The sequence below is a fragment of the Eleutherodactylus coqui genome, chromosome 6 (genome assembly GCF_035609145.1).
Source record: "Eleutherodactylus coqui strain aEleCoq1 chromosome 6, aEleCoq1.hap1, whole genome shotgun sequence".
In the NCBI taxonomy this organism is placed as follows: Eukaryota; Metazoa; Chordata; class Amphibia; order Anura; family Eleutherodactylidae; genus Eleutherodactylus; species Eleutherodactylus coqui.
Window position 1 is genome coordinate 204,190,696 of NC_089842.1, and position 72,089 is coordinate 204,262,784.

At 43.7% G+C, this 72,089-nt stretch overlaps 1 protein-coding gene across 1 annotated transcript; it reads right to left on the bottom strand.

The window, feature by feature from the left end:
* Positions 1 to 6,695: 6,695 nt before the first annotated feature.
* On the bottom strand, positions 6,696 to 28,375 carry DLL4 (delta like canonical Notch ligand 4). The gene is made up of 11 exons (XM_066608641.1): positions 28,114 to 28,375; positions 27,772 to 28,020; positions 27,141 to 27,183; positions 26,044 to 26,310; positions 16,923 to 16,983; positions 15,213 to 15,343; positions 14,865 to 15,034; positions 13,848 to 14,067; positions 11,768 to 12,479; positions 9,748 to 9,856; positions 6,696 to 9,052 (listed from the first exon to the last, which is right to left on the bottom strand). Exons 1-11 carry the CDS (start codon positions 28,165 to 28,167, stop codon positions 9,047 to 9,049), a joined length of 2,022 nt encoding a protein of 673 aa, XP_066464738.1. The 5' UTR covers positions 28,168 to 28,375; the 3' UTR covers positions 6,696 to 9,046.
* Between the last annotated feature and the right edge of the window lie 43,714 nt (positions 28,376 to 72,089).

The following is a 72,089-nucleotide window of genomic DNA, read 5'->3' on the forward strand; positions in this document are numbered from 1 at the left end:
TCCGTACTACGAGTTTTGTCTACACCTAAATTGCAACCTTACAAATTACAAATGCTGCAACACCTGAAAGAATCCCCCAGACCTTCAGATGGCATTTAGCAAAAGCTAATAAAGTCTTGGGGTGCATTAAAAGAGGTATAGGGGTGAAGGATGAGAACATTATCCTCCCACTATATAAGGCACTTGTCAGGCCTCACATGGAATACTGTGTACAGTTCTGGTCACCGATGCTCAGGAAAGATGTTACAGTGCTGGAGGGCGTTCAAAGACGGGCAACTAAACTAATACATGGAATGAAGGGACTGGAATACCCAGAGAGGCTATCCAAATTGGGATTATTCACCCTGGAAAAAAGACGGCTATGGGGCGATCAAATAACTATGTGTAAATACATGAGGGGACAATACAAGGATCTCTCTCATGATCTGTTTATACCCAGGACTACGAGGGTAACAAGAGGGCATCCGCTACATCTAGAAGAAAGCAGGTTTTATCACCAACACAGAAAAGGGTTCTTTACTGTAAGAGCACTGAGACTGTGGAACTCTCTGCCTGAGGATGTGGTGATGGCAAAATCCATAGAGGAGTTTAAAAGGGGACTTGATGTCTTTCTAGAGGGGAAGGATATTGCAGGATATAAATTTTAGGTTAATTGTTAATCCGGGTATACAGGCAGGTAGGAACTATTAGAGGTTGATCCAGGGATTAGTCTGATTGCCATTAGGGAGTCGGGAAGGAATTTCCCCCCAAAAGGGCTAATTGGCTCCTGCTTCTTGGGGTTTTTTGCCTTCCTCTGGATCAACATGGGAGGATTAATAGGCTGGACTAGATGGACATTGTCTTCATTCGGCCTTACATACTATGTTACAAAATAGATAGCATAGCAACTTGCAATAAATTCTTGTTCTTCCAATTAAAGGCTGTTCAAGAATGAAGCAAATTTGTTTAAGAATGGTGAAGTTAAACAGAATCACAAATACTGGTCAGACATCTCTCTGATGATCTTGCATGGTGGATAAGTATCTGCCTATATTTCTCAGCATTGAGGACACAATTTAATCCTGACCAAATACCCAATTGCATTCACTAAGATACAGACCCAAATTTGCAAGGAACCTCCATGATACTTCACTCTTGCCTGCAGACACTCATACCACTTTCCAGCCCTTTGGTGAACAAACTTCCTTCTGTTACAGCCAAATATTTCAAATTTTGACTCAGTCCAGAGCAGCTGATGCCATTTCTCTGAATTCCAGTTCTTATATTTTATACTTAGCCGAGTTCCTTGGTCTTGTTTCTACATTAAGAGGTATGTTTTTTTGCCACAAAGACCACTTCTAGCTAGACTTCTCCAACTAGTTGATGCGTGTACCTGGGTCCAACTGGTTTCTGTCAGTTCTAAGCTGATAGACATGTTCCAATTTCAAAGGAAAGTAAGCATGTGTCTAAGCTGCAGAACTAAACGTTTCTTGACCGACAACCACGTCTGTTGTCCTCAACATTGCCCGGTTCTTTGGTCTTCTTCTAAAGAGCTTGAACATCTTATCTTGAAACCTGTCTGCTTTAAAATCTTTGCCTGGGAAAGACCTTTCTGATACAGTAAAACTACCTTGTATCTTTTTGCTGTGCTCAGTCTTGCCATGAAACTGTCTTCCACAACCTCACCTTTGTAGCAGAGTTTGGATGTTATCCAGATCAGTTTGACTGTTTCAACTTACAAGTAAAAGTGATTAACTATTTACATCAAACAGGTGCTAATCATACATCTGACTATAATTCTACAAAATCCCTGACTCTGTAAGTGCACCTAGAAGAACTGATGCTGTTTTGAAAGAAAAAGGTGGTCACACCAAATTGATTGTGTTTCCCTTTTGTTCACACTTTATTTTTGTTAATTAACAAAATGCAAACTATTAATACTTCTATTCTTTAAAGAATTTTCAATTTGCAGCACTTTTACACACCCGCCTAAAACCTCATGCACAGTACTACGGTATATACCACAGAGCTAAAAAAAAATTAAGGGAACACTTGTGACTTGGGGTTAAGCTGTAAGGCCTCAATCAGACGTGCGTTTTTATGTGTGCATGTTACTTGCCTTTTTGATCCGCATCTATATAGAACCAATGCTTTTCAATGGCAGTGATCACATGTCTGATTTTTACATGCACATAAAATTCGCACCTACAAAAGATAGCATATATGGGTGGCAGTGGACATGGTCATATGGTTTTTTATGCATGCAGTGAGATTTATTTTTTCAACGCGCGAATAAACGCAACTAAAAAACACCCATCTGAGCCCCAATACACAACTTTTTCACTGTCAGCACAATTTTCATACCTTTGACAAGCACAAAGGCTGCACCAGCAGTTGCAAAGTTACCAGCAAGTACAACCATGGGAGGCTTCCTGCAATTTTACAAGAAATCATAGCATTTTACAAAAAAAAAAAAAAAGAATGGTTGTAGCCAAACTGAGCCAAGCAGAGCCTGGAGACCTTTAAAATGCACAAATGAAATATGTCTGTCTGCATATTAAAAATCAGAACATAGTCCACTGATTGTCATTTTCCAGTGATTACAGGTAAGATCTAGGCTCCAGGACACAAAATAAAAAGCTAGCTCTGATATTTTAGCCGAAGCATTTAAAGTCATGACAAAATTACATAAATCATTGCGAGTAAAAGAGCTCTCTCATCAATTTCAACGGTTTTGGTGCAAATGAATGCAGTAACAGGAATACTGGAGAGGCAACAGCAAAATTAGTAAAAAGGGAATAGTTTTGCAGGTTGTGAACACAATTACTCTTTCTATATCCTTCTCTAGTGTTGCTGGTAGCATAAAGTGGTACCTGCTGCCCAATCTGGTTGCACAGATGGTCCTGCTTCTCCAGAATGGTACATCCATATATGCTATTGAAAGAAGATTTGCTGTGTCTCTCAGTACAGTCTCAAGACCATGGAGGAGATACCAGGACATGGGCCATAGAAGGGCATCAACCTAGCATCATGACTAGTATCTGCTTCTTTGTGTCAGAAGGAACAGGAGAACCACTGCCCGAGCCCTACAAAGTGACGGTACTTGACGCCACCGGAAGCTAGGGGTTTGACAGCCCTTAGAAGAACGCCCATAGCCCATAACTCTCGATTGGCTGCAAGATACTTCAGCCGGGGAAAATACTTGCAGCTGCCAGCACACTGGAGGGCGACCGGGCTCTGTGACCCAGCACAGCTCAAAGGGCAATAGGGACCCTGACGAGGAATAGCAACAGCAAAGTAGGCCTAGCAGCTCCGTTGCCGTTTCACATACAGTGGCGGCGCCCTCCCAACAGGAGCGCAGGGATAGTGGCGCTGACACTAACTGGGATGTCCCCCTTCCCCGCCTGTGACGCTGTAATTGTGTCATGCCGCTGCTCACTTACCCTCCCGGCTCCTGTCAGTCTTCCTGGCCCTCTCACATGTGTAATTGGCAAGTGCCGCGCTGTAATTCTGTAAGCTCCTGGCCTGCAATCGCCGCTGCTGTCACGTTCCCTCCAGCGGCTGTTCGGCTCACAGTGCTTTCCCCCTGGTGTCACTCTCCGCTGTACAGAGGTCGACAGGACAGCGCTGTCCTGTGTCGATTCGGGTCAGTCACCGCTGTCAGTCTCCCCGCTACTTGGGCTGCGGTGCAGCTGAACAGGAGCTGAAAGACCGACAGGACAGTGCTAGCAGTAGGGGGCCATAACGTGGGTGCACCAAGAAGTGGAGTCTCAAGAGCCTAGCAGCCCATCGCTCATCGGCTACACTCACAGCCTCCAGCAGCCAATCACCAGGTGTGGACGTTACCAGGTTGTCAAACTGCCTACACCTACTCTCCAGCCATACTTCTGGTGGCGACAAGATGCAACAGTACCCAAAATGAAGACATGCAGGCTACTGGTCTGCATGTTTTGACCAAACTAAGAAACAGGCTCTATGCAAGTTGCATGAAAGCCCAACATCCTTTGTGGGACTGGTGCTCATGTGAAAAGGAGTACAGCTCTATACATATTACAAGCCAATATAAGGGTTGTGCTTTGAGTGAAACACTGTATAATAAAAATGGTATAAATACATAGATAACCCTACCTGTCCTACACAGATTTGGATATTAAAATAATGGTTCTAAAAAAAAAAATAAAAAATAAAAACAATGTTCACTTTGGCAGTAGCAATAGGTCTAGACTTCATGTCCAACAGTGTTCTTGAAGTCTCAATCAGAAGATTGCAAAACATCATACAGGATGCAAATCCATTTGTAGCAAGTGGATACACCATTCTTTCCTGTAAACTTCTACAGAAGAATTAGTGGGAAAGCATTTTTACTTCCTATTTGCTTTTTTTGACAAAGCCACAGGAAAAGCAACAGGAAACCAAAGACTGTTATTCATCTCCCCCCACCCCCCCTCAACATATCCCACCTCGCACCACAACCCCAAACATGCTAATTTTACCAAGTGCATAAGCAACAAGTGTATATTTAGGCTTGAATTTTAGCCGCATTTTAGAGCTACTTTGAATAAGTTAATAACACATTGGACAAGAGTAAAAGGTTATCTTCCATAAAATTATACATATATTTACACACATTTTATATATTTCTACACAAAAAAACTGAAGCAGAATTCACCCGGCATTAGGTTGCTCCCCCACTGATAAAAGCCTATTCCTTAAGTCCCTTTTACACAGAACAGTCGACTAAATAACCGCACGAGTGCTGAAGTTACCGTTAGAGGTTGCTTGCATTCGTGTAAAGCATTCAGTGTGGCAGAAATCAACGCTAGATTGCGGGCTTCTTGCTCAGCACTTCACATTATCAGCGAAAAGGCCAGTGATAGTGATTTTTATGATGTCTGAAACTCAGCACTAACAAAAAGTGAATAGTTAACGATTTTTTTAGCATTTACGCAGGACAATTATCGCTCATTTTCGTTTGTTTGAATTTTGAGTGATAGTGTTGTGTAAATGGCTCTTTAGACCGCATTGATGTTTGTCCTATCTACACATAACTAAATGCAGATAACTTTACAGTATAACTTTGTGTGACCATCTTTTCCATTCTGCACTTTTTTCCAGCCTCCAAGTGACAGGACCATCATTCTGACAGTCTGTCCTGCAGTTCACAGCTGTCAAATCTGCCTCATTAAGAAACTGTCTTAATGCACATAGCAACCAATCACTGAGCAGCTTTCATTTTTGAGCGCGGAATACAAAAAAATGGAAGCTCCTCTGATTGGCTGCTATGGGCAAGACAGTTTTTCTTTGACATTTGTCATAAATTTTCGGTACACAGTGTTGTCAGAGTGCTGGTCATGTGATCTGCAAGCTGGAAGAAGAGTGAATACTACACAAAACTGGATTCTTCACAGCGGAGGTCACAGATATGGTGAGGATTTCTCACAGTACTTCTTTAAGTGTAGGATACCCATCCAACATGGGTCAATATTTGTGTCTGCACTAAAGTGGTTTTATTTCTCCCCATGTGGTAGGATAAGCAAGTTATGACATGTCCTCCCTGCATTTTCATGTACACAGTACTTAAATCGCTATTAGACCACTAATTTGCATACAGGTTAAAGGGGTTGTACCACAATTACAAGTTATCCCCTATCCACAGGACAGGGGATGACTTGCTGATCTGTGGGGGTCCTGCGTCCCCATCCTCCTCACTGAAGGGTTACTGCATCCCCTTCAGTGAAGGAGATTTAATGGAGTGCTGATCACACAATTGTACTAGCACTCCATTCACTTTCAATGGGAATGCAGAGATAGCTGGAGATTTTAGTTAGCCCCACTTAAAATGAATTGGGAACTAGCATACTTGTGGAACTACCTTCCATTTAGTTGCAGAGGATGCAGTAACCCTGCGGTGACAGGCATAGAACATTGGGAGTCCCATTCTTGAGATCAGCAGGGATCTCAGTGGTCAGACCCCCACTGATCAGCGAGTTATCTACTGTCCTGTGGATAGGGAATAACTTGTAATAGTGGTATAACCCCTTTAGGCCTCATGTCCACAGGGAAAAGAAGAATTGAAATCTGCAGCGGATTTTAACTCTTCTCCCGCACGCGGATCCACACCCCATAGGGATGCATTGACCACCTGCGGGTAGATAAATACCTGCAGATAGTCAATAAAAGTGAATAAAAAAAAATATGGAGCATGAAAAAAATGGACATGCTCCATTTAGGTGCGGGTCTCCCGAGAGACCTAAAAGAATAAACTTACTCGCAGCGGACCGTGCAGATCTTCTCTTCTTCCTGGCCAGATCTTCTTTCTTCGGCCCGGCGGATGTGCCCGGCGCATGCGCGCGGCACGCTGCCGGCGTGCCGAGCACATCCGTCGGCCGAAGAAAGAAGATCCGGCCGCAAAGAAGAGAAGATCTGCCTAGTCCGCTGTGGGTAAGTTAATTCTTATTTTCAGCCCTCATGTCCGCGGGGCAGGAGGGACACACTACGGATTCTCCATGGAGAATCCGTAGCGGGCCTGATTTTCCCCATGGACATGAGGCCTTAGTCTAACTTTCATAAATTATCTCCCTCAACTACCTTGTAATGCTCAAAACTACAAAAAAGGGATTTATAGTTCATGAATAGCATGTCTAAAGTAATTTTGCTTAAGAAAAATGAAACATTAAAAATTAAATAAACTTAAAGACAAGAAACAGTAGTTGGAAGATATTTTTTCATTTGTTTAAAAAAAATAAAAATAAAACTCAAACTTTGTTGGTATCATGTTAAAACAAAACAGTACATATTTACATGTGTTTGGATTATAAATATACATTATCTACAAAACAAAGATACAAAAAGTTCAGTGCTTTTGATTCAATGTTAAATTATTGAAATAGATTTCAAAAGATAACGACAACAACAACGCCAGACATTTGCCCTTGGGCGTCTGTAATTTTAAGTCTCATTAAAAAGACCAAAAAAAAGAAAAGATATGGGCAACATTTTCTTAAAACAAGACTTTTGTACAGAACATCAAAACGCAAATGCCAGTCTCTTGTCTTAAGCACTCTTGAAGGCCAGATTATAGTATTCAGGTACAGAGGAAAGGGGACATTTCATGGTCACAGTTCAGTAGTTTTCAAAATTTGTGGTTCACAATTAACCAACACTAATTAAAGGGCCACTCCGGTGATTTGTTTCTTCATTCATTAGGTATGTAGTCTCTCGGTATATACAAATCAGAGTCCTTCTTCTCAGGTGGGTCATGTGATCTCATTCTGACCACTTGAGATTTATGCCTTCCACACACGGGCGGAATTCCGCAGAATTTCCACCCATGCCCGCTGCCATAGGATTGCAGACGGCACATAGCAGAGCGGGGAGACGCCGGAGCAGGTGAGCCACACTGGTCACTGCAGGGGGCATGGCTTGCATCCCGCTGTGAGAATTCGCACAGCGGAATCCGACCCAACCATATGCGGGAGGCCTTACTTGGCTTTATGTTATTTTTCAGTCAGCATAATTGTTATGTAATATTATGTATACTACCATATGCAATCTTTATAAAGGGACAAACTATCAGTTACAGATGATTAGAGGTTCTTATGACATTTATAATGGAGATCAAAGCTCATCCTCCTGATTGTATATTTTTGTTTGGTCTGTACTTTACTAAGGTGAACAGAGAATACAAAAAATGGTAGTGTCTTCCCAGCAGGCAGAGATGGTAAGGACTTTAGCTGGTCATGTGTGGCTGTGCTGATGGATTAGCAAAACAGAGAAGAAATCTCAGCATCAAGATGTTACCTAATAATTACCAGACAGGAGGCTGTATTGCGTGGAAAGTGACTGCAATATACATAAATGTCCAGAGTGTAGAAAAATGTATTTTCATCAGAGTGGCCTTTTAACGATATACCTGACAAGTGCCAATTTATAGGTACTGACAATATTAATGAAAATTCTGTGTACGTAATACATATATACACACACATACAAATCTCTAATGCGCTCATAGGCAATAATTTAAGAAAACCCTCTAGTCCCCTTAACTCTGAAAACAGTCAAGAAATATATATTTATATGAACTAAAAATAAAAACACCTTTGTATTCAGAGCAGCCACTGACCTTGTAATTAAGTTTTGAGTGTCCCATCTTGCCAACAATACACAATATATAGATTTAAAAGAATGCACTTAAATGGAATAACCTTACATTTACAGATGTCAATATTGACATTTGATGTCTTTTATATAAATTACTAAGGCTGTGTGTGTTCTGTTACGGAAAAATAAAATGTTCTATCTCACAATTCTCAGTAGTGCAAAATGAATTATTAAAAAATGGCCAGCTGTCTTAACGTGTCATGCAATGTAAGGCTTCGACTAGTTGCTGGTTGAAGTACAGATTCCTAGTGCTGGTTTCTAGTACAGATTTTAAGACGGATGTATAAAAGGATTGGTAGCAAAGCCCACATTCATTTCAGCACGTCTGCCCCAAAACCTCTATTGCATGACGTGCAATGTGAAGTGATAAAAACAAACCATAGCTTAATACTGTTCAGGTATTACATAGAAAAGCAGTGATAAGCCAACACAAAATCCATTGGGACACTTTTAGGCACTTCTAAACAAAGTTGGACCTTTCATTCTGCATAGCAAACAAATCTCATCCACTTTCTTGGAATGTGTATTCTAAGGCATGAATTGAAGAGAACCATTGCTTTCAGCAATCCCACATTTGCAACGTTACAAAGACAGAATGTGAGGCTTCAAAAGGACACTTTAAGAAACTACCTTGTAATGATAAAGTCTAACATTTTCCTTTGTTTCTTCCAGTTTTGTTACATTCAGTCGACCAAATGCCTAAACAGAGCTAGTGATCGAAGTCTATTGCATCTCTAGCCAAGTCTCTCTTCAGCTCAGATTATTTCATTGTCCAAAAGCAGCAAGTTCTATCTTTGTGCTCAAAAATCACCTCCAGTCATGTATTGTAAACATATGTTCATGGCATGCCTTCTGTTTGTGGTGCTTCAGAGAACCTCAAAGTTATACTTCTGGATGTTGGACTCTGTTACACCTGTGGGAGAGAAAATGAATATATGGTGAGCAAAATATGGCAAATGAGAAAAACATAAGGGGGTTCTTTACTGTAAGAGCAGTGCGACTATGGAACTCTGCCTGATGACGTGATGATTGTGAACTCACTAAAAGTTCAAGGGCGGCCTGGACGTCTTTCTTTACCAACAATATTACATGTTATAGTCCCTAATAACTTCAGAAGGGTCGGTGATCCTGGGATTATTCTGATTACCAGATTGGAGTTAGGCTACCACAAGTTTCTACCCAATTAGTTTTTTGCCTTCTGGGGGTAATAGGCTGAACTGGATGGACATGTCTCTTCTGCCTTACAAATACTATGTTACAATTGAAACATACAATACAGGGTTAGACATTCTAGATATTGTTACAGACATTACAAACCCTACTTGCACAGGAAGTTTTCCTAATTACCCACGCTTAAGACAGAAGTTAATTGCTAAGGGAAATTCAGTGCAACAAAATCTCATCATTGATATATCTTTTAAAGAATAGTAAAAGGTGTATGATTAATATTAAATATATATTTGATTTAGTTATGAGCAGTGGGTAAAACATATGATCCTCAGAGAGGCAATGTGTTACAATCCAAAAGCATCATTTGGGTCATTACTAAATGCATTATTGGCCTCCTGAAATTCCGTTTTGCATGCACTTTGACAGGCATGTTCTTACCTCTGTAGCTATCACACATTCATTCTGTTCTTCTCCTATTACATAAAATGACTGGTACATTGAATCTCTTGGGGAACATATAGTGGATATTCTACACTCTGGCTTTTCACTGCATAAAAAAAAATAACATAAGTACAGAGGAAAGTCAAGTTTGCAATATTTCTACAATACAAATTCTGGTCCAAGTCACGTGTGTCATTTGTTTCAGAAACTTCTGCAACTGTCCCATGCATATGAATGGGACTTTCAGAAATCCATATACTTGCTGCCAAAGCAATCTAGTTCAGACGTACGGAACTTTGGAACCCAGCATGTGTCACAAATTTCTGCAACAATTCTGCTGCTTGAAAAAGTTACCCAAACAATATTGTAGCTGCACAAAATATTCTTTAACCAATAAAACCTAAAAAGATTTACTTCTCATTGACTGCAAAGTACAGTATGGTTATCTTACTCCTGCAAAGTGCAGGTGGCAAAAGTGCTGGGTGGAATCAACATGTGCCAAAGTCTTCCTCTGCAATATGACATTGGTTATTCTTCAAGGGAAGCTAAAAAGTTACTTGTTCAGAAACCACGAAGCCTGATCGCTTCTTAAGTGACTCTGGCTTTCATTTACCATTAAAGTACAAGCAATGTTACACTGCCTTATGAAGCAGATCAGATAGTGGCATACAACTATACTTTTTTCCCTTGCAAAGTGTAAGCTGAAATTATTCATTAGGCAGTCTAAATGACTCACTCAAATGAGTACAATAGAAACATAATCCAAGCAGTCTCCAAACCAGAACATATTAATGACCAATACCAGACACACCTTGTCTATAAGACCATAAACCACCTGCTCAACATTAAAGTGTCACTGTGGATGGAAAACTACAGGACTATGGGTAGGTTCACATGGATTTGATGCAGCATCTGTGCCCCATTTTAATGGGAATCTGTACCGTAGTTTAAACGTAGTGACCGCTCACTGATGAGCATTCTGCAATGGGAAATCTGCATGTAGATCTGCTCCTTGCAAAATACTAAATCCACATGTAGATTTACAGCCATAACTGTCGTTTTTGAGGTGGAGTCTGCAAATAAAATCAGGTGCAGTTTCCGCTCGTGAAAGGGTGCTCTAAGGGTTTTCTTACAAGTCTTGATCAGAGCTGTATAGCAGGTGCTGATCAACAAAATAAACGACAAATGTCTGTCTTTCACACAGGCCAATTTGAAATGAGGGGCAAATTCTTGTTCATCTCCTATACTGATGTATGGTTAGTAGAGATGAGCGAACCTACTCGGCCACGCCCCTTTTTCTCCCAAGCGCCGTGATTTTCGAGTACTTCCGTACTCGGGTGAAAAGATTCGGGGGCGCCGTGGGTGAGTGGGGAGTTGCAGCGGGGAGTGGGGGGGGGGGGAGAGGGAGAGAGAGAGGGCTCCCCCCTGTTCCCCGCTGCTACCCCCCACTCCGCCACACCGCCCCCCGCCCCCCGAATCTTTTCACCCGAGTATGGAAGTACTCAATAATCGCGGTGCTCGATCGAGTAATTACTCGAAACGAGTATATTCGCTCATCTCTAATGGTTAGCAGTGCATCTTCCATTTATATTAGGAAATGGGCTGTTGACCATTTTTTTTTGTGATTCATTAAAGATGTGATCACCCAATGAATGAAGGTTTATTAGGTGATCAGCAGCACTTTCACACAGCCTGCTGATCAGGCAAACAAACATTCTTGCTTGATCATTGGGTAGTATAAAAGGCCTTTCGGTATCAGTTTCAAACAGGCTATTCAATTTTTCTAATCCCGATTTATATTCACTTGCCAATGGATTAGAACTGGGTGAAAGAATACATTAAACTAAATGGATGCAATTCTTTCATATATCTGGACCTACAGCAATGTCATCATTGTACCTGAGAAACGGACAACTGGTAACTTTATAAAAGCACAGTAACAACTAGCTTGACACATAGTAACGTACTCTACAGCAGTGCAGGAGCATGCAACTGAATGAATTACAATCTGCCTTACCTGTGTAGACGAAGAGGAAATTTCTCTTCTTCTAAGCATTTTTCACTATTGTGGAACTTGTCTCCTTTTCCAATACCATTCATGACACCAATAAGTCCATTAGCAATATTGCAGTCTAATGGGTGGTTTTTTAGCTTGTAATTTGATTTCTCTAGCTCACAGTTCACCTCCAAGTCGTTCTTTTTGTTTATATTTTTAAGTTGTGAAGCTGGTATTAAGTTGTCTTTCTGGAAATCAGATAGATTATTCATAGTCTTCGTGTCCTGCATGGGCTTCTGACGAAAATGCCTTACGATAATGAAGATCATGCATAATAAACACAGCAGTCCAACCATGCCAGCACCCATGAAGACAGCAACCCAAGGAAAGTTCCAGTCTTTATGGTCTACCAAAAACTCACACTGGCTTCCCATGAAACCAAAAGGACAAATACAAATGCTTTTTCCATTGGGCACAGAATGGCATGATCCTCCATTCATGCATTGACTGACAGCACATTCATCCTTGACATCTTTGTCCATTTTATCACATGTCTTCCCAGTAAAACCTTCAGCACACATACATCCATAATCGCCAGAGGTGTCATAGCAGGTCCCTCCATTGGAGCATGGGTTCTTTGCACATATGTTTTTATTTATTGCACAAGTTGGGCCTGTATATCCAGCATGACAGCGGCACAACTGTTTGTACGCCAAGATATAGCACAGACCTCCTGTATGGAAAAAGACAACATAAATTCACTTTTCTTCTCGGGAGTTGGGGGGGATGAAAAAAATACAAACAAATTCCGCCATTTTTCACAGGACGATGCCCACCACTCGGGGGAGCAAGCATGCCTGGCTGGTTTATGGAGCAGCCAGCAAAGGGGCGGGGCAGTGCTCATCGTGCAGCTTAGACAGCGGCCGTTTAGTAGCGAACGGCCACTGTGTTATCTCAATGGAGAGGTGGGGTGCGAGAGGAGACACATCTCCTGCACTGCCCCACCACCCTGCAGGCCGCTCCGTGAACCAACCAGCTCTGCTAGCTCCCGTGCAGGAGCATGGGAGCGAGGAAACACAAGGACGAGTGTTGGTCATCATTTGCCTGACATTCGTCCCTGTGTAAATGGGCCTTTAGTCCATTTTTTTATGTCAATATTAGACCTGGCCTTTAGTAGATGCTAATAGGCTGAGTTACATGGCAGACAGAGGCCTTTGTCAGGCCAGTGGATGCCATGTGAACCCATTCATACCATGTGATTGAAATGCAGGGTGCCAATGGGTTACAGGAGGATCCTCCATCCTCTGTTATCTGCTTACATACTGCATTTTCTATTGTGTCACGTAAGGGGTTAAGCTGCCAGAATCTGAGGTTTCCCTGTTCCTGGTAGTTAGAGCAGGAGCCTGGCTGTAAGTAGTCAGCTAAGCCACCGCCTTAAAAACATGCATGTACAGGTTTAAAATCCATTAATGACATCAGTAAAAAGGTTCTATTGCAGTCACTAAAGGGTGTAAATAAAATCAACCTAATGCATAAAAACAAAAAGCAAAAGTGTGTCGGTATTGCCTATCGCAATTAAATCCCATTTTTCGAGTTATGAAATAATTTGGATTGGGCAATACGGACATTTGTCTGCAATATTATGTCCAATGTTTTACCGTGATCTTACCCTCATAATAAACTTTATTACAGCAGGTGAGGGAAGTTGGGGAATAACGAGAATTAGGCTGGTTTAACATCTGCATCGGAATCTCCGGTTGATGGCTCAGTCACAGCTGGCCAGCTTCTGGACAGAAGAAAAAAGGCGCTACATGCAGCTTTTTTTCTTCTGTCCAAAACCTAGGCAGCTGAGCGAAAACCAAACTGACCCCATTGTAGTAAATGGGATCCGTTCAGTGCTGTTCTGCTCCCTCCTGAGACGGAACCATTCGGCCACAGGGATTCCCCTTTCCTACACCCCGAACACAGATGTGATACCACCCTAACAAAACTAATGCAACAACTTGTTCTATAGCGCCACATGGACCAATCAGGTGAATATCACACTGGTGCATAGTCAAATCAGAGAATATATAGTTTCAATTAGTTACTAAATACATACCATTAAGACAGGGATTGCTGATACATTGGTTGACCTTCTTTTCACAGTTGGAACCCGTATACCCCAGTGGGCACTGACATGAATAGCTGGCACCCATCTCTCGTTCTCTACATGTCCCGCCATTAAAGCATGGAGAATCGGCACAATTTAATACACTGTGTTCACAGTGGGTTCCATAATATCCTTGAGGACATGCACAGACATATCCACTTTCTCCATCCTAGGAACACATAGAAGGATAAGGATTTTATTTGTAAATATGTGAAACCAGCTGGCAGTTATCAAGACTTTAAAGACATCTGTATAGAGCAAGTTTTGCTATGAATCATAGTATAGAAAAGTGAGGCAATAGTTCAGTGTGTATAAACAGAGAAGCTATTCCAAACAAGATTTACCCATACATTACACATGCAAGATGTTGATAGTGCAAACAGAAGCAAAAGAGTTTCTAGTTTAAACAAGCTGACAATATAGCACCAAACAAACAGGCAAGGGAGAGTGCAAGAACAATAAACGTCTATTCTGAAAGCTAGTATGTTTACATACAGCATGACCTGATAATATATATGTAGGTAAGAGAACAGAATTGGTTCCTAGCCACATGTGCGCTGTGTAATATGTCACATATGTACCAGTTCATAGAAAGCGCTATAAATTGTGTCCTCTTGTAAAAGATATGATTGACATTGAATTGTACTTTGTCTTAAATGTCAAGTGTATTGTTTTAATAAAATACAATTTGTAGAACATTTTCTTAGCAGTGCAGTGATCATTGGTTCTGTAGCGTGCAATTCTAGGCAGATAACTGAAAATTCCCTGACTGTCAGATCTCCTTTCAGCCAAGAGGGTCTAGAAGAGAATCAGACTGACCACCTTAGACCTTGTCGCTACTGATTTTCTACACCTAATCCCAAATCTTATATAGCATGGTGATGGAACAGTTGTTTTAGATGGCATTTGTAATTCATTTGATAATCATACATTTAGGAACTCAAATGTAGAGGTTTTCGTTCTTACCGTGCAGCTACCACCATTTCGACAAGGATTGCTGTCGCATTCGTTGATTTTCTCATCACAATTCACTCCAGTATACCCAGGTCTACAAGAACATGTGTAACTACCCTGACCAGTGTTCATACAAGTGGCTCCATTTTTGCAGGGTTTATGATGAGTGCAATAGTTTAAATCTGTAAGTAATGTAATGATTGTTAGTAACCATTAATTATCTTTATTCTCAGTATATTAAATTATATATACACAATCTTAGCAGAAAAAAAAATTCACCTGATAACCCAGTACAAACATCACCAATTAAGTCTATGATGCCGATTTATGAGAAAAATACAAACAATTAATCAAACTCACCTAGATCACAGAAGAGGCCTCCCCACCCTTCATTGCAGATACACTGCCATTGAAGTTGGCATGTTCCATGTCGACATCCATTATGGGTAATACACTCATTGCAGTAACGGCCTTGCCAACCAGGACGGCAACTGAAATGTTAATTTTGGACATTATAATCAAACCATAACCCAGTAAAATAGTTCAAAATAAAAGTTAAAGGGGGTTATCCAGCCTTTAAAAGTTGATGGCCTGTCCTCAGAGGCCAGTAATATCTGATTGTTGGTGATACGCTGGTTAGGACCCCTGCCAATCATGTGACTGAAGAGGCCATTGAACTAGTGTGAGCTCTGTAGCCTCTTCAATGCTTACGTTTGAGCAGGATCATGTTTGTCTTCAGAATATCGTATTTATAGTGGCTATGAGTACCATAGGCCTCTTCAATGGGACAAGCCTGTATTACTCAGAATGGCCAATATGGCGTTTTGAGTACCGACAGAATCATGCTTGTATTTAAACGTTGAAGATGCTGCAGTTTGCATTAGTGCCGCAGCACCTTCAATCAGGTGATAATGGGTAGTCCCATGTAGTGGATGCCCACAATCAGATATTGACAGTCTATCCTGAGGATACGCCATCAATATTTAAAGGCTGTATATTTTCTATTTAAGTTACTACATAGTGTGAAGAAGCAAACAGTCAAAGTGCCAAAGTGAAGTTTCAGTGCAGAGCTCCTGCAGAATTAATGTAAATTAATGCTATAACACTACTATTACTTGAGTTAGTAACTAAGGATGAGCAAGTATACTCGCTAAGGCACTACTCGTCCGAGTAATGTGCCTTAGCCGAGTATCTCCCTGCTCATCCATAAAGATTCGGGGACCGCCGCGACTGACAGGTGAGTCGCGGCGGGGAGCAGGGGAGAGCGGACGGGAGAGAGGGAGAGAGAGATCTTACCTCCGTTCCTCCCCACTCTCCCCTGCAGCTCCCCGCCCCGCAGCGGCACGCGAATCTTTAGGGACGAGCGGGGAGATACTTGACTAAGGCACATTACTCGAGCGAGTAGTGCCTTAGCGAGTATACTCGCTCATCCCTATTAGTAACCTAGATTTACAACTTCAGCTTGGCATTTAGGTAAACTATTGCTGAAAAAATCACACAAAAGTTTGCTCCAATTGGTGCAGGTTTTCTGCTGCAGAAAACTTGCAAAGAATCCACAGTGTATGAACATATTCTTAGGCTGGAATGCCACACTATGGTAGCAGCATGTAAACAAAACCCTGCCCATCTATGGTGGTCAATACGCAGAGGGTTTTGCTGGTAAGAGCGCTATGGATAGCAGTTAAAGATTTCAGCTAGAATAGACTTAACTTCCTTGACCCTCCTCCTTTACCAAGTATCTGCTCTGCATATCTTGTAGATAACCTGGTTTGGATATACACTACATTGGTGGTCCCTAAAACAGTGGCTTGTGACCCCCCTGCTGTGTGGCTTACCATAGGAATCCTGGGTTTTGACCATGTATAATGGCAATTGACAATATTACAGGACTTATCCTACCCACACCTTAGCAGGTTAGTTTTTCTCCTCCATTTCTGAGCTAAATGTGACACTTGACCATCACTCAAAGTTGAATGTGGCTCACAAGGTACAAAACGTTGAGGACCTCTATAATTCGAGATAGCTGTATAATAGAAAAAAGATAGAAATAAGTATACAATATATACTCACGAGCATTCCCCTGGGCTGTTGCAGACACCATTTTGCTCACTGCACCCATCAAGACATATTGCTGTGGAAACATTGGCCATAGTTAAACTTTGTTGTAAGCACATAACATGCAGTTCATACATTCTAGGAAGGGATATAATAAAAAGAACCATAATTGTAAATATAAAAAACAAACACCAAATTCTGTGCTTGAAATCTTACCACACTCAGATCAGATTTTAAAGGAGTTATCCAAATTAGATATTTAGCTAAACAGGCTGCCCATGTGGAAAAAAAACAGCACTCAGCCAATCACAGGCAGCGCTCAGCCAATGAGACCAGCGTTTTCTGGGGGCTGGGATTTTTCAATCCCTGGCCTCCAGAAGAATACTGCCATGCCGGAGAGAAGAGGGAATATATATATATTATATATATATTTTTAAAAAAAAGCTAGGGCTGATTTTCAGGGTAGGGCTTACCGTATATACTCTAGTATAAGCAGAGTTTTTCAGCACTTTTTTTATGCTGGAAAAGCCCCCCCTCAGCTTATACTAGAGTAAGGTAAAAACAAAAAAAAATAAAAAAACTCAATACTCACCTCCCAGACGGCGTCTGTCCCCGGCGCGATGTCACCCCGAGCAGTGCGGCAAACTGCTTGAGACTTCTCCCCGCTGTCATATCCCTGCTCGGGTTTGAATTCCCCCACAGTCAGTGCTGTGTAAGAAAGCGCTGTGATTGGATCGAGTGGCAGGCAATCACAGTTGGTGCTCGATCATTCACAGCCATTCAGTGAATGACATCACTGGACGGAGAGGATTGGTTTATCGAGCACCGACTGATTGGCTGGCACTCGATCCAAACAGCGCTTACGGAGGGGGAATTGATAGCCAAGCAGGGAGATGACAGCGGGGAGAAGTCTCAAGCAGCTTACCGCACCGCCGGGGACACAGATGCCAGCTGGGAAGAAAGTACTGCTTCTTTTTTTAACCTAGTATATACTTGCGTATAGCAATAAGTCAAAAAACTGTTAAAACTTATTGACTCGGCTTATACTCGGGTCGGTTAATACTTGAAATTATTGCTGCGGGGGTTGCCTGCAGCCCACTGCTTTCAATGGGGCCACAGCAGTGCCGATAGCATCAAGGACTTCTGCCATACCTGTGACAGCGGTGGCAGAGGACTCCTCCTTCATCCCCACAGGGATGAAGAATCCTCTGCCATAGCTGTGGCACAGGTCTATGATATATTTCCTATGTTTTCAATGGCACTAGCGCTGCTGCCGCCAGCTCTATTGAAAACAGTGTGTGATATCGCAGAGGCACTCTCGCAGCACAAGAAAAAATATCGCTAGTGGGTAGCCACCCTTAGGTTTGCTTTGAGTTTTTATGCATTTTACCATAGACATCTATAGTTAAAAAAAAAAAATCATTAATTTATTCAAAAACACTACCCAAAATACACTGGTAAAAAAATACAAGGAATTCACTTTTATTTTTGTTTTCAAAACTGAAGGAAGCCGTAGGCCATAAATGCTGCGGAATTTCTGCTGGTGGAATTGCAATGCAAATTCTACAGCATTTACACTACAAACCATGTGGAGAAAACGTTAAAAATCTCCTTCACATGGTGCGTACGTTTTCCACATCAAATGCTCAACATGTCTATTTAGGCAGAGATATCGCGATTTTGTGTTGCTACAAAGTAATGCAACTTTGCAGCGCTGTTTTGCCAGGATTTCTGGGGGCGGGGATTAAATATAAGCCCTACTCCTTAAATAAGCCCTAGCTACATATAAAAAAAAAATAAAAATCACCTAACAGGCGCTGTCCGCTCCACTGCACATCTTCTAAAGCTCTGTGGAATTTGTCTGCAGTCTTCAGCCAGCGCTTCCTGGTCAGGGGGTTCAAAAATCCCACCTCCAGGAAGCGCTGGCTCAGGCAGAATTGGGCCGCTGCGCTCAAGAACCAATCCCTGCAGTGCTCGATGAACCAATTACAGCCATTCAAGCCATTGGACAACTAGTGAGGATTTATATTGGATAAGTATAGAGAATAAACCTGGAGTAAAAATGGAGAAAACTAGGGTTGTCTTGTTGCCACAGCAGGACTAGAACTGTCCCCATTCTCATTGTACACACGTGTCAAACTAGATGTCCGCTGCCGAATCTGGCCCGCCATTTTATATGGCCCACGACTGGGTCTGAATGCAGAAGAGCCTGCTCCCCACTTTCCCCAGAGGACTCAGTCAGCGCTTGGCAGGGGAGGTGGAACAGGTGCCATCTTGGCGTGTGAGCTCCAGCACACCTCCACACCAACTTCTCCAGCAGGTGGCCCAGCTCCGACAGCTCTACCCAACACCCTCCTAGTCACCTCTCCAAGGTAGCTTTAGCTCAGTACTAAAGAGGTGGGAGGGGAGAAACACCAGTGCATGGAGTGCCATAGGCTTCTTACCAGTGTATTTACATGCAACATTTTGTGTGCACAATACGCAGAAAATAGAACCCATTGATTTAAATAATGGGTTCATTCACATTTCCTTTTTCTGCACGCGCATTTCTTGCACACACAAGGAAAAAAAAAAAGACCTGCTATTTGTGTGCACATTTGCACACCACAAGTCCCCGTAGAAGTCTACGCAAATTGCGCAAATCCTTAACACATTTGGACCTTAGCAGCGCAAATGTACATGCCCTGCGTGCCCAAAAAGGGGCATTAAAATATGTGCGCAAAAAGGCCTAGTACATAGTTCAAACACATTGCACCGAGTAGTGTGCAAAAACGCATACGCCCATCTGAAGCAGCTCATTCACACGGGCGTATGCAGGTTCAGTCCATGAAATACACAGCGTTTTCTTGGACCGAAAGTGTGCGTCTTCACACCTTCCATTTTGTTTGTGCACAATTGCAAGAAACTCTGATTTCTTCTGTCTTCGGGCGGTTTCAGATGAACACATATGCAAATACATTCGCCAGTACGGAATATATTGAGCATGAACGAAGTTAGGAGATCGCAAGAAGCGGCTGATACCTGCCAGCAGATCGGTTATTTTTGCGAACTATTTTTGCCAGTTCACCCGCTTGCGCGTTATAACCTTCTTGTAGAATAGAATGGGAACTAAATGTCTAATTAGGGCGCCGTCTTTTCCCTGCGTTGTACCTAGAATAACTCCCTCCCTTTTATGGCAGCGCAACACGGACAGATAGAGCAGGACCTTCTCATATGAAGATTTTGCGCTGCAAAAACCAGTTCGCCTGAATGAATCAATTGAAATCAATGCCTTTGCTTCGTCGCATTGTACGGGCGAGTTTCACATGCGGAAATGCCTTTGCAAATACATTCGCCTGAAACCGCCCTTCATGTGTAAAGTGAGCATCGTGTTTATTTAGGTGATCCCATTTACTTTAATGACAGACTGAAATTATTTTTGCGCTTGAGCAACGTCCATGCGTGAAGAGTCGGAATACCCCAATGCAAATCAATGGCGTATAAGCTGTCCGTAAAAAACATGGGCGTAACACGGCGCACAAATGTGCCCGTGTGAAGGAGCCCATAATGCTGGTCTGGCCCGGGGAGAAGGAGTGCCACCCCGCCGCTCTGCCCTCCCTCAGGAGCCGTCAGCTCGCATTTCCCGCCCTTTCCGTCAGCCGGCTCGCACTCATTACATGGTGCTCCTTTAATGCCTGGATGAGCCTGAACAATCCGGCAGCCCTCCGCCCCAGTGTCAGCGGCATGACAGCTGCTCCCGTTGTTGCTGCTCTCCCTCCCTCCTCACTACAGCTGTTCTCTCCGCTTTGTCCCCTGGAGCTAAATGCCAGGGACAACAACAACAACGCGTGCCGCCCGACATTACACCTCCCCCGGCGCGCTGCAGCCCGTCCACGGGAGGGCTTCATCTTACAGCCGTGGTATACGAGTCACAACCGGCATGACAATATAAACAAGCTGCGGAAAACCACTGACAACGCCATGATAAGACTATTGGCCACAGCGACCAATCACAGCGCGGCTTTCATTTTTCCAAAGCACTCTTAGAGATAAAGCCGAGCCGTGATTGGTTGCTATGGGCAACAGACAGGTTTACTGCTAGCGTTGGATGCCTAAAGTCATCCAGTGAGCAGGTGGCTTATATTTAGCAATATGGTTTCCACAGAGTGTTACCCGAGTTACACCTGACCCTGTTCCTGGCACTTCACCACACATACAAAGAACCATTTGTATATGTCTGTTTGATGCAATTCCTGACCAGCAAGACAAAGTTCTAATAAAGGTTGCTTATAGAGTTTCCTGTTGACATTTCCCCCATTACATACAGTTCTGTGGTAAGGTTTTTCCCTTTTGAAGTCAATAGGGAAGACCTGGAAGTCGGCAAAGGGACTTTTCACACGGAATGGAGTAGGCCGCATGACACACGGTAAATTCTGCAAGCCACCTGTGGATTTTGATGAGAGATGGAGAATGGCTGAAAACATGCCTGCAATTCCGCATCAAAATCCGCACTTTAGGCGGCTTCACACGGGCATATTTGCACGCGCAATATGTAGAGAATAGAGTCCATTGATTTCAGTAGGTTCATTCCAATTTTTTTTTTAACCTGTGCTATTTGTGCGCATTTGCTCGCCAAGGAGCCCCATAGAAGTCCACATGCTGAGCAATTGGGAATTACGCTGCACAATCCTGTGTACATCTGGGACCCCTTAGGCTTCATAGCCATTTCAATCTGGGCGTGTTCATCTGCCACGCACAAATGAAGTGCCCCGTGTGCCGAAGTACGGTAAAATGTACCAATATGTGGGCAACATAAACCTGTTCATAGTACAAACGCGTTGCTCTGAGGTGTGCGCAACATTGCATACGCCCATGTGAAGCCTGCCTTAGGCCTCATGTCCACGGGCGGGTGTGATTTGCGGATGATCCGCAAATCAAGCCACCAATAGGGAAACATGGGTGTCCACATCCAGCATGCGGATTTGATTTGTGCACCTTTTGGTCCGGAAAACAAATCGCAGCATGCTCCATTTCAGTGCGGATCCTGCACTGACGGCTTCCATTGAAGTCAATGTAAGCTGTCCGATCCACAGCCCGTCCACAATTGAATTGTGGATGAGCTGCAGGAAAGCAGGGGTTTAAAAAAAAATCCACTGCGCATGTGCAGCAGCGTGCGGGACGGACCGTGCTTCCACACACATCCGCAGTGAGAAAATGAAAAGACACAGACGGGTAAATAGAATCCCGCAGTGTCCTCAGCTGCGGGCAGGGTCAGATTCCGCTGCGCCAATGGCCACAGGTGGATCTGATTTGTGGAATCTGCACGGGTTACCCGCGTGGAAGAGCCGCAAATCAAGCCGCCCATAGGGATACATGCACGTCTGCAAGTGAAATAAAGGATGCAGAATTGATTTGCGGACCTCTTGTTTCGAGGGGGGAGGGGGGGGGATGCAGCATGCTCCAATTCAGTACTGATCCCACATGGACGGCTTCCGTTGACGTCAATGGAAGCCGTCCAATCCGTGGCCTGTCCACAATTGAATTTTGGATGGGCTGCGGATTCTGCAGAAAAGCAGGAGTTTAAAAAGTTCACTGTGCATGTGCCGGCCGGCGCTTCTGCACACATCCGCAGAGAAGAAAAGCGAAGACCCGGACAGGCAAGTATAAGTTTCACAGGGTCCTCAGCCGTGGGCAGGGTCAGATTCCACTGTGGGCTCCCACGTGCTGAATCCAATCTGCCTGTGGATATGAGGCGTTAGGCCTCCCTCACAGGCGTTTTTGTACAGTGTTTAGAACTGCTTTTTCAGCACAGCGATAAACGCTGTACTAGGCTCCCATTAATTTCAATGGAACTGCTCACCCAAGGCTGAAAACGCAGCGTCTTCAACGCTGCGCTTTGATAGCGTTGTATGTAATATTTTTGGCAGTTTTCAGCCCTGTGTTGCCCATTAAAATGAATGGGCAACAGTTTCAGCGCTGTCGAAGACGCAGCACAACTTGGTACTGTGCTTTTGGCAGTGCTAAACACCCTAGCTACACTGCCTGAGTAAAAAAAAAAAAAAAAAAAAAAAATATATATATATATATATATATATATATATATATATATATATATATATATATATATATATATATATATATATATATATAAGAATACTCACCTTGCAGGTGTTGTTGCTGTCCCCGGCCGCGCTCTTGGGACTTGTCAGCTGGCAGGGGACCTTTTTCTCTGGTGACAGAGATTTGAAGTCCCCGCCTCCAACGAGAGATTGCTCTGACTGGCTGAGCGCCGCTAATTGACAGCCCACTCAGCCAGCACTGAATACATGCCAGCACTGCTGAAACCAGGTGAAATGTGCAGTAAACACAGTGTTGAAAAACGCTGCATTTCTGCAAACGCCTGTGTGAGGGAGGCTTTAAAAGCTGTGAATTTTGGTGCCGAATTCCACAGCTGCGGATTTGGCTGTGTCCTAATTCTGTCTCGTGTGAAAGGTTCCTATAACTTAACAAAACAAGAAACAGCCTAAATCCACATACTCAACATGCAAAATACTGCAACAGGGAAAAACACACTTGTCCTGTGTGAATACACCCCAAAAGGAGGTCCTACAAAGTGTGATGTCTGGCAAACGCACGGAGATTCCTTCACTTTCGAGGCCCCTCCTGAGTGGCCAGCATACAGCCATATGGGTTTGTCTTTACTTTTTGTATATTCCCAGGGTCCAAGTCACAGGACTACTCCATTGGTTGAAGAAGCGGATGGCATATGGGTATCGCCTACTTGAAGGAGTTTTACCATTGATGAAATCTCTGGCTATACCATAAATGTCTGGCATTTTGTCGAAGCAGCATCATGTCAATTAAAGTGGGCTGCTCTTCCTTGTAGGGATTGGGGGTGGGGATCGGATGCCTGCAAATCTAACTGGAGAGACGTTTTGAGCTGCAGATGTCAATTCTATTAAGGTCTTTTAACATGGGATGATTGTTGGGCGCCTAGGTGCCCGATAATAGTCTCAGCGATTATCGCTCCCGTGCTTTCACATGGAAGTGATAGTGTTCAGTGAATGGAGGCGGCACGCATCAGATCTCTTCAGGCTGTTTGTCTCTGTTCACCGTAAACAGGCAGTCATTCATAGATGAACTGCCTATTTACACAGGCCGATAGTCATTTGATTTTTAGGTGTGCACAAACTGAATGAAAAACAAATTTGTTCATCATTCAGTTGCTGACAGTGGCTCCACACAGACGTCTGCACGAGTAACGTTTACACACAATATGCAGAGAATAGAACCCATTGATGTTACTGGGCTTGTACACACCTCCTGATTTTGCATGCGCAAAAAACAGGACTTGCCCTATTTTTTATGTGAATTTGCGTACCCGAGACCCCTATGGGAGGTAAGCATATGCGCGTACAGATGTGCAATATGCTGCGCAATTCTGTGAAAAACACATCTGGAACTCAGCCATCTAAATCGGGGCTTATTTGTATGCTGTGCGCAAATAAAGATACCCTGTGCGCAAAAAGTACAGTAAAATACGCTGATACACAAAAAAGCCTCGTACATAGCACAAATTTGCTCATGCAAAAGAGCTTTAAATGAAATGCCTTTGCATCTTTCTATTTATCCCGTGCAATTATATGTAAAAGATCAGACCGCTGAGGCTAGATTCACACAAGTGCATTTTCACACGGAAAATTTGCGTGCACCGTACACAGAGAATATGTAAAGCGCATTTCGGTCGCACAAAAAAAATATGCATAATGCTCTATTTTCCAGTGCATTTGCACAGGGAAGGAGCACATATTGAACTCCTTAAACTTATTGGTCATTTCAATGACTGTCTGGGAGTATGGTTGCATTCTTTTTTTGCGCACGCAAATACTCAACACCCATTCTGCAAAAACGCAAACTCTTAAGTTTGTATGCTGGTCTTAGTAAACCTTGAAATGTTTCACATTCAACAGCACAATAGCGAGTTTCAAGTTTTTTCGTTTATTTTTTTACTGTTCTCCTATGTTGTTGCCTAAACATATAAATTGATTTGTATGAAAAAAACAGCACAATGATATGGTGCTTTTGCACAACGGTCTGCCAGTGGCATTTTAACCCTTTATAACAAATTCCACACAAGCACACTGTTCAAGGGTTACAGTAAATACCCCACTTTACAATGTGAAAGACATGATCCTGCAGTGGTTTCTCTGATTGCGTCACTGAATACCATTCTGTTGTCATAAAAACATGTTTGTTGCAAACAAGACTCTGTATATCTGTTTTCGGTGAAGCAAGATTTACACTGAAACATTATCCCCATGATACAGGCCTAAACATCCAAGCAGTCGCTGGAAACAGAGGAGGGAAGCCTCTAACCTATCATTGAAGCTTTGATTTTATCTTTTTTCCCCCTTTGGCATACGATTGGAAGAGCCTAATCATGTGCCCATTTTAGAACAAATAGAAATAAAAGTTAACAAATAGTTTTAAAAACCATTGAAGAGTTTATATTGGAAAAATGTTATGTCATTTATATTAATACTCCCTAAACATACAAGTGACCAAACCTACACTACACACAACGTGCTCTTGGCTATGAACTATGCCAATGTAATTATGTTGAACGTAACATTGTGTTGACCATCCCAGGTAAAAAATTAAGATAATTGATGATAAACTGTAGAAGTTACTTGTTCACTTGCTTAATTAAAACTCATTCTTGTCCCTGAATAGAAGAACCCTGGGCCGAACGTGTGATTACACAAACTATCCTGATTTCTAGACGTAGCACATTACCCTTTCATTTTTTGTTAATGAACAGCTGAATGGGCTACAGATTGAAGATGTATCATGGGACTAATGACAAGCTTCCAGTGTTGGCAGGTGTTCTCGGGCATAAAGGATGCTAAATTGTCTGTGGTAAATTGGACTTTGGAGCAAGAACTGGCAGAGCATAAGGTTTCTCTAAACTGCAGCCGAAAATAGATACATTTTTTAACAATTAGAGGGTAAATGTTAAAAAAATGGTTACATTATATCACACTTCTAATGTCTTCACAGTTCATTTACAAGCTGTACCCTGCAGCAATGGCTTATTAAATGCTAGCTTAGGCTTCAATGTCTAAATAATTTTTTCCCCAATGTTCCCAAGTCTTACGTTTTGAGCAATATTCTCCTTTCCATCCATTCAGACATGTGATGCTGCCATCAGATTCGCATATGTAGTGTCCAAAACGATCATCACGAGGCTTGCATAGCCTAGAACAGGTTTCCCCATAGTAGTGTTCACTACAGACAACTCTATAGGAGTATTTCAGCTGTGTATTTCTTTTTCCCATTTCTACATCACTGGACCAAACTTCACCAACATTAAGGGGTTTCCGGATTATAAAATCACTGACTAGTACTTCCCCTTGGTTAGAGCCTAAGAAAAAGGAAAAAGAGGACAATTTGAGTTTTCTTAAAAACCAATACTTTCAGTAAAACACGCACAGTGAATAGTATTTTAAGGAAGTCTGCCAGCCTTACTTTAGATTGGAATTTTTACATTGCCCCATTTTGCAACACTTTTTAAAGCTCCAGTACAATGACCTTAAAATTGGGTTACGGTACTTGTATTATGTGTACATCCAGAAATTAAGATTAAGGAGTATTTGATAGAAACCCACTAAAGATGAAAGTACAAAATCTACTAGATATTTTAAATTCAAAGTACAATTGTACAAAAAAAGAAGAGGGAACAAATAAAAAAAAAAAAAAAACTTAAAATTTAAAATTGTGTTTTTAAAATATTCCTATTGTAAAAAAAAGTCTTGCTCTACAAGGCGAGCAAGAGAACCAAAGTCTGTGGCCTCAAGAAAAGGTTTCAATGTGAGAATTGTTTTGTTGAAATATTCTCTTCCTCTATGTCAGCAAAACATCCAAAAGCCATTATTTCTTTTCCAAAGGGCGGAATTTGAAAAAGGTGTAAAATACAGGAAAAGGCAGTCAGGACAATTTGGCAGACTTCTGGTTTTCTCACCAAAGAGCGGACTTCTTTCCCACGCCAAAAATAAACTGGAGGAAGTGCAATTGTTTTGGAGATTAGGTACGTAAGGCCATGAAAAAAACACATCTCTCCAATGGCAGCTTGTTTTGAAAGTTGAAACAGGATTTTAAGTTAAGGGCAAGGTTAACCTCCAAGATACCTTAGTGCTTTCTAATTGATGGGACAATAGCGCCCTCTAGTGGCTCACTCTTTAATTTTTAATTTACCTGTAGGTTTATGAAACGCTTCAATAATCAGAGAAAAGGTTTTCTGAAAAAGAGGGAAAAGAAAACTAATTAACATACCTAATACAGTAAACAGACTAACAAAAATGATCATCACACAGGATTAGGACAGGAATATCCAGAAAGCTTGCTCTTAATTAACAGCCGCCTATACAGTTTAATTAATCTAATTGTGTATAGTATTACTGCATACATCTCAATCAAACAAAGCTCTTTACAGGAGGGGGAAGGAGATTGTCTTCAACCAACAGAAACCTTGAACTTGTCTGGAATCCTTAGTGTACTACGAGTTACTTAGTGTATTTAGAGTCACAGGTACCCCCATCAAATGCAGTAAACAGCAACATTACACTGTAACTTACACTGGACTGATTATAAAGAAAAGGGCAGATCTTTAAGATGTTATATTTACAATAACTTATATTTGGCATATACAGTAGAATACATTACCTGCCCTGAGGTCTATGCTGATGTTTTGTAAATAATTGTAACTTACAATATATATACACATACATACACATACACACACACAATCTAGCTACATACACAGATCCTTTGTATTCTGTTTCGACGACCCCAGGTGACACAGGGCTGCTAGAAAGTGACATCTTACCGGCCAGGTGAAGTTAAAGGGCAAACTGGTGTAATTGGAGAATCCGTCCACAAATGCACTGGTCGCCAGTACCGGGGTGACCACACTGCCGAACGTACAGGGTCCCGGGGACACTACGGTCTGATAGTGTTTTAGGCAGATCTTGAAGAAGGTCCGACAATTCGGCAGACACGAGCTCCCGTCTGCCAGCGTCCCGTTGCTATTTACAAAGGCGTCAAGACGTAGCTGAAAGACCCCGGAGCCAGTGACCTTAGAGAGAAATACAAGAAGAGCCCACGGATCAGATCTATATGCTTCAAGATAAGGATGAGAAGAAGCTATAGACAACGGCTCCCCATTTACCTGCTGAAAACCCAGTAAGAGAAACGTCAAGCCCCATACAAGACTATGATCCATCTTCTTGGTCGGCGGCGGGCAGGCGTCTTCTTATAATGAACTCCTTATTAGAGAACAGGTCCAACACAGAAGTCATGTACCCGTAGAGGTCAGGAAGGTGGCAACAAGCAGCAGATAAAGGTGGGATCCACTCACATAGCCATGCCCAATAAATCCAGTGAGGAGGTGTGAAGTGATCGCACCGGATCCGTGCCGCTGGTCACCGTAACGCGCTGGGGAACTGAAAGTCGCCTTTCCCTGGAGCTACTTATATAGTGTCGGTTCTCTCCATCTGTCATTGGTCAGCCCCGCCCCGGGACATCCACAGCGTCTGCTGCCGCACTGACCGTCATCAGGACAAATCCCCTCATCTGTTTAGGTGCCCCCTGAGAGAACCCCCATTATTTCATCTGCAGGTCGCTTCAATAAGGTTCTTTTTTCCTGGTGCTATCTCCAAGTAGGAAACAAGCTGTTCCTTGCAGAAATGAGGAATACATTATATCCCGACCCCATGTAAAGTGGGAAGAATCTTGGAATATTAGGTCTCCATCTAGAAGTGGGAATAAGCGTGCTGCACATATTTTTTACAACTGCAGTCTTTATTGTAGAGTTAGTGTGCTTTTACACGGAGAAGTTTATCAATCACACAAGCGAACGATGATGGAGTTCGCTCGCTCATTCGTGCAGACTGGACGATAATTCGCTCGCTCGCAAATCATTTAGTCGTTCACATTCATTGTAGCAGTGAATGAGAATGACTGGGTGATCGGTATTTAGGGCTTGTTTAGGGCCCCTTCACACGAGTGTATGTGCAAAAAACGCTCCCTTGAGCGCAATGCATTCTACATTTGGACGTGTATTTGCACATACTACTGTACTTTTTGTACTTGTACTGTCAGTTCACATGGGGGCAGAACACACCTTCTCCATAATTTAAAAGGCTGTTTAGTCTAATGAGGTCCAGATGTGTTCTTTTTTCACTGAATTGCGCAGCGTATTTCGCATTTGCATGCGTATTTTATGCGTATTTGTGCACCTCTCATAGACTTTTATATCTACGGGAGGTGCACAAAAGCACACAAAAATAGAGCATGTTTCTTTAAATAAGAATGAACCCATTGAAATCAGTAGGTTTTATTCTCTGCGTATTGTGCACGAATTTTACACACGCAAATACAACCGTCTGTAGAAGCTGATGAGTTCACTAGTGCAGCTTCTGTATATAGGCAGATACATCATTGTAAATCGTTTAGTCGTTCATATTGACTGTATAAGTGAATGACCATGACTGAACGATCGGTATTTAAACCGAATGAATTATCGAACGCGCCAGCAATGTTTTTTTTATGCCTACATGAAATGAACAATAAGTGAGTAAATTATCGTTCATCTCTTGATCGTTGGCTGTGTTTACACTGAACGATTATCGTACAAAGTCATACGGTCCAGCTATTTTTTTTTAACAATAATCGTTCCGTGTAAAAGCCCCCTTACACTCGTATGTTCATAGGCTGTCAAGATTTTTGTTGCTCTGGATGGACATTTAGCAGGATCCTATTGAACTACTCAACCAAGAAAAAAAAGCAAAACCTTATGGACCTATGGGATCAACAGGTCAGTTACAAAACATGTCCGTCATGGTTTTCATGGCCGGACGATATATGCTATGTTGGGAAAGATAAAATTGGTGAACGGGCGCACAAATCAAACATTTGTGCGCCCGTTCAGACGGCATGGGTCCCGACGTATGCGCCGAGACTACCATGCCATCGCCCCTTTTCTCTCCCTCTCCATCGCAGGCTTACCTCTCTTCACCTCCCCGCTCGTTCTTTGCAATGGGTGGGGGTGGGACAGGGGCAGAGCTAAGCGCTTAGCTCTGCCCACATCCAGCCCCTTGTCCACAGCCAGCAATGGGATGAGGCGAGACGGGCCAGCACTTAGCCCCGCCCCTGTCCCGGCCCCTCCCATTGCAGAGAGCCAGTGAGGAGGAGAAGGCCTCTTGTCCACTAGGAAATTCGGCCCTGCGCTTATTCTCCATGGAGAATCCCGCAGCGTGTCCCTCCTTTACCGTGAACATGAGGCCTAAAAATTGAATTTACTTACCTGTCCGGACGCAGTGGATCTTCCCTCTATCGCGGCCGGATCTTCTTTCTTCGGCCCGGTGGATATGCTCTGCACGCCGGAAGCTTGCCGCGCGTCAGCGCCATGTACTTTCTTTTTTTACCTCCTGCTCTTCCGCGCTCCCGCGCCGGAGAGCAGAAATACAGCTGCAGTTATGGAAGCCTGCGGCAGACCCACAGAAAATGGAGCATGCTGCGGGTGATTTCCCACGCGGCAGGGAAAAAGGACATCCGCAGGTAATTACTTACCTGCGGGTGTCCAATGCATCCCTATGGCCGTGAAAACTGCGTGCAGGACACCCGCGCGGATTTTTTAATTAAAATTGTCCAGTGGACATGAGGCCGAAGAGAGGTGAGCCTGCATGGGGAGAGGAGAGCAGAGGTAAGGGGTTTAGCAGCCACGCTGCTAAACTCCCTCCCACCTGTGTCCGCTGCCATGGGCTCCCATAGGAGCCCATGTAGCGGCTCACGTATTCCGGCCCAAAAGATAGTTCCAGGACTATCTTTTGATCCCGACGTAAAAACGCCCGGCGCTATATTGGGCTGGCCGGGCGCTTTTAACATCTCAGGAATACGGTCATGTGATCTGATGCATTGGAATACAATGCATCAGATCACAGAGTATATCAGCCGGCCGTGAAATACACTTGTAGGAAAGAAGCCTAAGTTTTAGGAAGCAAGAGGAGAAGAAGAAGGATATTGCTGATAGCACTCTGGGATTCTGGATAGAAGAGAGGTAACATAGTCAGATAGGTAGATTTGAGTGTCATCAGTGGAAAGGTGGTCCTATAACAGAACCTTGAAAAACCTCAACAAAGAGAGGACAAGGCAAAGGTGTCATGTGGGAGTTGAAGACATGAAATGTTCAGTCAATGAGGTACAAGGAGATACAGAAAAGGGCTAAAGTTTGGGATGCCAAAGGAGGGGAGAGTTTATTGCAGAAGGGAGTGGTCGACCACATCAGAGGCAGGGGACAGGTCGAGGGGGAGGAGATACAGAGTAACGTTTTGAGGCATTTGCAGTTAGCAGATCATTAGCTACTTTGGTTAGAGTGGTTTTGGTAGAGTGGTGGGGTCAGAAACCAGATTGTTGTTGGTGGAATAGCGAGTTGGAGGAGAGGTAGGGGGATATCCATGTTCACATTCCTGATGGGCGTATGGGGGATGTGTATTAAATGCATATTTGTTACGTGCATAATACGCTGTACACAGTTAAATATGCATGCATTATTCCAGATTTTAAACACTCACAGCCTAAGATATGCTGCGTTTTTTTTCACACATATGAGTTTGTATTTTTTCACACATATGAGTTTGTATTTTTTCACACATATGTAAATGAATGGAATTTTAGGACTGCACAATACGTGCATGAAAAATATTACATAGCCCCATACACCCATGTGAGTGATCCCTACAAAACAGAAACCATGACTGCAGTGTGAACAGAGCCTCAGATGCCTACAAAAGTACTTAGACCTAGATGCACCTATAAAAAATGTGTGTTTACCATTTGCACTCTGGGACCAGTAATCTGGTAAGTAATCTCTGAATTAAAGACAATCATAGAAAAGCAGGATACATGGAGGGGCAGGTATGTCATAAATGAGACCACTTATGACAGCGAATTAAGGCCCATTTAGACGCAATGATTATCGCTCAAAAGATGTCTTTTGAGCGACTTTTGAGTGATAATCGAGGATGATGCAAGCGGAGGATGCAGAAGACAAGCGGGGTGTCCCTGCTTGCGTTCTGCATCCAACTATTTTCTGCATGGAACGCCTGGCTGTTATACAGCCGAGTGCTCCGAGCGGAGGATGCAGAAGACAAGCGGGGTGTCCCCGCTTGTCTTCTGCATTCAGCTGTTCCCCGCTCCGAGTGCCCGGCTGTTATACAGCCGACTGCTCCGTTCGGGGTATGGAGAACCGGGCTGGACAGCTCTGTTCTTCATACCCCGGCTTTGTTCAGGGAGCTGGATACAGCTGAAACAATAGTATCAGCTGTATCCCGCTGTGAATCCCTGATAAGGCTCATCGTTGTCTTTCAGCACGCTGAAAGACAACGATGGGCGACGGCATAACGAAAACTGTACGATGTCAGTGCAGTTACAGACATCGATTATCGCTCAAAAGATGGAGTGAGTGTGTCTAAATGGGCCTTTACTGTTAAACATTTGTTTACACTTTTGCATGCTTGCAAAGCTTCATCAATCACACCATGACCCCATTTACAAAGCAGTTGACACCTATTTTTGTCATAAACTGTGGCAGAAAAAAAGTTGCAAATGGTATTGTACAACAGATGAGCTGTAAAATTTGAAAAGTGGAAGTGTAGTCTCCAACACGACATAGGCCACATTTATTAAGAAGAATAGGTGACCTACCTAGTAATTATCCTTGTTTTGGAGGGACAGACCTTAGGATATGTAAATATGCAGTATGTTTAATGCAGGAATTGGCGGCAGGTAGATATTCCCTAATTTGTCTCAAATTTGGTAGCCATCTGCATTAAAACAGTTTTCTGGGACTTAAAAAAAAATTAACAAGCTTAAAATTGTGTAAAGTAAAGGAAAAAAAATGCATACTCAGCTACGCCAAACGCTCCCCATCCAGTGCTCGAGCCCTGGTGCCCATTGTCAAGAACCAGGAATTAGCTGGTGGGTTGGTAGCTTTTCGTGCTTGTGACCATTTAACCAATCGCAGGTGTCACTGATGATTCTTCTATTGCTGCTGAAGTCTGTGAAGTCTGCGCACAATGTTTCTTCCAGGTTCAGAACAGCATGGCTCCAGCGCTGGATGGAGAGCTGCTGGATTAGGTGAGTATGTATTTTTTCTTTATTGTACACCATTTTAAGAATGTAATTTTTTAAAATTAAAGTCCAGGACAACCCCTTTAATACATTTAGTGTAGTTATAAATGTACATACACTGTAGTGTGTCTCGTCCATGGCCCGCGCATGCGGTTTACTGCTAATTACTGGGCTGCACTTGCATCTGAACATAATAAGTAGGTAATTAGCGGTAAAACACGCATGCTACCATGTCTGGTAGGCACTGTGTACCTCACTATGTCAGTTTTGTTGACAACAGCATATTATCATCCAAATTATATTAGTGGTAATTTTACATCTATCTATCTATCTATCTACATACATTTCATACGCTCCGAAGTATAGCAGTATTCTGCCTGAAATTTGCACGTGGTTATCAGTTTACATTAATAAGGTGGATACAGGCTGGCTTCTGGTTTGGAGTGGCGTGTGCCAGTAAAAACTCCTGGCTGATTGCAATATGGACTTATTGTTGAGTCGCGTGTCTCTCATTAAATCCAGGCACATAGAGCGCCTTTCATGTGCTTGTAAAAAAGGGGGAGGGGGAGGTAGTTTGGGTAGATAAAGCTTCAGCTGTATGTTAATGAGCCTTCGCTTGCTTACTATCTCTCCCATAGCTCATAAAGCACTAAAGCTATTGATTTACCTGTAACAAACAACAGCCTGTATATTACATGAAACCACCTCTTGCTACTGCTAGAAACTATATTTCTTGGAATTACTTTCTCCCTGGTTTACATTATTTGAGTGTGTTTGTAACATTTAGATACAATTATAGTTTTCAGCAGGCTCAAAATGACCAATATAATTCTATAAATGATGTTGACTTTAGATATTCATCTGTAAAATTGCAACATTTCATTTAAGCACATTTGCTAAGTAGTGGCCAGTGCTGCACACCAGTGACAGAGTAGTAGTTGTAATGAGTAATAGATGAAGATAAAACAAAAGGATGGAGCAAACCCAAAAGGTGTCAGAAGCTCGGGACTCAGGCAAGAGCCCAGGGCTCAAAAGCTTTGAGGATGGGTATAAGAAACAAGTGGTGGTAGTGGTGCTGCCGCCAACCAGATGCATCTACCAAATGATGGGCAGACTGAATATACGGATATAAAGAACTGGTATGTCAGCGCAACTCTCCAGTGAAAAGTTGTGAGGCAACGGAATAAAATATCCAACTTCTTTTTTCATTTAAGTATATTAAAACCAGGTTGGTAAGGTAGTTATAGCATAAACACTGTGTAGGAAGAAATAAAAAGGAAACATAAATAAGGAGCGGAAGAAGATAAAACAAAAAAAGGAAAATATAAATAAGTGATCAGGTTACATTACATAATACATATTCATTAATAAAATCAAATTAGGGAGAAGCCAAATGAGTAGAACAGGGAAACAACAAATGATCAAAAAAAAACAAATAGGTGATAATCCACAATACACAATGCAATCCAGCAATGCATCCAAATTGCACTCAAAGGGGGTCAAAAGGGAGATCAATGGGAAATGCAAAAAATAATGCTACATAAATAAAATGAAATATTTGAGCAATATACATTCATTGTAAAAACAACAACAAAAACCCTCCCCTAGAACCAGTCAGATTGGAATTAATCTTTTTCTATGTGCTGTAATGCTGATATAAGTAAGTGATCAGAGCAAAAGGAGTATTTATTTCAGATGTGATACGGTTGGGCATAGAGCAGTGATGGGCAATCTTTTGAGCTCGGTGTGCCAAAATTCGCCAAAAAACTGAGCATAACTCGGGTGGTGTGTCACTTCGAGAAAAAATCCATAAATTCACGATATTTATAGTTTAAATAACAAAAAAGGATAATTGTAATATATAACTGTATTTAGTAAACCTAAAACACCCATAGCACAGGCCCTCGCCTCTCCCAGCCTCCCCCTCACTTATCTTAGTAATGATGACCCCCAGCAGTGACAGGACCCCCCCACAGCAGCCCCCAGCAGTAACAGCGCCCCCCAACAGCAACAGCGGACCCCCCAGCAGCGACAGTGGCCCCGCACAGCGGTCCCCCCAGCAGCGACAGCAGACCCCTCCAGCAGCAACAGCGTACCCCCCCAGCAGTGACAGTGGCCCCCACAGTGGACCCCCCAGCAGCGACAGTGGCCCCCACAGTGGACCCCCCCAGCAGCGACAGTGGCCCCCACAGCGGCCCTTCCCAGCAGCGACAGTGGCCCCCACAGCGGCCCCTCCTAGCAGCGTCAGTGGCCCCTACAGCGGACCCCCCAGCAGCGACAGTGGACCCCCCAGCAGCGGCCTCCCCAGCAGCGACAGTGGACCCCCCAGCAGCGGCCCCCCCAGCAGCGACAGTGGCCCCCACAGCGGACCCCCCAGCAGCGACAGTGGACTCCCCAGCAGCGCCCCCCCCCCCAGCAGCGACAGCAGACCCCTCAGCAGTGACAGCGGACCCCCCCAGCAGCGACAGTGGCCCCCCACAGCGGACCCCCCCAGCAGTGATAGCAGACCCCCCAGCAGTGACAGCAGCCCCCCACAGTGGACCCCCCCAGCAGCGACAGCGGACCCCGAGACCTGCGTACTCACCCCATCCATGTCCTGAAAGCTCCGCTCCTTCGCTGGCCTCCGTGCCCTCCAGCAGCGATGATCTCCGGCGCACACTGTGACGTCAGTGTGTTGCAGGACGCCTTCTCCCCCGGACACTCCCGTGGAACCAACAGGTAGGAGACGTCGGGGGACGGGGGGAGGAGGATCCTGGCTGCACACTGACATCACAGTGTGCGCCGGGATCAGCGCTGGTTAGTGAATACCAGCAGGGGAGCCGCGGCGGCCCCTGCTGGTATTCACCAATGGGGTGAATGGCCGACAGCGGCCGCGTGTCAGCGACTATGGCCACGCGTGTCATAGGTTCGCCATCACGGGCATAGAGGCTCTAGTACCCTGTTGTACCACCTTTAGCTTGGATACAAGATGTGATATGGACGTGCATGGAGGCTCTAGTACCCTGTTGTACCGACTCTAGCTTGGATACAAGATGTGATACGGACGAGCATGGAAGCTCTAGTACCCCGTTGTACCGACTCTAGCTTGGATACAAAATGTGATACGGATGGGCATGGAAGCTCTAGTACCCTGCTGTACCACTTTTAGCTTGGATACAAGATGTGATATGGGTGAGCATGGAGGCTCTAGTACCCTGTTGTATCGCCTCTAGCTTGGATGTAAGATGTGATACGGGCAGTCATGGAGGCTCTAGTTCCCTGTTGGGTTACCTCTAGCTTTGATACAAGATGTGATATGGGTTGGCATGGAGGCTCTAGTACCCCATTGAGCCACCTATAGCTTGGATACATAATGTGATACGGGCATACAGGGAGGCTCTAGTAACCTGTTGCTTCTCGGAAGCCCTGTCATGAGAGGCAACACAAAAAAGGCAGCAGCAAAAAAGGCAAACACAATTCTGGGATGTATTAAGAGAAGCCTAGAGTCTAGATCACGTGAGGTCATTATTCCCCTCTACTCTTCCTTAGTCAGACCTCATCTAGAATACTGTGTCCCGTTCTGGGCAGCCCAATTTAAAAAAAGACATTAACAAACTGGGGCAAGTTCAGAGAAGAGCTAGCAGAATGGTGAGCGGTCTGCAAATCATGTCCTATGAGGAACGGTTAAAGGATCTGGGAATGTTTAGCTTGCAAAAAAGAAGGCTGAGAGGAGACTTAATAGCTGTATACAAATATCTGAAGGGCTGTCACAGTGCAGAGGAATCAGCCGTATTCTCTTTTGCACAAGGAAAGACTAGAAGCAATAGGATGAAACTGAAAGGGTGAAGACACAAATCAGAAAAAAAATTATTTGACAGTTTGGGTGATGAATGAGTGGAACAGGTTGCCATGGGAGGTGGTGAGTTCTCCTTCAATGAAAGTCTTCACGAGAGGCTGAACAAGTATCTGTCTGGGATGATTTAGTGATCCTGCATGGAGGTCCCTTCCAACTCTACCCTTCTATGTGGCTGCAGGATGTCCTGAACATATCACTGAGCTGACATTGTCCCTCGTAAAGGGACTAACTTTTGTATATAATGGTCCCCAGACTATCACACCAATAATGGAGGCAGTGTGCTGCTGAACAGCAAAGGAAGAATTAAGATGCTCACCCTACGTCTCCAGATACAAACGCGACTGTTATCAGTGCCCAACTTAAACCAGAATTAATCACTGAAGACAACCTGGTTCCACTCAGTTTCATCGTATTACTGGCGCTGCCACCGACTGACGCAGCCAGCCACCATCCCCACCCAGTGTAATCCTGCTTGTGCAGGGAGGGGAGGAGGTGAGCTGTGACTATTGTGAATGGTGGCTCCTTTGTTATCTACATATAGGTGTCACCTCTCAGTGTAATCCTGTCTGTGCAGGGAGGTGGGGAGGTGAGCTGTGACTATTGTGAATGGTGGTCCTGTGTTACCTATATATAGATGTCACCTCTCAGTGAAATCCTGCCTGTGCAGGGAGGGGAGGAGGTGAACTGTGACTATTATGAATGGATGGGGTGCCGACAACGTGTCGCCGCGGGGGTTGCGGTGCTGACAACTTGTTGCCGCGGGGTAAGGGGGGGGGGGTTGCTGTCAGTGTTACTCGTCACGCTGGGGGTTGAGGGGCTGTCAGTGTTACTTGTCGCTGCGGGGGGAGGGGCTGTCAATGTTACTTGTCGTGCTGGGGGGAGGGGGGTAGGGGCTGCTGGGGGGGTAAACGGCTGCTGTTTACACTGAACTCTCATCGTTCAGGATTTTCTCCTGAACGATGAGTTTGTATAGACAGTGTCTCCTGGCCCTGCCCCCTCTAAGTACACTGTACAGCAGGAGAACATACTGTACTGTAGAGGGAATTAAAGGGGGCAGGGAGAGACTGTAGGTTAGTTCAATGGAGGTGGGCGTGTCATGGGTGGGGTGTAGGCGGGGCCATGATGGGAGCGGAGCCAGGCCAGGAAACCCTACTTTTTCAGGTCTATGTCTTGCTGTTATCGGGAGCCCGCACACAGATGGGGTAGAGTGCAGGGCATTGTGGAAAGGCAGCATAATGAAGGAATGTTGCCATCCAATAGGTGGCGCTGCAGAGGTATTGTTTCTTCTTCCTTATTTGCAGATCTGAAGGAGAGATAACACAGGCCTGTGACCTCCTAACACCAATTTAGAGATCATAGAAACATAGAATGGTAGAGTTGGAAGGGACCTGCGGGGTCATCGGTCCAACCTCTTGCTCAATGCAGGATTACTAAATCATCCCAGACAGATATTTGTCCAGTCTTTGTTTGAGCACTTCCATTGAAGGAGAACTCACCACCTCCCGTGGTAACCTGTTCAACTCATTGATCACCCTCGCGGTCAGAAAGTTTTTTCTAATATCTAATTTGTGTTCAGCTTCATCCCATTGCTTCTAGTCTTTCCTTGTGCAAATGAGAATAGGGCTGATCCCTCTGAACTGGGACAGCCCTTCAGAAATTTGTATACAGCTATTAAGTCTCCTCTTAGCCTTATATTTTGCAAGCTAAACATTCCCAAATCCTTTAACCGTTCTTCATAGGACACGATTTTCAGACCGCTCACCATCTTGGTAACTCTTCTCTGAACTTGCTCCAGTTTGTCAATGTCTTTTTTAAAGTGGGGTGCCCAGCACTGCACACATTATTCCAGATGAGGTCTGACTCATAATTACCTTACGTGATCTAGACTCTATGCTTCTCTTAATTGTGTTTGGCTTTTTGGCTGCTGCATCACATTGTTGGCTCATGTTCAGTCTATGATCTATTCGTATACCCGTCTTTTTCACATGTGCTGCTTAGCTCAATTCCTCCCATTCTGTATGTGCTTTCTTCATTTTTCTTGCCAAGATGTAGGACTTTGCATTTCTCCTGGTTAAATACCATTTTGTTAGTTGCTGCCCACTGTGCAAGTGTTTCTAGATCTTTTTAAATACTTTCTCTGTCTTCCCTAGTGTTAGCTATCTCTCCTAGCTTTGTGTTGTCGGCATTTTTGATCAGTTTCCCATCAATTCTCTCCTCCAGATCATTTATAAAAATGTTGAACACTAGGCCTTGGACAGAGCCTTGTGGTACCCCACTGGATACATTATTCCACTTGGATGTACAGCAATTTATGACCACTCTTTGATTACAATCACTCAGCTAGTTGTGAATCCACATATCAGTTGCCTTGTCAATCCCATATTTGGCCTTTTTTTCAATAAGTCATTCAATTTCAATATTTTGTCAAATGCTTTACTAAGGTCAAGATAAACTATATCCACCGCATTTCCCTGATCAACCTAGTCGGCGATACTGTCATAGAAGGAAATTAGATTAGTCTGGCATGACTTGTTGGTTACAAACTCATGCTAGCTCTGGTAAATAACTCCATTTTCATCCAAGTACTTGCATACGTGCTGTTTAATAATTTGTTCAAAGATCTCTCCCGGTATAGAATTTAGGCTCACAGGCCTGTAGTTTCCTGGATCCATCTTCTTCCCTTTTTAAAGATGGGTACAACATTTGCCTTTTTCCAATCTTCTGGAACTTGTTCTTGTTCCTGTTCTCCAGGAATTTTTTAACGATTATGGCGAGTGGTTCAGCAATTACCTCCGCTGCTTCCTTTAGTATCCTAGGGTGTAATTCATTTGGACCTTGAGACTTGAATTTATTTAAGTTAGCTAAGTGTTCCCTCACCATCTCTCTGCTTACAGATAGCCTGCATTCTTTTATGCCCCCAATAGCACAGGGAAGATCAGTTGATGTTCCATCTACTTTCTGAGAGAAAACAGATACAAAATAGGAATTTGAAAAGTTCGGCCTTCTCAAAACCCTTCTTAACCAATTTACCATTTTCATCTTGTAAGCATCCAATAGCATCTTTGACTTTTCTTTTGCTTTTGATATACCCCCGAAAACCCTTTTTTATTGCTTTTGGCCTCTGTTGTAAGCCTCAATTCATTATTAGCTTTAGCATTTCTGACACTTGCCCTACAGTTTCTGCAGACCGCATTATATTCTTCTTCAGATATTCACCCCTCTTTCCATTTGATAAACATATTTTTCTTTGTATTTAACATGTGTGCAAGTTCTGTGTTCATCCATCCTGGTTTCTTTAAATGCTTCCCATTTTTCCTTCTTTTAGGGATTGTTAACGATTGTGCTTTGAGAATCTCATTTCGCAATATTTCCCAACCTTCTTGGAGATTTCTGTCCTTAAGAACATCCAGCCATTGGATTCTTCGTACCCTCTTTCTGAGTTCATTGAAATCTGCCTTTCTGAAATCCAACCTTAAAATCTGAGTTTTCTCAGGTCTTACTCCCCTTTTTATCCAAAATTCAAGGGTAGCATGATCACTGCCTCCTAAGGTCCCAGCCACCCTTTCTTCCTCAACCGTTTCCTCCCTGTTGGTAAGAATTAGGTCCAAGATAGCAGATTCCCTTGTTTTTTCTTTAACCTTTTGGAAGGTAAAATTGTCAGCAGGAGTGGATAAGAATTTGTTGGATCCGTTACTTTTACCTGTGAGAGATTACCAACAAATGTCTGCATAGTTAAAATCTCCCATGATCACTATGTCGTGCTTTTTTGAGAGCTTGGCCATCTGATATACAAAAAGTTAATCAATATTTTCTGCTCGTCCAAGTGGCCTATAGTAAATGCCTACATTGGTGTCCTTCCTGTTGCTCTCTCCTTGTATTCTTACCCTAACAGTTTCTACAGAACTACCATGCTCTGAAGCTTGAATCTCTGTGGAGATTAATGTTTTCCTAACATACAACGCAATACCTCCTCCCCTTTTTTTTTGGTTTGTTTCAAATAAGTTGTATCCGTCAAGCCTTGTATTCCAATCATGTGTATCATTTCACCACGTTTACGTGATGCCTATGGTATCATATTTCTCTTCCTGTGTTAGGAGCTCCAATTCTTCTTGTTTGTTTCCCATGCTCTGTGCATTTCGTTAAAAACATTTTAGTTTGTGATCGGTGTCTCTTGCTCCTCTACTTTCCTTCTGAATTTTTTATCTTTGTTCTTTCTTTCCACTTCTAATAGCGAGGTTCTTAAATGTATTAATTAGCTATATATTTTTACCTGGCTTTTCACTTCCCTTCCCATATTGTTCTACTTTAAAGTTCTCCTAATGAGTGAAGCAAGGCACCCACCAAATATATGCTTACCTGTCTTTGTAAGGTGCAGCCCGTCTCTAGCAAGCAGTCCACTATATAGGTAATTCACTCCATAGTCTAGGAATCCAAATCTTTGCTGACTGGACCATCGACGTAGCCGGTTGTTCACCTCTAGAATCCTGTTCCATCTTCTTATTCCATGGCCATCTATGGCCATCACAAAACTGTCGCATTCCTTATCAGTGGACTAACTAAGTATTTACTTCTCTGCTCATCTTGTCTGGTATTGTTTTAAGTGCAAATTAGTCCCGCTACGTCTGTGCCTTTTCATGTGTGCACATTTGTATGTGTATATAATATATATATATATATATATACATACATACACCCATCCATTATGCCTGGGAAAGGATCCTGAGGGGTCCGAAAGCTTGCAAAAATATCATGTATTTTTATTAGCCATTAAAAGGTATCATGTCTACCAGGATTACTTGGTTTCTCTTACTGAGAACAATAACATGTCTAGAACAATCCCCTATACAAGTCAATGAATAAGCCCCTGTGCATTGTATGAATGGTCCATTAAGCTGCTGTAAAGCATATCTTTAAATGCTGTTAAATGTAGCCCAGGCAACATAGTCATGTACAAGTCTACACTCTGAAAATAAAAACTGATTGGAAAAATGGAAAGTGTACCTCCTAGCTGGTTTTAATTTCTAAAAAAAATTGGTGATAGTCCCTTTAAGAATCTGCCTATTTTATACATCTCAGATGTTCTTTAGAAAGGATTTAGGCCTCATGTCCACTGGTTAACCCCTTGAGTGGCGGGTTTCCTACCACCCTGTCGTGCCCACCAGGGCAGGTTTTTTAAAATGGTCTAATCATTGAATTTCAACTAATTTTACAGTTGCGTCTCAAGAGCCATAACTTTTTCATTTTTCCATTGACATGGCCATATGAGGGCTTGTTTTTTGTGGGACAAGTTGTGATTTTTTTAAACAGGGGGGAGGAAAAAAAGAAATGGGGAAAAAAGAAAAAAAGGGGCCATGTCATTAAGGGGTTAAATAATGCAATAACTTCCTTCTCGGGGTCATTACGACGCATGGATACCACATGTGTGATTGTATTTTTGATTTTTTTTTACAAAGTAAAGGGAGACAAGTGTTTTTATAATTTTTTTTTATAATTTTTAAACTTTTTTTTTTTTTTAATTTTTATTTATTTATTTGATTTTTTTGTCCCTTTAGGGGACTTCCACAGGGACCCATCAGGACCCCCTGATCACATTCCGGGGGTCCGATGGTGACAGCCCTTTACATGCTGCAGTGACAGCCCTTTACATGCTGCAGTCACATAGACTGCCGCATGTATTAACACTGCAGAGATCGGAGGTTTTCTCTTATCTCTGCTGTAAGAGCAGGTACCTAGCTGTCCTCTCACAGCCAAGCACCAAGCTCTCCCTGCCACAGAGACCATGGGCTTGCTTCTGACAAGCCGATGGTCTCTATGGCAACCTGTAAACAAAGCAGGAGATTGCCGGTATATCGGCAATATCTTCTGCTGGTTTTTCAAAGCCCTTGCTTTGTTCTCTGTGGGTCTGTGCAGGCAGAGCACACTGTCACAGCTTGTGGCATTGTGCTCTGCAGCTCCCATAGTGATACATAGCCCGGAAATCTTCCGGGCTATATCGCTATGGGCAGTGGAGCTCGTCCCGGAAAATTTCCGGGCGTGCCACTCAAGGGGTTAAATGTGATTAAAAATCTGCAGCGTGATCCGCGCCCCATAGGGATGCGTTGGACATCTGCAGGTAGTTAAATACCTGCAGATGTCATTTTCCCCCTCAGGAGCGGATTGCGTCTGCGGGAAAACACCCGCAGCATGCTCCATTTTTAGTGCGGGTCTCCCGCGGGGACAGCTCCCGCAGGCTTCTATTGAAGCCTACGGAAGCCGTTCGGATCCGTGGAACACCCGTACCTGAATCTCTGCTCTCCGGTGCGATAGCGCGGGAGAGCAGGAGTTAAAAAAAAAAAAATGGAGTGCCCGGCGCATGCGCACGGCACGCTGCTGGCGTGCCAAGCACATCCGCCAGGCCGAAGAAAGAAGATCCGTCCGCGACGGAGGGAAGATCCGCAGCGTCCGGACAGGTAAGTTTAATCTTTTTTTTAGCCTCATGTCCCCGGGAAAGGAGGGACCCGCTGCGGGATTCTGCATGGAGAATCCACGCGGGCCTGCTTTTTCCCGTGGACAGGAGGCCTTACAGTATCACTTATTTTATTAAATTGAGGATGGTTTCTAAGTAAAATTTCAGGAAACATTCCAATGTGATGCATTAAGCATTGTGTACTGTAAACCTTATAAATTGCTGTTTTACAATCTGGAAATGATGCATCTAATACGTAAATGAGTCAAGTAGTGCCTCATTTACAACTACAGAGGGTGTTAGGAAATTTTGTTAACATTTCTAGTATGTTTTGTAAAACCAGTGAACTCTAATATGATTTCCCTTAGTCCCAAATGATCTTGTGGCCAGATAACTACAGAACACCTTCTTTCATTATTGCATTATATTGGAATTACTTGTACCAATAACTGAACATCCTGCTGTTCACATGTTTAGAGAATGCAAGGAAATGTTTACTCCAGCTAAATGTTAATTGTTAGGCTTGACTGTTGATGGCTTCTCCAATGATACTGATTACCAGTAGAGATGAGCGAGCGCACTCATCCGAGCTTGATGCTCGTTCGAGTATTAGGGTGTTCGAGACGCTCGTTACTCGAGACGAGCACCACGCGGCAGTCGAGTCAATTACATTTCCTTCCCTGAGAAATTTGCACCATTTTCTGGCCAATAGAAACACACGGAAGGCATTACAACTTCCTCCTGTGACGTTCCAGCCCTATCCCACTCCCCTGCAGTGAGTGGCTGGCGAGATCAAGTGACCCCCGAGTATTTAAATCAGCCCCACCCGTGGCTCGCCACAGACACACGCTAAGAGAGATCAGGGAAAGTGCTGCTGCTGCTATAGGGAGAGTGTTAGCGTCTTCAAGAACCACAACGGTCCTTCTTAGGGCCACAGCTCACCTAGTGCATTACTGTTGTGGCTGCTGTGAGCAGTTTTGCACTTTGTTTTTTTATGTATATCGGGCGTGCAGGCTGTAGCGTTCTCAGGCTGCAGGCTGTACTTGAGTATAGGGGCAGTATTGGTCCCGCAGGGACAGTGGTAGTGTAGAATCCTGTCTACAAGAACCCCAACGGTCCTTCTTAGGGCTACCTGTGACCGTGTGCATTTAACTCCGTGGTTGCTGGGAGTTGTAGTACCTCAGTATTGGACAGTAGATCCTGCGTGCAGCCTTCATGTAAATATTTTTCTGTCCGCAGTTAGCGTAACGTCAGCGCTGTCTGCCTCTAAGTGTACGCCAAGAAACCACAAATTTTTTACACCGCTCTGTCTTACACACGTGCTGTCTCACAAGTGCACGGTGTGTCAGACACCCATAGATTGAAAGTGCAATACACACTGCATAGCCTCAGTCTGCATTGCATAGAAAAAAAAGGAAATTTAAAAAAGAAATCCTTTTTACGGCTACCGGTGACCCAGTGCATTTGCCTGCGTGGCCTGTGGGACTTCACGTCCATCCAAACTGCATAGTGCACAGCAAAGCCTGCGTGCAGCCTTCATTTAAATATTTTTCTGTCCGCACTTTGCGTAACGTCAGCGCTGTCTGCCTTCAAGTGTACGCCAAGAAACCACAAATTTTTTACACCGCTCTGTGTTACCAGTCAGCTGCCGGCGCAGTGTACGGTGCCAGACAGCCATAGAGGGAGAGTCCAATAGACGCTCCATTGCCTGCATTGCATTGGAGAAAAACTAATTTCAAAAAAGGAATCCTTTTTTACGTCTGCTTGTAACCCAGTGCACATTACTGCATGGCCTATGTGACTTCAGGTGAATCTCAACTGCATAATGCACAGCTAGTCCTGCTTGCATCCTTCCTTATAATTTATCTCAGGCTTCTTTTTGCGTTGTATAACCGTTGGCAGGCACCAACTGCGCGGCAATAATTCAAAAAATTTTTCACACCACTCAGTGTCTGCTCGATTCTTAATCCACCATGCTGAAGGGTAGGGGTAGGGGTAGAGGACGTGGACAAGGACGCGGAGTTCCAAGTGAGGGTGTGGGTATAGGCCGAGTTCCTGTTCCAGGTGAATCACAGCCGGCTGCTGCGGGAGTAGGAGAGAGCACAGTTTCTGGGGTCCCCAGCTTCATATCACAATTTTTGGGTCCACGTCGTAGATCTTTATTAAAAACCGAGCAGTGTGAGCAGGTCCTGTCGTGGATGGCAGAAAGTACATCCAGCAATCTATCGACCACCCAGTCTTCTACGCCATCTACTGCTGCAACTCTGAATCTTCTGGCTGCTGCTCCTCCTTCCTCCCAGCCTCCTCACTCCATGAAAGTGACACATTCTGAGGAGCAGGCAGACTCCCAGGAACTGTTCTCGGGCCCCTGCCCAGATTGGGCAACAGTGGTTCCTCTCCCACCGGAGGAGTTTGTTGTGACCGATGCCCAACCTTTGGAAAGTTCCCGGGGTCCGGGGGATGAGGCTGGGGACTTCCGGTAACTGTTTCAAGAGCTTTCAGTGGGTGAGGAGGAGGACGACGATGAGACACAGTTGTCTATCAGTGAGGTAGTGGTAAGGGCAGTAAGTCCGAGGGAGGAGCGCACAGAGGATTCGGAGGAAGGGCCGCTGGACGATGAGGTGACTGACCCCACCTGGTGTGATAAGCCAACTGAGGACAGGTCTTCAGAGGGGGAGACAATTGCAGCCGCAGGACAGGTTGGAAGAGGCAGTGGGGTGGCCAGGGGTAGAGGCAGGGCCAGAGCGAATAATGCGCCAGCTGTTTCCCAAAGCGTCCCCTCGCGCCAAGCCACCGTGCAGAGGCCAAGGTGCTCTAAGGTGTGGCAGTTTTTCACTGAGACCGTGGACGACTGGCGAACAGTGGTTTGCAACCTTTGTCGCGCCAAGATCAGTCGGGGAGTCATCACCACCAGCCTCACCACCACCAGCATGCGCAGGAATATGATCGCCAAGCACCCCACAAGGTGGGACGAAGGCCGTTCACTGCCTCCGGCTTGCGCCACTGCCTCTCCCCCTGGGCCCCAACCTGCCAATGAGATCCAACCCAGCTCTCACGACACAGGCACGACAGTCTCCTGGCCTGGACCCATACCCTCACCTCCGCTCTCCTCGGCCCCATCCAGCAATGTCTCTCAGCACAGCGTCCAGCTGTCGCTAAGAGAATCGTTGGAGCAAAAGCGCAAATACGCCGCCACGCACGCTCAAGCTTTAAATATCCACATAGCCAAATTGATCAGCCTGGAGATGCTCCCCTACAGGCTTGTGGAAACTGAGGCTTTCAAAAATATGATGGCGGCGGCAGCCCCGCTACTCTGTCCCCAGTCGCCACTATTTTTTACAGTGTGCCGTCCCAGCCCTGCACGACCACGTCTCACGCAACATTGTACGCGCCCCCCACCAACTCGGTTACTGGCAAGGTACACTTAACAACGGACACGTGGCCAAGCACAGGCGGGGAGGGCCACTATATCTCCCTGACGGCACATTGGGTGAATTTAGTGGAGGCTGGGACCGAGTCAGAGCCTGGGACCGCTCATGTCCTACCCACCCCCAGAATTGTGGGCCCCAGATCGGTGCTGGTTTCTGTGGTGGTGTATGCCACCTCCCCTAAACCTTCCTCCTCCTCCTCCTCCCCCAACGCAACCTCTACCTCGCAATCAAGACGTGTCAGCAGCAGCACATCGCCAGCAGTCGGTGTGCTATAGTGGAATACCAACTCCAACATGGGCCGCGTAGTGGGAGTCAGCCTCCTCAATTCTTTACAGAGGAGTGGGCCTGGTTGGCAGATATCTGCCAGGTCCTTGGAAACTTTGAGGAGTCTACCCTGATGGTGAGTGGCGATGCTGCAATCATTAGCATCACCATTACCCTGCTATGCCTGTTGAGAAGTTCCCTGCAAAGCATAAAGGCTGACGCTTTGCAGTCGGAAACGGAGGCGGGGGAAGACAGTATGTCGCTGGATAGTCAGAGCACCCTCATGTCTATATCTCAGCGCATTGAGCAGGAGGAGGAGGGGGAGGAAGAGACAGCTGGGCCCACTGCAGAGGGTACCCTTGCTGCTTGCCTCTCATCCATTCAGCGTGTATGGCCTGAGGAGGAGGAGGAGGATCCTCAAAGTGATCTTCTTAGTGAGGACAGCCATATGTTGCGTACAGGTACCCTGGCACATATGGCTGACTTTATGTTAGCATGCCTTTCTCGTGACCCTCGCGTTAGACGCATTCTGGCCACTGCGGATTACTGGGTGTACACACTGCTTGACCCACGGTATAAGGAGAACCTTTCCCCTCTCTTTCCTGAAGAAGAAAGGGGTTTGAGAGTGATGCAATACCACAGGGCCCTGGTGGACAAACTGATGGTAAGCTTCCCATCTGACAGAACTAGTGGCAAAAAGCGCAGTTCCGAGGGCCAAGTAGAAGGGGAGGCGCGGAGATCAGGCAGCATGTTCAGCACAGGCAGGGGAACACTCTCCAAGGCCTTTGCCAGCTTTATGGCTCCCCAGCAAGACTGTGTCACACCTCCCCAGTCCAGGCTGAGTCGGAGGGAGCACTGTAAGAAGATGGTACATAGCCGATCGTAGCACCGTCCTCCGTGACGCCTCTGCTCCGTACAACTACTGGGTGTCAAAGCTGGACACGTGGCCCGAACTCGCGCTGTATGCCCTGGAGGTGTTGGCTTGCCCTGCGGCTAGCGTCTTGTCAGAGAGGGTGTTTAGTGCAGCTGGGGGAATCATCACGGACATGTGTACCCGCCTGTCAACTGACAGTGCCCACAGGCTTACACTCATAAAGATGAACAAAGCCTGGATTTCCCCAGACTTCTCTTCTCCACCAGCGGACAGCAGCGCTACCTAAAGACCTTTGTCAATCTGTGTATGATATTCGTCCTCCTCCTCCGGCTCCTCCTCCTGAAACCTCTCGTAATCACCGCGAACGGGCAATTTTTCTGTGGGCCAAAAGGCTCATATTATTTTTCTAAATAATATTTATCTGTTTCAATTCTCATTAAAGCATTGAAACTTCCACCTGAACCACTTTCTATTTTGACTGGGCTGCCTCCAGGCCTAGTTAAAAATTAAGCCACAGTACGCTAAGCGATTAATGGGTTTCACCTGCCCTCTGGGTTGGGCATGGGCAACTTTTTGTGGGGTACATTTGTACTGTCGGTACACCAATTTTTCGGGCCCTCGCCTACAATGTAATCCAAGTAATTTTTATGCACTCATGCTACACCACTGTGTCTGAGGTTGGCCTACACTTTTGCTACAGAAATGTAACTCTGTTCTGCCTACCTTTACTTCTGCCACAGTAATGCTACAGGGGTCTAACTATACTTCAGCAATGGAAATGTAACTTCGGTCTGCCGATACTTCTGCTCCTGAAATGTTACCTTGGTTGGTGTATACTGTTACTACTGTAATTTTACTGATACTGGGCTCTGCCCATACTGCTTCAACGGAAATGTTAGTGGGGCATGTCTATACTGCTATAACAGAAATTTAACTAATACTGGGCTCTGCCCATACTGCTTCTACGTAAATGTTACTGGGGTCTGATTATACTGCAACTACTGAAATGTTACAAATACTTAGCTCTCCCTACACTGCTGCTAGGGAAATGTTTTTCTGTTGCTTTGCCCATACTGCTTCTACGTAAATGCTACTGGGGCCTGTCTATACTGCTACTACTGAAATGTTACAAATACTATGCTCTCCCTACTCTGCTGCAAGGGAAATGTGAATCTGCTGTTTTGTCCATACTGCTTCTACGTAAATGTTACTGGGGTCTGACTATACTGCTACAACTGAAATGTTAAAAAAAATATGCTCTCCCTACACTGCTGCCAGGGAAATGTGAATCTGCAGCTTTGCCTATACTGCTTCAACGTAAATGTTACTGGGGTCCGTCTATACGGTTACTACAACTGAAAAGTTACTGCACTCTGTCAATACTGCTGCAAATGAAATGTTACTGGGCTCAGCCTACACTGCTGCAACGGAAATGTTAAAGAGGTGTGTCTATACTGTTACTACTACTGAAATGTTACTGGGGTCTGTCCGCACTGCTGGAACTGAAATGTTACTGGGGCCTGTCGCTAATGATATTACTGAAATGTTACAGGGGTCTGTCTGCACTGCTGGAACTGAAATGTTACTGGGGTCTGTCCGCACTGCTGGAACTGAAATGTTACTGGGGTCTGTCTGCACTGCTGGAACTGAAATGTTACTGGGGTCTGTCTGCACTGCTGGAACTGAAATGTTACTGGGGTCTGTCTGCACTGCTGAAACTGAAATGTTACTGGGGTCTGTCTGCACTGCTGGAACTGAAATGTTACTGGGGTCTGTCTGCACTGCTGGAACTGAAATGTTACTGGGGTCTGTCTGCACTGCTGGAACTGAAATGTTACTGGGGTCTGTCTGCACTGCTGGAACTGAAATGTTACTGGGGCATGTCCCTAATGATACTACTGAAGTGTTACAGGGGTCTGTCTGCACTACTGGAACTGAAATGTTACTGGGGTCTGTCTGCACTGCTGGAACTGAAATGTTACTGGGGCATGTCGCAACTGATACTACTGAAATGTTACTGGGGTTATCTACACTGCTGGAACTGAAATGTTACTGGGGTCTGTCTAGACTTATACTACTGAACTGTTACTTGGGTCTGCCTATACTTATACTACTGAAATGTTAGTGGGGTCTGTCCCTACTGCTGCCAATGAAATGTTACTGGGGTCTGTCCATACTCTTACCACTGAAATGTTACTAATTCTCGGCTCTGCCTATACTGCTGCTACTGCTATGTTACAGGGTTGTGGAAACGGAGGCTTGCCAAAGACATGATAGTGGCGAGGCCGCGCTATTAGGTCCCCAGGCACGACAATTTTTCAGCGACGCGGTTACTGGTAAGGTGCATATAACTAAGGACACGGGGACAGGACACGTACTGCCTCAAAGACATCCCCCTCCTCCTCCTTCAACAATGAAAACATTCTTGGCAAATGCTTTCGCAGTGGTCCGTCTGGCGGCAGTCCAAGAATTTCATCTTAAACGATACAATAAGAGAGCCCTCCACCACGGCCCACTTAATCCTGGCCACATTCCGAAAACCAACTAAATAAAACCGCGCTACTATATCCACACTCCACATTTCATCCTGGCCACATTCCGAAAACCAACGAAATAAAACCGCGCTAATAGGTCCGCAGTCGCGACCACTTTCCCACCAATGCGGTTACTGGTAAGGTGAATATAACCACGGACACGGGGACAGGACACGTACTGCCTCAAAGACATCCCCGTCCTCCTCCAACAATGAAAATATTCTTGGCAAATGCTTTCGCAGTGGTCCATCTGGCGGCAGTCCAAGAATTTCACCTTAAACGACTCAATAAAAAAGCCTCCCACCACCCCCCCGCCACAGCCCACTTAATCCTGGCCACATCTTGAAAACCAACTAAATACAACCGCGGTAGTATTCTGTTATCCCTAGCTGAAGCTTTCAGCCGACTGGTAGAGCATTGGTGGCTTAAAACTTGTTTGTACTGCTAAGTCCAAAGATTAGCGTACAGCTGAGGTCGGAATACAGGTGACTATAGAACACACCATCCCTGCAGGGCAAGGGACAGAGTGGCAGCAGGTACCGACCCTAAATGAAAGCAGGCCAGCTGAGAACCACATACTCCCTGAATGATTTTGGACTGACCGATGATGAGGCCTTTACTTGTGATCATCTTTGGTAATTCCTAAGAAAGATCCATGGTAGTAGCCGGAAACTTGGATTGCTATTTGCTAACACTTTGAAATGGACAACAGAAACCATAGGAATGAAGCCTTTCCATTTTCCAGCTTGAGATGAGAAGGAGTGCAGACTTTCAGTACTTTGAGTATCCTTTTCATTGCAATCAAATGCCCCTCTCTTGTCTTAGAAAATACTAGCTTTTCCACATAGGTGTTGTCAATCTGTCTATACTGTTACTACTGAAATCCCACTAATACTGGGCTATGCCTATCCTGCTGTTACGGAAATGTTACAGGGGTCTGTCGATACCGTTACTACTGAAATGTAACTGATACTGTGCTCTGCCTATACTGCAGCTACTGAAATGTTACTGGGGTCCGTCTATACTGTAACTACAGAAGTGTTAATAGGGTCTCCCTAGACTTTTGCAACATAACTGTTAGTCGGGTGTGTGTATACCTTAGCTACAGGAGTATTACAGGGGTCGGTGCATACTACAGGTGCACTAAGTGTTCCCATCGCAGTGTTCCACGTACATGGCCCAAAAACAAAATTACCCAGTCTGACTAGGACATGCAGTGTGGGCCGGAGCCCACCTGTATTTAATCTGACAATAGCTCTGCTGTCCAGGGCACTGCAATGGGATATATTTATGTACCGCCGGTGGCTTCCAGGGAGCTACCCATGCTGTGGGTCCACACGGACTTCACATTAGGGAGTTGTACCTGCCTGTGTATACTTATAAAACCCCCCAGTCTGACTGGGGCATGCAGTGTGGGCCAAAGCCCACCTGTATTTTATCTGTCGGTACCTCAGCTGTGCAGGGCACTGCAATGGGACTTATTTACGTACCGCCGGTGGCTTCCTGGGACCCACCCATGCAGTCTGTCGACACAGACTTCGCATTAGGGAGTTGTACCTGCCTATGTCGACTTATAAAGAACCCCAGTCTGACTGGGGCATGCAGTGTGGACCGAAGCCCACCTGTATTTAATCTGACGTTAGCTCTGCTGTCCAGGGCACTGCAATGGGATATATTTATGTACCGCCAGTGGGTTCCAGGGAGCCACCCATGCTGTCGGTCCACAGGGACTTCACATAGGGGATTTGTACCTGCCTGTGTCTATGTATTAAAAACCCCAGTCAGACTGGGGCATGCAGTGTGGGCCGAAGCCCACCTGCATTTTATCTGACGTTACCTCAGCTGTGCAGGGCAATGCAATGGGATTTATTTATGTACCGCCGGTGGCTTCCTGGGACCCACCCATGCTGTCGGTCCACACGGAGTTGTACCTGCCTGTGTCTACTTATAAAGAACCCCAGTCTGACTGGGGCATGCAGTGTGGACCGAAGCCCACCTGTATTTAATCTGACGTTAGCTCTGCTGTCCAGGGCACTGCAATGGGATACATTTATGTACTGCTGGTGGGTTCCAGGGAGCCACCCATGCTGTCGGTCCACAGGGACTTCACATAGGGGATTTGTACCTGCCTGTGTCTATGTATTAAAAACCCCAGTCAGACTGGGGCATGCAGTGTGGGCCGAAGCCCACCTGTATTTAATCTGACGTTAGCTCTACTATCCAGGGCACTGCATTGGGACAAACTGCAGGAGCAATACAACGCTAATGAGACGTGCATAGCTACGCTAGCATTGGAGTCTGCTGTAGGCCGGCGATTGCTGAGGGTTTGTGCAGAGGCCTATGTCCTGGGTGCAGTGAAAGTCCGCTTCCTGCCTAGGATTGCTGAAGCTGTGGGCCGAGGCCTATGTGGTGGGCGCGGTGCAAGTCTGTCATGTTTGGCCGCTCAGATCAATTTTTTGTTCATGTCTTGGGTTTCCTAGAACCCACCTATGCTGTTGGTGCAAACTTAGTTCCCATCGCGGTGTTTGACCTGTCTGGCACAAAGACACTGACTGACTGACGTAGGGGGCAGAGCGCAGATGGCTTTCCCCTTGCAGTGTCGATTGAGCTATGCGACACCTTGACAGAATGAATACTGTGTGGCACATGGATTCCCCATTGCTATGCCCACGTTTGCAGCTCCTGACGGAGGTGGCACAGGATTGGATTTCTCATTGCTTCTGTACAGCATTGTGAGCTATGCCCCCCCCTTTTAAAGAGGGTCGCTGCCTGGCCCTGCCAACCCTCTACAGTGTGTGCCTCCGGTTCCACCTCATGGCAGACGCACTTATAAATAGACATGAGGGTGGTGTGGCTATGATGCCAGCATGTGGGCAGTTGAAGGCTGCGCAGGGACACTTTGGTGTGCGCTGTGGACGCTGGGTCGTACGGGGGGGGGGGGGGTTGGGCAGCATGTAACCCAGGAGAAGAGGCAGCGGTGTGTCCCGCAGGCAGTGCTTGTGCTTAGTTGGACGTAGTGTGGTGCTTAGCTAAGGTGTGCCTTACTAATGAGGGTTTGTCCGAAGTAAAAATTGTTAGGGGGAGGGGGCCCACTCTTGCCACTATTGTGGCTTAATAGTGGGAGCTGGGAACCTGAAATGCAGCCCAGCATGTTGCCCCTCGCCTGCCCTATCCGTTTCTGTGTCGTTTCCATCACTTTCTTGGGTTTTGCAGATTTTCACCAATGAAAACCTTAGCGAAGCATGGGTGATATACAAAAATGCTCGAGTCGCCCATTGACTTCAATGGGGTTCGTTACTCGAAACGAACCCTCGTGCATTGCGGAAAGTTCGACTCGAGCAACGAGCACCCGAGCATTTTGGTGCTCGCTCATCTCTAATTACCAGTAACCACTGGGCATAAAAAAAGCTTGTCCAAGGTTACATAAGGCTGAGTACTGTTCAGTGGCACAAAGTGTGATGATACCTCTGGCTTGTTCAGGTCTGTATGAGACTAAAGGCATATAGAGGTACAGTACAGCCATGTCCATGGGTGTTGTCTTACAGGTCCATACAACTACAGTAGGAGGTCATTTTGAGCATTAATGTATCTTGTATTGCACATACATCAAAAAAAATGAGGGGCATCGGTTGGACCGGGCATCCATATCCATATATTACTCACCTAGCCACACTCCCATGCCAAACGGAGTTTAGCCTCTTCAGCACTGCAGCCTATGAGAATACCAGGATGGGTCACCTGCACAGGCTGGCTTAATGATGTCATTGCATCGTGTTGCTCTGCTCAGGAAACTCCTTCGGCATCTCATAGGCCGCAGCACTGAAGAGCTTGTTCTCTATTCAGTGTGGGAACATGGCTAGGTGAGCAATATATGTATTTATTTGTTACTAAGTTGGAGGCACTAAGGGGCACTGTTTCTAAGAAGGCATCTCTATGTATTTTATCAGACCAATGTATGCCCTGTTAATCATTGAACCTTAGAGCATTAGAGCAGATACTATATATACTGGGCATTTTATACCCTGTTTCCCCAAAAATAAGACAGTGTCTTATATTAATTTTTGCTCCCAAAGATGCGCTGGGTCTTATTTTCAGGAGATGTCCTATTTTTCCAAGAAGAAGAATTCAGATTTATTGTTGAACAAAAAAAATGAAAATTTATTATATAGTATACAGTAGTTGTCATCACAAACCAGCATAACCAGACAAACTGTGAATCCTATCAAGAATTTCTTGTTGCTGACATTATTTCCATGTATAACAATCTATGGTACATTTACCGATCCTGATATTTATCAACACAATGCAAGATTTATTCAATGACAATCATGTCATCATCTTCTGGAACATCATCATAACAATCCAAACCCTGAATTTCCTGGTGATTTTCTTGTGACTCCATTTCTTTCAGAATCATTGGCCCAAATCTCTCATTTCTAGCAATAGCATTGTCCTTAAATGAGGGCTGTAAAGTACCTGGCTCCCACACACTGTCTGGAGACTGTAGCGATCACCCACAGCAGTTCCTGGACCACTTGTACAGCAGGGACGGTATTGCAGCTTCCGGCCACCCGGAGGAGCTCATTACAGCAGACTCGCACAGCAGAAACAGAGCTAGGTCTTACTTTCGGGGGAGGCCTTATATTTAGCACTCCATCGAAACCGCTACTAGGTCTTATTTTCAGGGGTGTCTTATTTTCAGGAAAACACGGTAGGTAAACTTTTTTGTGTGGAGGCACTGTTACTAATAGGGCATCTCTTCTGAGTGGGGGCCACTATATTAATAAGGACACATCTATACTGAGTAGGGGCACAATTACTAAGGGGGCATCTATATGGAGTGAGGGGCACTGTTAATAGAAGGGCATCTATACTGAATAAGTGGCACTGTTACTGAAAGCACTAAGTAGGTATCTATACCGAGTGGGGGCACTATTACTAAGTAAAAGCACTAAAGGCCATTAGTACTAATTGTGGGGTACTATTGCTAAGTAAGGACAGAAAGGGGGCTTCAATACTGAGTATTGCATTTAAAAGGCAGACAGGTCGCATTATTAACTATAAAGGGATACTCACAAACATTACTTTTAAGGAGGCACACATTGGATGTAGCAGCAGGATGGAGGGTTTGTGTAGGTTGGGAAAAATTTTATGGAGTGCTGAAAAAGTGAGGAGCCAAAAATGTCTTTTGTTGCAAACTTTATAGTAATAAGTTGGGGCTAGAAGAAGTCATCATAGAGGTCTGGGCTAGATGGAAAAAATGTGAAAAGTGAAGGTGCTCCAGTCGGAGAGGATGCTACTTGAGATCATTCATTATAACAGTACTCTGTATAAAGCTGACATCTACTGCTATATGGTCACTGCAATGTCAGCCTTTGTACAGTGTTTTTTATTCAGTAACAGTATGGTTATATTATTCAGTCAATATGAAGCGTTAACGGTAGTGGTCATGGTGTGGCAGTAATATTTAGGCATTGGATAGTGATAATATTCTTCTTTTTATAGTGTGTTTTCACATAGTAAAACTATGGTAATGTTATTCAGCCAGTATTTAGTGGTAATGGTAGTGGTCATGGTATGACAGTAATATTTGGTCTTGTATAGCGAAATTATTAGCAATATTGTCCTTTGTACCAGTAAAATGGGAATATTTAATTACTGTGTGCTAGTAATGTTTGGCCTTGATATAGCGTCAGCAATATTATGTAATGACTATAGTTTTTTGGGGAGGGCAGAGGGTTCAATATATGCCTTGTGGCCCATGCCTCTGATCTTTTAAAAATTCTAGCAACACCACTGTTGTCAACAAATTTGGGCTCTGGTGATCAAGAAAGATAAATTGGAGCTTGAGTGTGTTCAAAGGCAGACAACTAACTTACTAAAAGAGTACAAGAGGGGCCTGGACGCCTTTCTTGAGTGTAACAATATTACATGTTATATCACTGATTACTTCAGAAGGGTCGGTGATCCGGTGATCTGGGGATTCTGATCGACAGATTTGAAGTTTGAAAGTAATTTTTTCCCCTAAACCTGAAACATAGAAACATGGAAAAGTAACAGCAGAAAAAGAGCATACGGTCCATGTCATCTGCCCTTATATGCCCTCGTATTATTTCCTTTTTCTTTCTCTCTTAGGATAGATATATTCTTATCCCAGGAATCTTACATTCATGTATCACTGATTTTATAACAACTACAATATGAAGTTTGTTCCAAACATTTACTTCTCTTTCACTAAAAAAATATTTCCTAACATTGCTTTAGATTTTTCCCCCAACTAATCTCAGATTGTGTCCCCCTGTTCTAGTGTTTAGCTTCCTAACATAGACACTTCCTTCCTGAACCTTATTTATACCTTCACCATATTTAACATTTTTGATCATGTCCCCCTTTATCTGCTAGACTATACAAATTAATATCTTTAAAGGGGGTTTCTAGGGAGAATGCTATTGATGACCTATCCTTAGTCGAGCTGAGCGCATGCTGTCTGCGCCATAAATAAACAGAGGTTGGAGCTGAAGCAGTGGAAGTCTCTGCTCTGACCTCTGTGTAGTGGCCGGAGCTTGTAACTGCAGGTACAGCTCTCATTGAAATCAACGCAAGCTGTGCCTGCAGTTTCAAGCACCAGTCACTAAGCAGAGGTCAGCGCAGAGGCTTCTGCTGCTTCAGCTCCGACCTCTGTGTTTATGTTTGTAGTGCTGACAGCATGTGCCTATTCAGCTGATTGGTCTGAGTCCTGAGTGATGGACCCCAGCCCATCAACTATTGATGACCTATCCTGTGGATAGATCATCAATACTATTTTCCATGGAAAACCCCTTCCCGCTCCAGGACGTACCGCTACGTCCTGGCAGCCTGGTACTTCCCGCAACAGGACGTACCGGTACGTCCTGGGGATAGCGCGAGATCACATATGATCCCGCCCTGTCCCGCAGCGGGAGCCGGCTGTCAGTCACAGCCGGCGTCCCGCTGCAACAGCGGGGGGGCATCGGAGATGCGCCCCCCCCTGTTAACCCCTTCCCTGCCGCGATCTAAGTAGATCGCGGCAGGGAAAGAGTTCACAAAGAGATCGCGCTCCCTCTGTCTCCGGCCGGCCCTCGCGATGTCATCGCGAGAGCCTGGCCTGTCACCATGACAACAGGACGCCAGACACTGGCGTAATGTAGTGCCAATGGCTATGATTGCTGTATAAGCGATAAGGCATGGCAGAGTAGTACCTCTGCCATGCCTTATGACAGCGATCATAGGCATAGTGCTGCAAGTCCCTCAGAGGGACTCAAATAGTGTAAAAAAAGAAAATAAACGTCTAAAAAAAAGAAAAATGTAAAAAAAAAAAAATTTTTAAAAAACCCCTTTTTTTATGCTTTTTCTAATATTAGCATACAAAAAGGGGAAAAAAATGAAAACCCCACATATTGGGTATTGACACGTCCGTAACGACGTGTACAAAAAGTTGAATACACTTTTTATTTTGTACGACAAAAAGCGTAAAAAAAACGCTAAAAACAGAGGCAAAATGCTAATTTTTAGCATTTTGCCTCCCAAAAAATGCAATAGAAGTGATCAAAAAAGCCGTACATTCCCCAAAATGGTACTAATAAAAACTACAGCTGGTCTCACAAAAAATAAGCCCTTATAGAGCTCCGTACATAGAAAAATAAAAAAGTTACAGGACTTTGAATCCAGCTATAAAGAAAAAAAAAAGATTTCCAAAAAAAGGGGGTTTTATTGCAAAAAAGTGTAAAAACCTAAAAAAAATAACAATTTTGGTATCGTTGTAACCGTACCAAGCCGCAGAAAAAATTTAGTGTATCATGTATGCTGCATGATTAACGCTGTAAAAAAAAGAAAAAGAAATCTATGGCAGAATTGATGCGTTTTCTCTCCCTGTTATCATAAAAAAAAAATAAAAAATTTTACCTTATAGTCTATGTACCCAAAAGTGGCACCAATAAAAACTACAGCTCGCCACGCAAAAAACAAGCCCTTATACGGCCGCGTCGACGGAAAAATAAAAAAGCTATGGCCTTTGAAAAATGGAGATGGAAAAATACCCCCCCAAAAAATCGCTTGGTCCTCAACGCCAAAATAGGCCATGTCATTAAGGGGTTAAGGGACCATTCACACAAGTGTTATTTTCTGTCCATATTTAGTCCTTATTTTTTACTGACTGAATTTGGATCCATAAATTTAAGTTGGTATATTGAAATGTGCGTTTTTTTGCAGACTAAGGCCTCTTTCCCACGAGTGAGTAAGTGCGTCAAAATAGCACATCTAAAAGAACCTATGGTTTTCTATGGGCTCTTTCAGATGAACAATTTTTTTATGCACTGAAAACGCCGACATTCCTCTCCAACAAAAAAAAAGGACATGCCCTATCTTTTGAAGGCACAGCGCCTGCGGCTCCCATAGACTCCTATAATGCAATTCTTTTGCATCATCTTAGGATTTAGGGTAATCCTACTCAAACGATTAGCTGGCCTGCCAGAGGAACACGATCTAATGGGAATACACACCCATTTACTGGGATTACTTAGGATGGGCGACCTGGTAGATCACGGGTAAGATTTAGCCTTTTGAAGAACTTACACAACAATAAGATATCCCAATTTCGAGTTTTCACACCTACCTATATATCAGAAGCTACCTGTTTTCACATCCACAACGCGATCACGAGGTTCCTACACAAGTATATGACTTCCTCTCTAAGTTTTCTAAACTAGAACTTAGGACCACTAAATCCATCTATGATTACCTTAATGGAGAAGCGGTGTTCTCTAAAAAAGTATACTAAATTGGGAAAAGGATCTGGGCAAAACTTTCACAACCGAACAATGGTCCAAGGCCATAAAATGGTCCTTAAAGGCATCCTCATGCACTAATCTCCAAGACATTTTCCATAAATTAATCTTGAGATGGTACTATCACCCCTCTAAATTAGCACAATTTTTCTCGGGCACTTCAAATTTATGCTGGTGCAACTCTGGGCGAATAGGCTCCCTGCTACATTTTGGGATTGCCCTAAAATAAAAATTTGGTGGTCTTCTATATTCAGATTGTTATCAGAGGTAACTGGCAGCCCTGTTGTAATAGTCCCTGCCTTGGCATTACTAGCCTTAGGCATTGACAATTATCCACCCAACATCAGGAGACTAATTTGCCATGTTTTCCAGTCAGCAGCCCTCCTGATTGCAAGAAACTAGAGATCCACCGCCTCTCCATCTTTAGACTCCCTGACAGCTATAGTATCCAAACACTGTTTACTTGAAAACTTATCCAAAAATACAAGGAGTACAATGCACCCCAAAAATGTTCCTTGGCGCTCCTGAGGGTTATATACTCGGTATTTCCTCTGTTGCATGTATAGCTATTACAGAGCAGATGCTATACAATGTTTAGCAAATAACAGATAGCTCTTTATTATAAAGAGAGGTTAAAACAAACTTCTGCTTGAGAAGGGCATACTATATATCTGTTATTTGCTAAACCTTGTATAGCATCTTCTCTATGATAGCTATACATGCAACAGAGGAAATAGATTACGAGTATATAACCCTCAGGAGCGCCAAGGAACATTTTTTTGGGTGCATTGCACTCCTTGTATTTTTGGATACTTTTCCATACCCACCTACATAAGGTGTGTAGCTGGGGAAATTTCAAGGCTTGCGCTCCAGATCCTCCGGATATCTGCAGGATTACATTGAAGGCACACCTGGACCACAGGTGCCAGTGGGAGACCCCAGCTATACCGGGGTCCCCCTTGGCACCAGGTCAGTTGATTTTGATTACTTATCTTGAGCACTGATTCCGCGTTAAGGTGCTGCCCACATTGTTTTTATTTCTACTTGAAAACTTGTTTCACTCTAGACAAGGTCAGTCATCTGCCTTTCATTTATGGTGGGACCCATGGCTCCACAAATTCCCTAGATGAAGAAGCCCTTAACAATCTCAGGATCCACTTGATGGTAAAATTGGGTATAGTTGGACAAGATTCTGGCTGGTCCTAGGACACAGACAATATCTTCTGGGCCTCAAACTAAGACATATGCTTTCATAATGAATAATACATTTGCACTCAATCCCTTTCCCCTTTTTCTTATTTTTTAAAATATATTTTCTGCTCCATTCTACATTCCTTTCTATCCCTATGCATAGTTAATTGTAATCCTAGTATGCAACAGATTGTTTGACTGTATTGCAATAGATTGGATATGTCAGCTACAGACTTTATGCAAATGCTTTTATTTTCTACTGTTGATAAACTGAATAAAAATCTTTAATGACAAAAAAAAGGTAAACTTGATGGACAACTGTGTTTTTTTCCAGTCTTCAGAAAGTCACAATGTAATAGACAATGAAAGGAAGTAATGTTTATTTCTAACACTCATACACTGTCACTCCAAAGAAAAACTAATTATTCATCTTGAGAAAATCTTAATAAATTCATAGTATATTATTAGAATAGAAATAGGAAAATTGAAGTGAATTCTAATTTCGCACTGCTTTCCTACAAATCTGATGGCAGACTACAAATGTAATTTTCATCGATCACAATATTTAGTAACCTAGTATCAAAGGCTGGAAAAAGACATATGTCCATCCAATTCAGCCTGTTACCCCCCCAATGTCGAGCTAGAGGAAGGCAAAAAAAAAAAAATGAGGTAAAAGGCAATTTTTCACGTTTAAGGGAAAAAAATTCTTCCTGACTCCAATCTGACAATCGGATTAATCTCTGGATCACCGACCCTTCTGAAGTATTAGTGACTATAACCTATAACATTGTGCGATTGTTCTTAATAAGAGAAACCAAGTAATCTTGTAGATATACCACCTTTTATTGGATAACAAAAATACATGATGTTACAGCGAGCTTTCCAACCTACTTAGGGTTCTTCCTGAGGCACAATAGAACTAATCTAAAGACATAATTTATGTAAAAACATATACACATGATCACATGGGAGGGCACAAACATGGTGTACCTAATTTGCACTTAGATAAATACCAGGGAGGGATGAGCATAGCAGTAAATAATTAATCCATTGACAAGGAATGTGAAAGTTTATAGACTCTAAATTGATAAGGAGGGGGGGGGGGGGGGTCAACAGGCCAGCATGTTACCTCTGCTCTGAGTTTTTCATATCTCATAATGTCCACTGATGTACAACCCCCCTCTGAGATTTTTACTGTTTCTGATAGTACCAAATGTGGTTATAAACTTATATTCCCAAATTCTTCTGTGACGTCGGGATGTAAAATTGCCTTTAAGTATAATAATTTTATATGTTGTATGTTGTGTTCATGACTAAAAAAATGCACACAGGTAATTCTGTCTTTCTCTCTTTAATGGTGTGGTGATGCAATCTCATCCTCGCTTTCAGTTTTTGTCCTGTTTCACCAACATAAAGACCCCCAACAGGACATTCACTGCACAGGATCAGGTACACGACATTGGAAGGGGAACATGTGAATATCCCAGGGATCTTGCAGTCCTGCAGTGTGTTGGGGATCCGTATCCTGTCCGAGGTTTCTACATGTGAACAGGTCTTGCAGCTCCTTACATTGCAGGGATAAGTTCCTTTTTGTGTGCCAGAGGGCAATGCACTCCTGTTTATAAAGTTCCTCAAATTTGGAGGTTGTAACCAATCACACTTTGCTCTACTGGCTAACACAGTACTAAACTTTTTTCATTTTATATAATATTGTAACACTCAAGAAAGACGTCCAGGCCCCTCCTGAACTATTTTTAACAAATTTGCCATCACCATGTCCTCAGGTAGAGCTTTTTATAGTTTCACTGCTATTGCAGTAAAGACCCCCCTTCTATGTTGGTGTAGAAACCTTCTTTCCTCTAGATGTAGAGGGCGCCCCCTTGTTACAGTCACAGTCCTGGGTATAAATAAATGATGGGAGAGATCTCAGTACTCACCCCTGATATTGTTATACATAGTACATAGTTATTAGGTCGCCCTACAGCTATCTTTTTTCTAAACTAAATAATCCCAATTTTGATAACCTCTCTGGGTATTGTAGTCTGCCCATTCCATTTATTACATTAGTTACCTGCCTTTGTACCCACTCAAACTCTGATAAGTCCTTCTTGAGTACCGGTGCCCAAAACTGTATACAATATTCTATGTGTGGTCAGACCAGTAATTTGTAAAGGGAAAGACCAATGTTCTCATTATGCGCCCCTAGACCTCTTCTGATGCCCCCTATGATCCTATTTGTCTTGGCAGCAGCTGCCTGACACTGGTTGCTCCAGTTAAGCTTAGAGGTAACTAAAGTCCTTTTCCATGTCAGTGTTATCCAGTAGTTTCCCATTTAGTGTGTAATGGTGACATGCATTTCCTCTGCCCATGTGCATTTATCAGTGTTAAATTTCATTTGCAATTTTTCTGCCTAAGTCCCAACTCTTGTGTTAATTTCTTTACAAAGTTTTGTGTCATTTTCAAATACTGATATCTTACTGTGCAATCCCCCTAGCAGGTCATTAATAATATTTTAAAAAGCATTGGACATAATTGGAGACCCAGGTTATATATTTGTTTGTGTAACATAGTAACATAGTATGATAGGCTGACAAAAGCCACATCATATTCAACCTATTACCAATTCAACCTATTACCCCACCCCCCATGTTGATCCAGAGGAAGGCCAATAACCCCAATGAGGTAAAAACCATGTTTCCACATTTAAGGGAAAGAAATTCCTTCCTAAGGGCGCCCACCCACTGGCGTTTGCGATTTTCGTGCGTGAAAAACGCAGCGTTTTCCGCGCGTTTTTCGCGGCATTTTCGTGGCTTTTTCGCGCCTTTTCCATTAATTTCCATTGACATTCATGGGTGCATTAAGAGAAAAATAAGGACACATATGCAACTGACAGCTCCTATGTTAAAAATTGCAACGGACCGAAAAAAAAAAACGCCAGTGGACAGGAACACATTCAATACTAATTGCTCTTGAAAAAAAACGCAAAACGCAAAGGAAAAAAAAATAAAATCGCCAGTGGGTGGGCGCCCTAACTCCAATCTGGAAATCAGAATATTCCCTGGATCAACAACACTTCTGAAGTACAACAACACTTCGTAATCGTGATATAACACGTCATATTGCAACCCTCAAGAAAGGTGTCCAGACCCCACTTAAACTCTTTTATCGAGTACACTATTACCACTTCCTCACCCTCCATTGCTATACAGGTAATCTTATAGAGTTGCTTTTTTTAGCAATTCTGTGGTATCTTCCTAAAGTTTCACTTTAAGTATAAACTTGCATTTATTTTTTCAATATAACCATTATCACCAACAAAATCCATAAAATGAATTCAAATTTTGCAAAACTACATTACTGTTACTAGTGTTCATCTATGAGTCTCGAACGTCCGTACGTGTACTATCTAGCAGTTGCTCAGTTTTTAAATGCTATAGCGTATCCATTACTGAAAGTTGCTACCTATATATGTCATATAGCTCTTGGGACAGGAACTTGCCATCATGAGCAGCACCATCCAAATTAGCACAGTAATAGCATTAGCACAGCATTTGGGTTTTTACACATTGATGTTTACTGTGTGGTTGTTTTATATTTCATTATTGGGCTCCGTTCACACGGGGAAGTTTGGTTGCAATGAAAACCACGCCAAAAAGTGCATTGGTGAAACCATGTGTGTTTTTACTGTGTTTGTAGTAAAATGTAGCAAAAAATGCATGCAGTTTTGCAAATGCACTTTTTGGTACGTTTTTTATTGCAACCGTACTGCCCCGTGCGAATGGAGCCTTACCAATTGATTTGTACATTGTTTGATTTTGGTGATTCTTTTGGTTAATTCTACAACTTTCCAAATTCACATCATTGTCCGGAATTGTGAACTTGGAAGCATTTTTCATAAAATGACATATTTATGTAGGAATACTGATTACAACTTTGTAAAAATAAATGTTGTCAGGGAAAACGAAAAAATCCATTCTGTTTTCTTAAATAAAGGGGCTGTTTGTTAACTGTGTTTCTGTGATTTACTACAAGAGCCTATTTATGTCTACCACACAAGTTCTGCAGCACCGTGGAGAGCTTGCAGGATGATCTCTGCTATGATCAGTTATCTGTGTGTCTTCTGCCAGCTGGTCTGGAGAAAAACTACCCTTGAAAGAAATTGCTTTACTATAGGACTGTGTTCTCTGTTTGAAGGCTGCTAGATTGTGCTGTGAGTCATAGTTTTCTAATACTTGGAAATCCACACTGTTATATGTTATCCTCTAGTCCGCACAAAGAAAATTATGCCATTGCTGAGCCTTACAGATGGGAGTATATCTGCAATTTATGTTGGCTTTGCTTGGGTATGTAAATCATCAGTAAAGGAGGCATGAAACTAAGAATCCATTCACACCTGCATTAAGGCTTTCCTGCACAGTTTCATTTTTTTTTACTAGATTGAACCGATGTTCACTATGTGAACTCCTAAATCTGCTTGGGTAGGTAATTATTTAGTGTCACTTTGTATTTGGAGCGGATATCTAATATAAAAAGCCTACAGGTGTCTCTCTGTTTTTCTCTCTGTTTGTCTTTCTCTCTGTCTGTAGCTCTCTGTCTGTCACTCTATCTCTTTCTCTCTGTTTGTCTCTCTCTTTGTCTGCCTCTCTTTCTATCTATCTCTTTTGTTGTCTGTCTATCTCTCTCTTTCTGTCTCGGTATTGCTCTGTCTCTGTCTGTCTGTCTCTCTCTCTATCGCTCTCTCTGTCCCTTTATTGCTCTCTCTCTGTCTCTTTATCGTTGTCTATCTCTATCGCATTGATTGTAGTATGTAAGGGGTTAACGGTGGGAATCAGTGTTCTCACCAATGATTGCCATTGCAATAGGGCACTGGCTGTAGGTTACAGCGGACTCCTGCTGCGGATGGAGCGCTGTCCATATGCTGAAAATATACTGCATTTTGCAGGAACCATCTCCCACCCATGACATACTTGTACACAAGTGTGAATGGGCCCTTATATTGTCCAGTCATGTTTAACTTGCTAGTTTTCTTTTTGCATCCTTCTTTGGAATTATCCACTGCAAATAGCTTTAAACAGTAAACAATAGCTTCTCCTATCCTTCTGTCTTTCTTTCAGGACTTGTGAAAGCGTCAGGAGATGTGAATCGGCTGTTGAAACTTAGCAATATATCTTATTACACAAAAATGCTTCTTGCTGCACTTAAAGGATGCCTCCCCCCTCTTTCTTCTCCTCTGCTTCGTGTACCATCTGTAACTAATCACTCACTCGCAATTTAAGGGGTATTTTCACCTTAGACATTTATCATATATCCACAAGATATGCCATAAATATATGATAGATGTGGATCCTCCCTCTGGGACCTGCATCTGTCTCGAGAACAGAGGTCATAGAATCATAGAATGGTAGAGTTGGAAGGGACCTCCAGGGTCATCAGGTCCAACCCCCTGCTCAGTGCAGGATTCACTAAATCATCCCAGACAGATATTTGTCCAGCCTTTGTTTGAACACTTCCATTGAAGGAGAACTCACCACCTCCCGTGGTAATCTGTTCCACTCATCCATCCCCCTCACTGTCAGAAAGCTTTTTCTAATAACTAATTTGTCTCTCCTCCCTTTCAGTTTCATCCCATTGCTCTCAGTCTTTCCTTGTGCAAATGAGAATGCAGTTCCATGTGCAAATGCATCCTGCATGGTTAGAGCTCACTGTGCTATGCCATTTCTGTCACCCCCTACTACCGAATTCACAGAAACACTGCTCATTTTTTCTCTGATGGCTTTTCTTCAGCCCCGCAGAAAGGATAGGTACACCTAGAGCAGTGATGGCGAACCTTTTAGAGACTGAGCGCCAAAACTGCCACCTAAAACCTACTTATTTATCGCAAAATCCCAACACTTCAGTTATCACAACATATGATTTCACCTTACTCGATCTAAAAAGGACAGGGCTGTTTCAACATAGGCAGGGTGCAGATTTTGACTGCTTTTTGGATGTGAAAATAATGCAGAATTTGCCACAGAAATTTCCGCTGAGAACATTCTGCAGCATTTTCGCCATGTGTAAACATACCCCAGCAGTAATAGTGACCCCCACGGCGACACAAGCGGTATTGGTGACCTCCCCCAAAGCAGCCCCAGCGGAAATGATGACCGCTCACAGCAGCCCCAGTGGTAATGGTGACATCCCACAGCGGCCCCATTAATAATAGTGACATCCCACAGTGGCCTCAGTAGTAATAGTGACATCCCACAGTGGCCCCAGTAGTAATAGTGACATCCCACAGTGACCCTCAGTAGTAATAGTGACATTCCACAGCAGCCCCAGTAGTAATAGTGACATCCCACAGTGACCCTCAGTAGTAATAGTGACATTCCACAGCAGCCCCAGTAGTAATAGTGACATCACACAATGGGCCCCAGTAGTAATAGTGACATCCCACAGCAGCCCCAGTAGTAATAGTGACATCCTACAGCAGCCCCAGAAGTAATAGTGACATCCCACAGCGGCCCTAGTAGTAATAGTGACATCCCACAGCGGCTCCAGTAGTAATAGTAACATCCCACAGCGGCCCCCAGTAGTAATAGTGACATCCCACAGCGGCCCCTAGTAGTAATAGTGACATCCCACAGTGGTCCCCAGTAGTAATAGTGACATCCCACAGCGGCCCCCAGTAGTAATCCCACAGTGGCCCCCAGTAGTAATAGTGACATCCCACAGTGGCCCCCAGTAGTAATAGTGACATCCCACACTGGCCCCAATAGTAATAGTGACACCCCACAGTGACCCTTCAGTAGTAATAGTGACATCCCACAGCGGCCCCCAGAAGTAATAGTGACATCCCACAGTGACCCTTCAGTAGTAATAGTGACATCCCACAGCTGCCCCCAGTAGTTATAGTGACATCCCACAGCGGCCCCAGTAGTAATAGTGACACCCTACAGCGCCCCCAGTAGTAATAGTGACATACTACAGTGACCCTTCAATAGTAATAGTGACATCCCACAGCTGACCCAGTAGTAATAGTGACATCCTACAGCGGCCCCCAAGTACTAATAGTGATATCCCACAGCGTCCCCCAGTAGTAATACTGACACCCCACAGTGGCCCCTAGTAGTATTAGTGACATCCCACAGCGGCCCCCAGTAGTAATAGTGACATCCCACAGTGGCCCTAGTGGTAATAGTGACATCCCACACTGGCCCCAGTAGTAATTGGTCCCCCCAGGAGACCCATATACTTACCACCTCTTCCTTTTGGAAGCGCTGCTGCTCCTGCTCAATGCTGCTGCTGATGCTGATCCCGGGTGCCCACTGTGACGTCAGTGTGTGCTGCTGGTTGCCTCCTCCCCCTGCTCTCTCGGAACCCAAGAGGAGATATCAGGGGGGGAGGATCCCGGCTGCACACTGACATCACAGTGTGCGCCGGGATCAGCGCCGCTAGCAGCACAGCTGAGTGAATGCTGGCCGCGGAGCTGTGGCACCCTGGCTGGTATTCACTAATGTGGTGAGCAGCTGATAGTGGCATGTGCCAACAGGGAGGGCTCTGCATGCCACCTCTGGTATGCATGCCATAGGCTCACCACCACTGACCTAGAGGATGTAGGCAAAAAATGAATATGACTCACTTGAAACATTTTATTAGCAAGATAATATAACAATGCTGCTAAGAAACAACAGGGTGTCCAGCAGCATATGAGCAAAGCTTTAAGGCCCATTTAGACAATGATTATGACTCTAAATTCGCTCAAAAGCCATCTTTTGAGCGATAATCGTTGTGTCTAAACGCGCTGCCTTCAGCCTTCTTTCAGCTGGTATACCACATGGAGCTCTCAGCGATAGCTCCAAGAACAAAGCAGCTCCTGATATTCTTAGAGCTAGCAGCTCAGTGGGATACCAGCTGACAGCTCCGAGAACAAAGCAAGTGTTTGTATATTCTAGGAAACTGCTGTTGATCGCTCAAAACCGTCACTCAAACTGTTGTTTGAACGATTTTTAAGCGCTCATCTTTCAGTGTAAATGGGCCTTTAATCAGAGCTTCTGAAGATTGTTTTAATCAGTTGCAAAAGAAATTAGAGTTTGGCTATTCCTCTTAGAACACCATAGTGTTGGAGATTAGAATTATGAGCACTTTACTGGGTGCATGCAATTTGGAGTCAACATTTTCAAAAGTTGCCTCCACAAAATTAGTTACATTGAAAATATTTACGGTAATTAAATACTTTCATGAATAGTTAAATAATTGAACATATTTTTTCCCAAATAATCTTCATAAAAAATTCTGTCATTTTTATGTCTACAGCTCCTCTGCAGACCTATATGTCCCCAAATTTACAGACTACAAACCCTGTACTGTATGCGTTACTTCATTCCATTTTCCATGCATTGTGTTCAGAAATTACGAGCATGTTTCAATACTTTTTAATCTTGTCTAATCATTCATCTACCTATTCTGGGGAAACTCTTTATATGCAGTAAATGCAGTAACATTGCCATTTCACCTTTTCATAGAAATACAGTGAAAAGAGAAATATGCATGTCTCTCTGCCCCACTGTATTCTACTGAGGATTAATGTGTGCTAGAAGTGAGCAAGTAAATACCTTCTGTTTTAAGAAGATCTTGTTGTATAGAAATACTTGGAAGCTAATCACTGAAAATAGGAACATTATTATGCCATATATCATATATTTTGCATTTCAATAAACGGAAGGAAAATATCTACTGAAGACCAAATCCTGTTAAAACAGACCAGTTTTTGAGTTCTGCAACAATTTACATATAAAAAGATTCTCCAGGCTGTGCATTTTTTTATTTGGTCAATATACGTATAAAGCCTTCTTATTCTTAACTAATAGGATGTTTAAAAAGCATAAAACCCAGAGAACCCATTTAATGTAAAGGATAAGTACTTTTTGCCTTTATAACTGGGAGTCGCTGTAAAAGTGAACTTTACCACAACTGCTTTAATGAAGTACTATGTGGTAGTTAAATGAGAGGTTAAGTTATAACTCATGATATGGTAGGTGCTCACTTGACATATTACAGAATCTTTCCTTACAAGCCAAGCCATGGTGTGCAGTTGCATGAAATATTGCTGATGGACCATAACCTTCATATTTCTGGATGGAAATGCATAAAATATGGATCCAGCATGAACTGCACTATCTATATAGACTTTTAATTGTCTTATTTGACCTTGTTTTGCTGAATTTTAAAAGAGCAGCAACTCTACAAGTGCATCTCTATAGTGTGCAATGTATAGTGGACATTACTTTAGACAGCATTTACAATGATTTAAAATATTAAAACAATTGCAACATTTTAAAAACTTCTAAAGACATCTTAAAAGGACATTTCTAAATCAGGGCTACCATCCCACCTCAATTGATGACCAAATCACCAGAGTTACCAGGATACCCAGAAATCAATTACTCTGTTACTCAGAGAAGGAAAGAAACAATGGTGTACCTCTAGTAGTGACCTACAATCCACAGCTGGAGGTACTAAGGAGAACCGCAAATCAACTCCACCATACCCGACACAAGGATGACCGTCTGAAAACCATATTCCCGGACCCTCCGCTTCTGTGTTACATGCAACCGCCATATTTGAGGAACTTTATAATCAGGAGTGCATTACCCTCTGACACACAAAAAGGAACTTATTCCTGTAATGTAAGGAGCTGCAAGACCTGCTCACATGTACGAACCGTGGACAGGATACAAATCCCCAACACACAGCAGGACTATAAGATCCCGGGGAAATGCACATGTTCCACATCTGATATTGTGTACCTGATCATGTGCAGTAAATGTCCTGTTGGGGGCCTTTATGTTGGAGAAACAGGACAAAAACTGAAAGCGAGGATGAGATCTCATCGCCACACAATTAAACAGAGAAAGACAGAATTACCTGCGGCTGAGCACCTTTCTAGTCTTGGACACCACATAGAACATATGAGAGTTATGATACTGAAGGTGGTTTCAAGTCACAAAGCCATAGAAGAATTTGGGAATATTTATAACAACTTTTGACACTTTGAATAGTAGGTTAAATTCTTCATGAGGATTTATGCATGACTGGGAGTTATGAGACATCTATAGCACAGATAAAACTGCTGGCCTGGTGACCCCCCCTCTCCCAACAGTAATTCAGGGACCATAAAACTTTCACTGCCTTATCAGTGTCTAGTTGAAAATGTTTGTGTTTCTGTTGCAGTAATCCTTTAAGTGCAAACCAATCACATTCATATCTGTGCCTTGTCATGAGTAGGTGTGTATAAATATGCATGCCTCTTTGGATCTATTTCATTTAAGCCTGAAGAAGAACCCCGCGTTGGTTCGGAAGCTCACACTAACATCATGTATTTTTGTTAGCCATTAAAAGATATCATATCTACAAGATTACGTGGTTTCTCTTGCTGGGAACAATCACATTTTGCAGCCTGCAAACAAACACCAGGCATGGTAGACCAAGCAGTGAGTAAATGTCTGTTTGTTATGTTACTGCATGGGGCATATGTTTTTGTAAAAAAACCTCAGTCAACTACTTTAAGTCCATTAAGTTCAACCTTTTTTATTAAAACAAACCAGAGTTAATCCTGGGGGCACACAAATGGGCTTCCAGCAGATCTTTGTGGTCGCCTAGTGTCCTTATTTCTGCTGCAACCACTTTCTGCTAACTTGTTCTGTGACCGCAGAGAGCAGCCTCAGTGGAAGTCAGGAGCTGGGTGGCTGTACGGTATACAAGAGCATTGGCGCGATTATGCCACTCCATCGTGCTGCCTCTGGGAGGAGACTCGGTGTTAGCCATGGATAGGTTAGTATACTTTTATTTAATTTGTTCCTCCTAATATTAAAGGATGCAATTAATATTGAGGGGGAACTATTACTACAAGGGGGGCACATGGGGACATAATTAATATTAAAAAGGCACTATTGCTATTTAGTGGGCATTTGGGGGCACTGCTACTACTAAGGGGGCACTTGGAGCATAATTACTATTAAGAGAGTACTATTGCTATTTAAGAGGCACTGTTACTACGAAGGGGGCACTTGAAGGCATACTTACTATTAAGAGGTCACTTTTGCTGTTAAGGAGGCACTTGTCACTAGTAATACTAAGAGTGCATATTGGTACCTAATTACTATTAAGGGGCACTTTTAATTCTAAGGAGACATTTAGGGGTACTATTACTATTAAGGGAGTATTTGGCACTATTACTATTCAGGGGCACTATGTTTCCAACCACTTGTTGGAAATAACTGAGTACTTCAGCTCAGCACTGTTTGTGTAGCTCTTATTAAAGTGAATGAGAGGTACAGATATAGTGTAGCACAGTGCCGAAGCACTTGGCTGTTTTTATAGTTACATAGTTGCAACTATGAAAAACCAAGATGGGAATACCTCTTTAGGCCTCATTTAGATGAGTGTGAAATTCACGCCAAACTTACCCAGGCAAAACAATCGTGGCTAAGTGCATGAAAAATAGCATGAATGAAAGATTTCCTGTAATCAAGCCATGAGTTTAATTAGCGAGGGATTTGCCCATTCACACTATCCAGAGCTGCGTGTCACTGAAAACGAGCGCTGTTGCTCCAAGAGGGGAGAAAGAGGGAGAGATGAAGGAGAGCCCCGGAGGAATCC

Coding starts and splice junctions, on each gene's coding strand:
- DLL4 (XM_066608641.1), bottom strand. CDS start 28,167: ATGGATCATAGTCTTGTATGGGGCTTGACGTTTCTCTTACTGGGTTTT. Junction 16,984..26,043: donor AGGAGAATATTGCTCAAAAC/GTAAGACTTGGG, acceptor ATGTTTCCACAG/CAATATGTCTTGATGGGTGC. Junction 14,068..14,864: donor GAAATGGTGGTAGCTGCACG/GTAAGAACGAAA, acceptor ATGTGTTCCTAG/GATGGAGAAAGTGGATATGT.